This window comes from Strongylocentrotus purpuratus, unplaced genomic scaffold (genome assembly GCF_000002235.5).
Source record: "Strongylocentrotus purpuratus isolate Spur 01 unplaced genomic scaffold, Spur_5.0 spur5_scaffold_13, whole genome shotgun sequence".
Taxonomy (NCBI): Eukaryota; Metazoa; Echinodermata; class Echinoidea; order Camarodonta; family Strongylocentrotidae; genus Strongylocentrotus; species Strongylocentrotus purpuratus.
Window position 1 is genome coordinate 19,849,176 of NW_022145598.1, and position 72,089 is coordinate 19,921,264.

The window sequence follows — 72,089 nt, forward strand, 5'->3', positions numbered from 1 at the left end:
TGATGTTGATAACCGTTCGGAGTATGTTGATGCTCTGCATTTCTCTCTGCACATTAAAACTCACAGGTTCCTTCGTTAAGCTGAGTATTCACATTTCTCCTGAAAAAATATACTTTCCATGGTTCTAGTCGAATTTCACTACGAATGAAATCCAGTGTACAAGACAAGTAGATTCAAATAGAATAATCAAGAAACACTTAAGCTTTATCAATTATTGTCTTTGCTATGGATGTGAAGCACGTGGCTCAAAGTTTGACCACCAGGAGCGGCAATCGCTAGATAAATGACGTCGAACAGTCAGCTATGATAATGAGGAAGAAAGACGATGACGTTGACGACGATGATGATGGTGATGATGATGATCCATATTGTCTAATTCGTAAGGTTATCAAGAACAGAAGAGCCCACATCAGAAAGTATGATGTGCGTTGGCAATCAGCTCACTCAACCTTGATCTGAAAAATGATATTTTAAAAAAGGTTTATTAGGCTGATATGAAATTCATACTACCAGGCGAAGTTACTTCGTCTGTTCACTCGCTAAAGTGTCGTATTTAGGACTAGAGGTACTTACGCTAATACTGTTATTCATACTGGTGAAGGCAAAATGTATTGTTAGCATGCCTAGTGATACTAAAAGAAGCCACTGTAACTTGTTGATTTTTCAGGATGTCCATGAAAAAAGGGGAAGCCCAAGTTTGCTAGTAAAAGGTAACTTTTTCCTCTGGGGCCCTGTAATCATTATTATCTCAGGTAATAATAATTGCAGGTACCTTAATCGGAGAAGGACAAACACCTCATCAAAGGATAATATACAACACTGTAAAGCTCATTTTTGCTTTATCAGGTGACATCGCAATCACAAGTAATAGTCTTTACATTTCAATTTGCAGATAGTGAAAAGATAAAGTAGCTTAGTACGCCAAAGGCTGCTTTATACATTGAGGTCATAGCGGAATCTAACTTTTTCAAACAGAGTGAAAATGCTGGAGATCAAGCATTTAAATATTGAAGTCACAGCAGTGAGACGCCGTCTTGTTATTGTGTCACAATATGAGCCAAGTCGTTGGGGGTCGCATCTTTGGGGCATATGTTTGTGGGCCCATTCGCAAATCAACGCTTATGTCCGCATGTCGACATGATTGATAAATAAAGTGAATACAAAGTTGTGACTGTGTGATCATGAGAACATCTAAATTTCGGGGAAGGTACGCGAGAGGTCACATCATGTTCTTCCCTTGGAGTAGCTTACATCGAAAGGGTGTGGCGCGGTGTGGTGAGTTCAACGCACCCATTCGATAAAAGGCCCCCCACTTTTCTCGAAAGGGCGCGTTGAAAACAGAGGACCGTCTTAGCACACCCTTTCGAGAAAAGAGAGGTTCTTTTCTCGAAAGGGTGCGTTGACTAGTCTTTCACATCAGTCGTTTAAAATGTTTAAGGAATAGAAATGTCGTTTTATAAATTGAAATAATCAAAATTGAAACTATTTTTTGCGTAGTCTTGCAGATCAGGCGTTTATAAGAATTAAATCAGTAAATAAAAAGAAACAATGAAATAATTAACTTAGATATTTAAACAATGTCAAATACAGATGTTTAGCTAGTCTCTTATATCAGTCATTTATTTATTGAAACAAAAAAACAATATCAATTTCTTTTTTGCATGGAATTTAGTTTGTAAATGTTAACTAGTCTTGCATAACTGTCGTTAAATTACAAATACAAATTAATTGCCATTTTACTTAATCAGACACACGTTTATGTATTCGTTAAGTCTTGCTGAAAAAATGTAGGGGTGCACATGCTTTTTAATGTGTTTTTTAAAAACATTTTGCCAACACAAATTGAAATTATCTTTAATTGTCTATACCATATGAAAAATGTATTCACCGGCATATATGCCATTTATAATGGTTGTTATCACATCCACACAAATTTAAATTTAAAGGGGAAGTCCACCCTGAAATTAAGTGAGTTTTAATAGGAGTAGAAAAATGAGAGAAACAAGTCAGTGAAAGTTTGAGCAAATTCCGATTAAAAATAAGGAAGTTAGGATTTTGGAAGTTGTGATCAATCAAACACAAATTGGCAACCCTATGACGTATCATGCGAGCTCAACTTCCATTTGCTCAGTACTAAAAAAATCTAAAATTTTCATTTTCCCTCAAGAAAAATTTCAACCATACATCCAAGGGGGGAGGTCGAGCAGGCCTTGCCCCCCCCCCCCGCAAAAAGAGAGAGAGAGAAGGAAAAGAAGGAAAAGGGAAAAAAGAGGGAAAGGGAAAGAAAGAAGAAAAGAAAAGGGGGAAGAAGGAAAACAGGGGCGAAAGGGTCTTACGTCGCAGGCTATTGCCTCCCCGCCCCCACCCCTCCCCCATAAAAAAAAAATAAGAGAGAAGGAAGGAAAGGGAAAGAAAAAAGGAAAAGAGCAGATAAAGGGAAAGAAAATAGAGGAAGAAGAAAAGAAAAGAAGGGGGATATCAGTTGCAATTTCCCCGCCAACAAGTTGTGGGTTGGGGGAGAGAAGGCCCTTGCTTCCCCCCCCCCCCCCGCCCCCGCTAAAAAAAAATAGAGGAGGAAGGAAAAAGGAAAGAGGAGAGCGAAAAGGGAACAAAAATGATGAAGAAAAGAAAAGGGTGAAAAGAAGGGGAGATCAGTTAATCCCGCCAACAACGTATGGATCGGGGTGAGGGCCGAAAGGCCCTTGCCTCCCCCACCCCCAGCAAACCTAAAAGAGAGAGAGAAGGAAGGGAAGGGAAAGAGGAGACAAAGGGAAAGAAAAAAACAGAGAAAGAAGAAAGGTAAAGGTGCTCAGTTGCGATTTTTCCCGCAAACAAAGTGTAGATCGGGGGGGGGGGGGGAGTGGCACCGGCGTACTGATAGGGGAGGGGGGGGACTTGGTATAAATAACATTCAAACGTGGTTCTCTTTATTTCCATAACGGTGATTTACAAATAATGCTGAAATGACATTTCGGAGATTTTTCCTCGCTTTTTAGTAAATTATACCTTTTTATGCGTTTGTTGGAAAATTAGCAGTCACGCAAAAAATATGCTTTTTTGAGTTGCCTACATGTCAGGGCTCGCGAAATGGCTGACCTAAAAAAAAGTGTCCTCTTATCCCCCCCCCCCCCCCCCCTTTAGATTTTTTATTTTATTTTTTATTTTTTTATTATTTATTTTAAAAAAATAAAAAATTATGCCAATGGCTGACCTAAAAAAAGGTGACCTTACCCCCCCCCCCCCCGCTTATTCAGCGGCTGGCTGAGTCGTTGCGAAATTTTGGGACGATTTTAAACCCCCCTCCCCCCTTGAAAAATTCTGCGTACGCCACTGATTGTACCGTTCTCGACACCTAATCCTTGATTAAATTCATTTCTCTCCCCCACCCTCCCTCCTCCCGCGCAGAAGACAATTCGAGGTACCGTTCTAGACTCTTAATCCTTGTCTGCTTTTTTTTTCCCACGTCCTCTTCCTTTTTCTCCTCTCTTTTTTGTTTTTTGGCCGGCGTTCTGGGGGAACCGCCCCCACCGAGGGGGGTTTTAGGCATTTGATTATGGTCAGATGAACATACTTTTATACTTTACTTATTTTGTGACAATGGCAGGACAGTAGCTCAGGGGTTTTGGGCATTAAATAACCGTCAGATTAGCATCCAGGGGTCCGCCCTTAGGGCCCTAGGCGGGGTCCAGGGGGCAGAGCCCCGGAAGCTTAGGGGTTATAGGCATTTAATCACGGTCAGATGAGCATATTTTGATACCTCATTATTTTGTGACACTGGCAGTTAACTATTCTTTCTTTCTTGCTCTCTTTCTTCCTATTTCTCTTTAATATACTTTTTCAAAATAAATTGGGGGGGGGGGAGGCTCGAGGCTTCCGATCCCGCCGTTTTGCGGGCCCTGACATGTAGGCAACACAAAAAGGCATATTTCTTGCCTGACTGCAAATTTTCCAAAAAACGCATGAAAAAGTATAATTTGCTAAAAAGTCCCCCTGGACCCGCGTCTGAGAGACAGAGGGGGGGGGGGGGGGGAGCTTTTATAGGATCAGCACACCGAGTGTCATAGACCCATGCAAGGAACCATCTCTGTTGAATTCACCATAATACCTTAATTGTTACTATTATTGTTTGCTAGTGTAATGTTTATTGAAAAGTAATAAATATGTTGACTTTTATATCAAACTTTTTAAAATTATATTTTAACTTTTTAATTAGCATCAATAACGAAGTTTTAGAAAAGTTGAACCGGGTGAAAGTTGTGTGAGTAAATGTTGATTGAATATGTCTTGTTGCTGTCTTAATTGGATAATAACTGATTATGAAGGTGACACATTAATTTGAACTAAAGAAGGGCATATTATGTGAAAGAATGTGACTTTCCTTAAATCTAAATTTGTGTGGATGTGATAACAATCATTATAGATGGCATATATGCCGGTGAATACATTTGTATAGACAATAAAAGATAATTTCAATTTGTTTTGGCAAAATGTAAAAAAAAAAAAAAAAAACATGAAAAAGCATGTGCTCCCCTACATTTTTTCAGCAAGACTTAACGAATACATAAACGTGTGTCTGATTAGGTAAAATGGCAATTAATTTGTATTTGTAATTTAACGACAGTTATGCAAGACTAGTTAACATTTAAAAACTGAATTCCAAACAAAAAAAGGAATGGATATTATTTTTTATTTCAAAAAATAAACGACTGATATGTAAGACTAGCTAAACACTTATATTTGACATTTTTTAAATATCTAAGTTAATTATTTCATTTTTTTTTATTAACTGATTTAATTCTTATAAACGCCTGATCTGCAAGGCTACGCAAAAAATAGTTCCAATCATGATTATTTCCATTTATTTCCATAAAACGACGACTGATGTAAAAGACTAGTCGACGCACCCTCTTTTCTCGAAAGGGTGTGCTAAGACGGTACTCCGTTCTCAACGCACCCTTTCGAGAAAAGCGGGGGGGGGGGGCTTTTATCGAATGGTTGCGTTGAACTCACCACACCGCGCCGCACCGCACCGCACCCTTTCGATGTAAGCCCCTCGGAGTTATGAGAGCTCTCATTACTCCTTCAATAGGGACTATTACATGCACACGTTGCAGTCAAAGCTGTCGACGTGCAAATCTAAAAGTCCCTATTGTGAGGTGAGGACATGATGATTTCAATAACAAAAGCTAGCTCAAGCTAATGTGACTATAGAGTCAGTCGAGTATGCAGTGAGGGCAGGCAAGACGTAGTGTAGCGATTGCAACAAAATGAGTTCATGGGACTAAAGTCAGTTTGCTGGTTAGAATGGCCACACAACTATTATAAATTAACGGCAAGATTTGAGCAAAAAAAGTGAATACAGATTAAAAATTCTCACCATAAGAGTTTCCCCAGGCATCCATGGCTTTGGGCGGTAGAGTGCTTCTTTCCAAAATTCACTTGTATACAGACCAGAAACCCTTCTCATAACAACCAAAATTCTCGCTACCCTAAATAGGTACGAAAATCTCGAAATTCGCGAGACGAGGTAATTTTCATTCTCTCGGGTCGTCACTACAACTTCCGGTATAGAGTCCCATCCTGCTGGCGCTAGCGCCTGTGTTCGCTGTGCAGAGTTTTCACGCACGCTAAAATCGATGCCAATCAGTGTAATTTGTACAGATTATAATATATGCATTAAATTTAGTTTGTTTTTATTCAATTTGAATATACAATAAAAAGCAAAAAATAGTTTACAGGAAAGATTTAATTTTTATTCATGTTTTTTTTCTGTTAATCTAAAAGTAAAAAAAAAAAATTGTCTTAAAATTGTGCATGTAGCGACCAGCGTCACAATCACGAGCAGACGATACAGTAAACAGTGTAGAGACAACACTCAGTTCATGTATTTCTCGTCGACCACAAAATGGATAAAAAAACAGTTTCGGAACTTAAAAAAAATCTTAACGGACAGAGGAATACCATGCAATGGAAAGCTTCGGGCAGAATTAGTGACTTTAGCACAAAAGGCCGTTAAACTCTACCGTGAAAGAGAGGGTTGTGATCACGAACTGGGAAATTTCACCCAAGTCACGGCCTTCATCCACCCCCATTTTTCAGGGTTCTTACGCTTGGAATCATGAGCCCAGCACTGTGCAGCCTCACAAAAGAAAACCATCGTCACTGATGTCAAAAGACGCAAAAAAACAACGAATGAAATGTTCAAATAAACGTTGAAATATTTGCGAAAAAAAAAAAAGACCGAGCAGACGACATATTCGGTGCATACACGTTGTGTGGCGACGGCGTTTTACGTTTGCGCTATCGCGCCTAGTAATATAGCGCCTGCACAGGAAGCTGTAATGTCGAAAAGCTATCCCATAATGCAATGCGCGTTTTCAGGATTTTCCCCGGATCTCGGCAGAATCGCTATTTGGGGTAGCGAGAATTGTTGATAGGATGAATTATATTACCACTACAAAAAATACCTCCTTGCGTATAGTAGTACCTCTGATCAACCATAATTGTTCTTCCGGGATCCGCACCGAAATATATTTTGACGAAATTCCAAATTTCGGCTCATCGTTTAGTGTTTCAAAATGTATGCAACTACTGTCGGTCACATCCCGGCTGCAGATGTCACAATGACGTTTGTCACTTTTCTGTATCTCAAAACTTTTATAAGAAAATGTAACTCTGCAGTATGAAGTTGAACAGTCCTATTACTGCGTGCCACATGTAGTTTAGCTTCTACGAACCTTACAATTTAGTCGGCGAGCTTTAGTCCACTCCTATAGGCTTTCTCAAGCCGATTAATTATTCGAACAGTTTCTTGCTGTCTGCTGAGATCATTGGAGGCAGTGAATAGGTGACAATGAATAAGCAGAGTCCCTATTCACTGAAGGACTAATCTTTTCTTTGTATCCAGATTGATTCAGTCAGTCCGCAGCCGGTGCCAAACCATGAGTACGTATGCACGAACTTACGCGTCTTGCCTAAAAAATGAGCTGTGCAGACGGTCTTTCCGATCGGCAGTTTTTGCCCTTAAAATTGTTTATTTCTCATGAAATCGGTCTTATTTTACAAATAAGACGTTGCACTTTCTGTACATTTATATGTAAATCATGTAGTTATATTTTGGCAACAGATAGAAATCATTCTTGCGTCACGAAGATATTGTAATCAGCATAAAGAATAAACAATAATAATTTTGTTCCCTTTTAGCTGTCCTCTTTCCCTTTCTTGTTTTTTTTTTTTTGGCGGGGCGGGGGAGGCAAGGGCCTCTTGCCCCCCTCTCCCCGATCCACAACTTGTTTGCGGGAAAATTGCAACTGATATCCCCCTTCTTTTATTACTTCTTCCTCTTTTTTCCTTCCCTTTATCTCCTCTTTTCTATTTCTTTCCCTTTCCTTCCTTCTCTCATTTTCTTTGATGATAAATAGAAGTGGTCGTTGTGGTTATGTATACCTGACTTCTAAGAAAGCATAAGTCAGTAAGCAACCAGACGGCCGACGGCTTTAGGGCATCTCCGAGGGACCTTGAAATGAGTATTAATGCCTTACCATAGGACACTAGCGCATAGACTTGGTTTCGAACCCGGGTCACCGGATTACGAGACCACTGCTCTACCGACTGGCTATCGGGCCTCCCACTAACAAGGGGTGGGGTGGGGGAGGAGACAACAGCCTGGGAGGCAAGGTCCTTTCGGCCCCCAGATCTCCTTCTCCCAAATTTTCTTTCCTTCTTCCTCTTCTTTCTCTTCCTTTCTCTCTTCTTTCCCTTATTTTCCCCCTCTCTCTCTCTCTCTCTTTGCGGGAGGGGGGGGGGGTGGGGGCAAGGCCCGCTCGCCCCTTGATCCTAGCGTCTTGTCGATGGCCCTCCCCTGCTGGAAAGAACACACTCATTCACACTCATTCACAATGTGAATCACAGTGTGAAATCACAGTTCACGATGTGAACACAGCGTGAAACACAGTGTGATTCACACTGTGAATGAGTGTGAATGAGTGTGTTCTTTCCTTTTCCGGTTATCCACACTGTGAACCACAATGTGAAAACGCGCCCAATTTAATATTGTGGAGCACACTGTGAATGAGAGTGAACGAGTGTGTTCTTTCCAGCAGGGTCGGGTTGTTGGAGTCCGTAAATTCTGGCGAGCGAAGCGAGCCAGAGAAACCGAAGCGATACGGTTTCTCTGGCTCGCTTCGCTCGCCAAAATTTACGGATTCCAACAACGCGAGGGCTATCAACAAGAGGCTACCTTGATCCGCGCCTGCGGGTAGTAGGAGTGGCTCGACGTTTCGAACATTATGACTATCCGTCGGCAGGAATTGGGAATAGCTGGCGGGCGTGGGCTTAAAGGGCTAATTGTGTTCTGTTGCAGAGAGCGCTACACAAAATAATTTTGTTGTGAAATAATGAAAAGCCGAGTGTCAAATTTGAAAGAACATACCATTTTAATGACAAAATCATCTTTGTTTGATCAAAATCGGTTTAGAGACGGTAAATATAACCATTTCTAATATTTATGTACCACCACAAAAATCAGATAATTTGAACCAACCTTTGAAAAAAACGAAATAGTGCTTTAAACATTTTACTCCAGCCAATGCCGATGTTAGCTTTTTGTTGGCTTCTTAGTGTTGGTTATAATACGAAACAAGCCGGCCCATGTTTTGTTATTAACTAATTAATTAATTAATTAACGTTAGTCTTATTTTTATTGAAAAAGTGGAGCTGAATTGGTATGATCGTACTGGCTAAATTTCACATAATTTGGGGTCAAAAATCAACTTCAAAGCAATTTTAGGTTCTAAAAGGGCACTAGAAATGTCATGAATAATAATAAAAGCAATAACCATGCACTTTGAAGGCATTTGCTGTCTGGAACAAGAAGTCAACTATCCGGGTTGCGAATGTATGGGTGCTATACGTGTTCGTGTGGGTTTGAGTCACCGGGTTGCGGACGTGGGGTGCTATACGAGTCCGACTATACACACACACTCAAGAAAGAAAGATTACCGACAGTCCTTTTCAGGAATCTCCAATCCTCCCCTTCTCTCACATGGTGCAACTAGTCCAGTAGACGGTACCATATACTACGTACATGACCTGGAAAAGTTGATAAGTATAAGGTTTTTTTGTTGATTCGTGTACTAGATGGATTTGAAGGTAAATTCAGCTTGGTTGCCATCTTGGCAACCTTGGGCAATTTTCTCTGTGAGCCTAATTAGCATAATCATCGAATTAGCATATTTGCAATATGTGCAATATGTAATACGTTGCTAATCGTAATCCGGGAAGCCTAAAACATGGATATTACCACTTTTCAAGGGTTTTTTAGGACGAGGAATTCATTTATGACACCCGTTCTAATCTGTTAAGTAATGCATTATTGTCTTAAATAGCATACTTAGCATAATGAGCTAATTAGAATATGTACAATATATGGACTTCATTCTCATGAACGTGAAAAGGGGGGCAATGCAACATCGAAAGTCACTTTTTAAAGACAACACATTAATTCATGAGAAGATATTCGATGTAGATACAGTACAATTAGCCTAGTTAACATAATTAGTAAATTTGTATAATTTGCATTTATTGATATAGGCCTAGTTTTATCCAGAAAAAATTGGAATGACAATTTTAATGTCAATTTTGTTATGACAACCAATAATCATCTCAGAGGTTAATCACGTTGAACGAAAAATGATTAGCCTCAATAGCATAATTAACCTAATTAGCATATTAATCAGGCAATTGCTAATGGACTAGTGAGTTTGTGTCTGACAAGACAGAAAACATAGGTATTCATTTGTTATTTCCCACTGTAACAGTGATGAGAGCAGAAAAAACAGTCATGACAGAGGCCGTGAAATGTTAGTCTGCAAGCACAAACCCTGGTCAGTCGTAGAAGTGAGTCTGCACTATAAGACTACCATAGACCATGTACTGTAGCTGCTCCTGACACACAACCAGTAGGTAGCTGGGCTAGACTTCTCTCAAGGCACAATGATTTTTTTGATTAAGTGTGTCAAATTAGGGTCTGTGCCTGCAGACTAGAGAAATGTCGTGCCAGAGCCTGTTTGGAGCACTGGACGGCACTTGTATAGCGACACGATAACAAAAAAGACTATGACATTCTTCATGTCCATAGATGCCATCATTCTGACTGTCAATGATTGTTCGCTCTTCAATGACCGGGGAAAAAGTATATAATATTTGTAAAGCGCTTAGAGACATTTCTATTAAGACATTGCTATATAAAAATTAAAAATTATTATTATTATTATTATTATTATTATTATCATTCATAGTCAAATGTTGAGGGGAGGGCAGAAAGTTGCCTCTTATCGTTCATACTATTCATGATCGCTTCTCTCTTAACCCGTTGACTACTGAATTGTATATGTCACATAGGCTGAACACAGGGACCACCAGGTTCCCGTAAGAAAAGGGTTAAATCTGTCCCCAATACTTAAACTCAAAGAAGAAAAGAACAACATTCTAAATATATTTGCCACCATAACCATCTTTCAGTCGTACCAAACCTTTTCTCTCTATCTTTAATAACTGACTGGTCTCTGTCATGACTGTTAATTCTGCTCTTATCACCGTTACAGTGAGAAATTAAAAATGAATACCTAGTTTGGATATACCTACAGAAATCCACAAGTTCATCAGGCAATTGCCTGATTAATATGCCAATTAGGTTCATTATGCTAGTTAGGCTAATTATTTTTCGTTCAACGTGATTAACCTCTGAGATAAATATGGGTTGTCATTAAAAAAAATCACATTAAAATTGTCATTCCATTTTTTTCTGGATAAAACTAGACCTATATCAATAAATGCTAATATGCAAATTTACTAATTATGTTAACTAGGCTAATTTTTCTACATCTTCATGGAATATCTTCTCATGAATTAATGTGTTGTCTTCAAAAAGTGATTTACAATGTTGCATTGCACCATTTTCAGGCTATTTAGATCAAAAGAATGAAGTCCATATATTGTACATATTCTAATTACCTCATTATGCTAGTTATGCTATTTAAGACAATTGCATTACTTAAAAATTAGAACCGGTGTCATAAATGAATTCCTCGTCGTAAAAACACCCTTGAAAAGTGGTATTAGCCATATTTTAGGCTTTCCGGATTAACATTAGCATCATAATGACATATTGCACATATGCGAATTTGATGATTATGCTAATAGGGCTAATAAAGAAAATTGCCCAAGGTTGCCAAGATGGCAACCAGGCTGAATTTACCTCCAAATCGATCTAGAACACGAATCAACAAAAAAAAACTTGTACTTAACAACTTGTCCGGGTCTGAACATTTTCTACCGGACTAAACCGTAAGCCTACTGTACAGTGCGACAAAAGACTTAATTCCGTTTCGTTGACAATCAGCCATGCATGAAGTATTTCGTCTATGGCTGATCGTTGACGAAACGGAGTTAATTGTTGTCAATTTTGTTTGTTGCTACGGCAGACAGCAAGTGTAAAACGAATTTGTTTAATGGAATTATGGACATGCATGCAAGCATTACTTTAAACAAACGGAACTTTGTTATTTCTGGCTCATTTTTCCTGATTGAGGTGTCATATTAAGGAGAAGGAAATGAACTTTCTATTGTCCGCCAAATGACTTTTTGGTTTCCTTTCTTCAAATTGCTTTCAATCACTCATGCTTAAACTATGCATCGTATGAGTTGCAGTAAATGAAAGGGGAGGTTCTAAGCTTTACAAATAGGCTATGTGTCATTTATCAATTATAATTGTGATTAAGTTATAATAAAACATCGATAATTCTCTGTTCCGTTTTTTCTAGGATATACTCTATGTCTACATCACCATGCGAGCCGATAATTATAACCAGCATCTAGGACTAATTTTGTAAGGGATGTTCTTTGCATCTAATTATAATAACATCATCCAAATTGTTTCATTCAAACATCACATAGGCATCACTTTGGCGCAAGTCGGTTTTTGCACTCTCTTAGATAACGTATCCTGTTCATACAAGCGTGACAACAAACCACCTGAAAATGATATTAAATGATTTGGGATCAAACACTCTTTCATAAGATGTATAATAATTTACTATTCATAAAATGATTTCTAAAATGATTAGTATTTTTCTAGGTGTAAACTTTTTTTTTGACTCACACTGTATATGCAAATTATTTCAATGTATTTCTGTTGCACGCACAATGAATTTAGAGCCCCCTATAGTCCCCCCCCCCCCCCCCCCATAGTCAGAAGGAAGACTTACTGGTCAGAGTGATCTTGAATTTCAAGTTCAAGTTTCAAGTTTATTTGTTTCACATTTCACACCAAAAAAAAGAATTCACATAATTGACAAAATTAGAACATAATACGAAATATATTAAAAGTTTCACATCATATAATTAATTCTTTGAAAAGACTTCGAAATTAATTGTAATGAATAGAAGGTTATACAGAGTGAAATGTGAGGAACCTATTAAAAAGCTCAGCTTGTAGATTATAGGTTACTATAAATAAAACTAACATTTGGTTGAAGTGGTTGTAATGGTAGAGGACGTAACAGTGATAATAGGTGGGCAGGAAGGCCTTGACATAAGATGACATACAACGTGAAAACAAGCAAAAATAGCAAAAAAAGCAAAATAATATGTTACCAAACAAATTCATGAGACGATAGTCACTTTAAAATATTGAGGTCATTAAACGAGGTCATTGAACGAGGTCACCCGAGCGAGGCAGTAGACATGAACGATCATATTACAGTAATTGAATTGAATTGAATTGAATTTATTCACCACTGTCATAAAAACATATAAAGGCAAAGAATACAATAGTTTCTTGCAAACATAGATGAACCACTAAAATGGAAAATAGACTAAAGGAAATTACGAAGTGGTTGGATCATCAAAAAAGTTACAAAAACTTATAAGTAGATGATCCTAAAAATGTACACAAAAAAAGGGGGGGACAAAGAAAATACAATAATACAATGGTAATTACACACATAAAAATTGCGTTTGTCAAATTCAAATTTGCTGTATCAGGTGAAGTTTTAAATGATGCTTAAAACTATTTAAAGATGCACACTGTTTAAGTTTAGGGGGTAGTTTGTTCCAAATAGTGGGTCCTTGGCATGAAAAGATACTAATTGAAAATGAAAAATGACCATATATTACACGAGTGTCTGCTGAAGTTCTGGTATTATATCTATGAATATCGTTATTGCTCTGAAATATATTACAAACAATTTCTGGTAATAGGTTATGATAATATGAATACATAAAAACACAGAGTTGAAAATCATGTAATAATGATATTGGGAGAATATTCAGTTTCAAGAAAAGAGGTCTGCTTGGACTTAAAAATTGCTTGTGGCAAATTATACGAATGTAATGTATACAATAATGTAGGCCATAGCCCAGACACAATCCTGCTTCCAACATGCATTCAAACCCATGCACGTCTGCTCCCAGACAGCTAGGGGGAACACCCTTGCAAATGAATAAGTTTCGAATGAATATAAAGTAGAGGTGTTGTGGTCGAGAGGAAAAGGTCACAAGGTCCGCGGTTCGAGTCCCCGGGGGGGGGGGGGGGGGTAGTGAGCACATTTTTTTTTTTTTGATCCTCAAAAAAATTTCAAGTTGCACCCCCAAAAAAGGTATATAGATAGATGAATAGAGAGAGAGAGAGAGAGGAGAAAGAGAGAGAGGGGGAGAGAGAGAGAGAGAGAGAGAGAAGAAAGAGAGAGAGGGAGAGAGAGAGAGTGAGAGAGAGAGAGAGTGAGAGAGAGAGAGTGAGAGAGAGAAAGAGAGAGAGAGAGAGAGCATGAAAGATATTACAGCTGACCATTTAAGCTCAGTACGAGATTTGTACACCAGACCGCGGCCTGTACTTATAACGCATATTACAAAGGGCGCACGTACGTGTCAGCGTGCGGTCCGCGTCATAAGGAAGTTCAATGTTATTCGCTGTATGGAAATAATATTCGCCATTAGAATAGACGCCTTCAGTCTCTCTTCATCCCTCGTTCTCTGATCGTTCTTCATCATACTTGCAAGGCTGCACTGCTTCTCTCTAAGATGAACCGTCTTAGTATTTTCGGTATACATGTGGACTACGTTATGGTGCTCAGTTTTTTGTTTCCCGTGTCAAGAAAATGGCGGATTTCGAGTTGTGAGTGCTTGTGAATTCGTCTGAAGATTCTGATTCGACACTGCGAAGAACAGTATGTACACTGTAGTATGTCTTTCCGTAATGTTCATTTGTCTCAAATATCATTTTATGCAGAAGCTGTAATCACTGGCGTACGTACTGGTGGGGGGGGGGGCTTGGGGGCGCCATCCCCCCCCCCCAAATAAATTTGAACCATGACTTATTTTCACAAATTAATGTTTGTGATATCACATGATTTTCAACAAAATGCTAGTTTCTCCATTATTTCTTGCAGACTGACCCATTCCCAAATAGCCAGGGAGAGCATACATGTTTTTTATAGTCACTCAGGGCCTTTATGCCCACTAACAGTAACACTAGTCAAGAAATCCTTTCCAGAACTGAGCTACTGTTTAAAGCGCTGCCGGGAGATAACATGCTACCCACCACTCGGGCTGAGCATGCACAGGTTTGCGAACGAGCGTTCCATACTTACATATGTAACACTGCACATATCGTTAAGGGGCCCAGTGGGGGAATTGAATTCAGACAAGATTAAGAGTAGAGAACGGTACAACGAATCGTCTCCTTTCTCTAATAATTTAATGAAACGCGAAAATGATTTCAGACAAGGATTAAGAGTAATAATTAAATGAAACGACAAAGCTTCCGCGGGAGGGGGGGGGGGGGGGGACTGAATTCAAACAAAGACACCATAAAACAAATCGTCTTCTTTCTCTAATAATTTAATGAAACTTGTAAGCTTTCGCGTTTCGCGCGGGATGGGTGAAAATGAATTCAGACAAGGATTAATAGTAATAAATTATTGAAACGTCAAAGCTTCCGCATTTCGCACGGGAGGAGGAGGGGGACTAAATTCAGACAAGGGTTAAGAGTAATAATTTATTGAAACATCAAAGCTTCCGCATTTCGCACGGGAGGAGGAGGGGGACTGAATCCAGACAAGGATTAAAAGTCGAGAACGGTTCAGCGGTACAATGAATCGTCTTCTTTCTCTATAAATTTAATGAAACGTGAAAGCTTCCGCGCTTCGCGCAAGATGGGCGAAAATGAATTCAGACAGGATTTAAGAGTAATAATTTATTGAAACGTCAAAGCTTCCGCATTTCGCACGGGAGGAGGGGGGGGGGGGACTCAATTCAGACAAGGATTAAGAGTCGAGACCGGTACAATGAATTGTCTTCTTTCTCTAAAAATTAAATGAAACGTCATAGCGGGTGGGGAAAAAACTGAATTCAGACAAGAACACGATACAACGAATCCTCTTCTTTCTCTAATAATTTAATGAAACGTGAAAGCTTCAGCGCTTCGCGCGGTATGGGCGAAAATGAATTCAATCAAGGATTAAGAGCATTAACTTATTGAAACTTCAACGTCAAAGCGGGAGGGGGAACTGAATTCACATAAGGATTAGAGTGGGGACCGGTACAATGAATCGTCTTCTTTCTTCGCGCGGGAGGGGGAAAACTGAAAAATAACTTAGTTCCTGACCCCGGGTTATAGGGTTAAATTTGTCAACATTTGGACATTGGCATTTTTATATTTTGTCGGAAATTGGTGGCTCGTTTTGTCGGTGATCGTGGCCTCTACACCCTCCCCGCCTATTCCCCCACTGAAAAAGATCTAGCGATGCCCCTGATAACGACACGGTTTATTCACTCGAGGAAGTACTACTGGTGAAGTACCGTCTTTGTGCATTGCGTGGCATCAAAGCATAATTTATACAACGTCTCACGACGTCACATATCACTTTTCTCTAACTTCTAACCAATCAGAAGGCCTCTTTTTTCCAGGAAGTGCCGGTGGACATCAACGCGCCAAATGTGGTTCTCAAATTGCAAAAGCTTCTTACTGCGGGAGGGGGTTAGACCCACCCCCTGCTTGGTCGCTACGCTCCCTCGGTGTTAAAGCCTCGTTCTGTCGCTTCATCGTTTGACATATATTTCACCCCAGCCATTTTGTGCCCCCCCCCCCCCGGTAAGAAATCCCTGGATCCGCCACTGATGCTCATACCCCTTGAGCTTCGGGGGCTCCGCATCTAGACCCACTTTGAGAAACGTTCAGCGGGGCCTGCATGTTAGAGTGGGGTGATTCGGATTTTTTTTTGTCAGCCCCCCCCCCCACGTTTTTGCTCATTACGCCACTGGCTGTAATCTCTCTCTTCTCGATCCCCTCCCCTCAAATTTCTTTCCCCCCCCCCCCCCTCTCTCTCTCTCTCTCTTCCTATAAAGTATCGAAGCTGTGACATCAGACGAGATTATTGTTTGAATTTCTCAATTTGAACTTCATTTTCCGAAAGAGCATAGAAAATAATGTCCAAAATTGAAAAACAATTGAATATGTGACGTATTGGCCGAGATATATGACCATCCGAATAAAATCACTGTTATGTTGTTTTAGTTCGTAATGTTATGGACCAAAGAGAAATAACAGTGATTTCCTATCTGATTGAAATAAATCAATTTGGATGGTCATATCTCGGCCAATATTTAACATATTCAATTTTTTTTCTTCAAAATGTTGACATTATTTGTTATGCTCTTTCGGAAAATGAAGTTTAAATTTGGAAACTCTAAAATATTTTGCTGATGACGTCATATTTTACCACTCTAAACAGTGCGTATATTTATTTTTTAAAAAGGTAACACTCAGCGGTCGTAGGATTTCGGTAAACTGCCAATACCAATTGGATGGATTAAAATAAAAACATCCATGTTTTATCTAAGACGGTTCCCATAAAACACCAACAATTTTTCTGAGTATAAATTGTAGAACATGGGATGGCCACTGAAATTGTGCAGTTTCGTGGGGGGCCAATGCAACCACGTTACTTGGCATGAAACTATGTTTAAAAATATACAGAAGCGTATTTAAACATGTTGCCAACCTTCAAACTTGCTCCCGACCTTAAGATAAAATATTGTTATAATTTTGGGGAATTCTTTAATAAGAAAATGGGGGATTTTAAGACTCTAGGGTATAATCGGGAGCGCCAGGAGGGTCAAATCTGACTGACATGAGCGCTATACAAGAACCCACTATTATTATTATTATTATTATTATTATTATTATTATTATTATTATTATTATTATTATTATTATTATTATAGATTTAGGCTAGCCTAAATCAATGCTCACGCAAGGCACAAACACATACAATTACACTCTCTGCGAGAAAAGATTTATCGAACAATGATATTAAAGTAACTGATGTTTATTCAAAAGAAACATGAAGGTGGTATCCGATATATTAACTTGCCACAACCTAATTATATAGTTACATTTATTCATATTTATACTGGTTCTTGCCCTTTTTGGCTTTATAAACGCCCGAGCAACATCTTCCCAGCTCCTTCTAAGTACTTCAAAACTCAACTTTCAAAACTACCTCGGCCTCAGCTCCAAACTTTTAAACGCACCCAAAACCTTGCTCGCAATTAAAGCTAGTCTCCCAATTCAGACCTCCCTAGCAATCGGCCGAGCATCCAATTTCTGTAACACTGCTCCCTCCTTAACTTTGAACGCCTCGTTCAACACTAGGTACTTCAAAACAGGAACCTGTCAGTAAAACAATAAAGATAACAAGAAACGTAGAATCCTGAATCTAACAACATCATTACAAGTGTGAAACACAGAACAGGAAAACCTGAAAGAAATCACCATAATTTCTAAAGTAGCATGATAGCATGATACATTTATTTATAAACATACCTAAATTACCTTTGTTTCAGCCTCACAAACAATTCTTAGGTTGTGGCGAATGCAAAGATAAAAGTATTTACATAATAAGACAACTGCATGCGGCATATACGCCTGACATGATATCATTGATCGTATATTTACAATATCAATACAACAAACTGGACTTCAACTTTCAGTATACCAGAACAAAATACATCATACATGAAATATACATTTTTGCTCCATAACAGTCTGGTCAACATGTTAAGCCTGTTGCACACGTAAGTAATAATCACTATTTAAAAAATAAAAAAAAACACTTTTTTTCTTCTTTTAAAGGGATCGTTTAACAATGTTAAATCTGATATACACGGCCCTACGTGTTGTCAGTGTCTGTGATATGGTGTAATATTGAAGCCCTAAAAAAATTGCGCTTCAAAATGATCAAGAAGTGCCTGAAAAAAGTAAAAATCATTGAGTGACCGGTTTTACCATACTCGTTTTTCCCAATAGACTGTAGTGTTATGAAAACCGTCAGGCGAACGGTTTTCAAAATTTATAATTCCAATCATAAATATCTTGATAATCAGACAGGCGATCGGCTTGTAAAAGTCATGGGGTTCCTGACTGACCTAGAGGTTTATAATTATCATTGCATCATGAGCTAAATCCAGAATTTTGTTTCAGAATCTGAGACAAAGTTACCGGATCCCTTCAATATCGCCTTTAAATATGGCAAAAATGAAAGATTATTCTGGTATAACCATAATATTCTGGCATTTGTTCTCTTTTGAATTTCTCTTTGGTAACAATAAATGGCATATCCCGGTTTATTTTAAACTGGTTTGGTCGGAAAAATTAGAGTTGCCAACAACATATAACTACAATCCTGGAAAGACATTACAATAGTCTGAATTTGTATGCCGAAAGCCAAAAAAAAAACGCTGATTTCAACTGTCCAAGTTAGTAAATCGTTCTTCTGTGATTACACTTAACGTGAGGACGTCACTTCAGTTTTCTCAGTCTCTCTGCTCTCTTTGATAAATTGTATTAACGTGATTCATACAAGTCCTTCTTTATAAGAACAATTAACAATATTTGTGTTTCTTTTCACAAGTTCAATATCGAGGAATGCTAATAACACCAAAATGTTGGTCCCTCAGTTCTATGTTCGACTGGTCCATTCGTAAAGTTCAGCAGCACAATGGAATAAGTGTCTGACTCCTTAAGTTCATTTGCGTCTCCAAAGTTGCTTCAGCTAAATGACGTCCTGTCACCAATTATTTGTTCCTCTAATCAATGAAATAGATGAAATTCCACTTATAGTCCATGCAAGCGTTCACTATAAAAGCTTTCAAATTTTGATGGATTTCGTAAGGCTGCATAAAATTGCATGGCATTATCAAAATTGTTCACCGTTATAAACACGATCCGCGTTGCCATGGAGACCAGATTCGCTCATCCAATACGAGTGAAGATACTTTGGGACGGCGTCCCGGCGTCTTGCGGTACTGGCATCTCGCGTCCTGGCTTGAAGCTTCCTCGGTAAGGTACCTCACTATAAGCTCGTCAGGCCTCAGCTACGTGATGGAGAAAATCTGCCATCCAATTCTGGCTTCCGAGTAGATATTTCCTGCAACAAAATAACATCTTTTGCAGAAAAAGGTGTATCAGAGTGGTACAACCATATATGCGTATATAAGGTATACACATGCAGAAAATTTGCTTTCATGTAAATAGCCGTAATAAGAGAAAATGCAACTAACTAGGTTGTGGCAATGTTATTTTAAAAAACTTATTGTAATGTCAATATACAAAAAATACATTCTGCCATTTTTGTTTTATAAGCAGTTACACAGCAACTTCACTGAAAACTTCCCACACAGAACTGTGCTGTATCCCTGCTGGAAACAGGTACTGAATTTCAAGCACTCTAGCTCTGCTAATGTGAAAAGAGCCAGCTAGTCGTAAGCATAACCATTAAACCTAACAAACAAGGAATTTAATGAAAACCAAGTCCTTAACCATAGCAATATCCTCGATTAAAAATAATAATCCATAACTATGTGTAAATGTAATCCAGTACAATTATAGACAATGTGATAATCGTGATACACAGCTGTCAAAGTTACCAGCTAATCCCAACCATATCTATTGGGAGACTTCCCTTGACGATGCTGATGCTCGTGACTGTTTTCTCTCGATGGTTCTTCATCGTCAGGTTGACACACTTGATTTTTCTCGCTGAGTTTGGGATGCTCCTGAGTACTAGTTTGTGTTGCTACAGCGATGAAAGAGCAGTTATCATCCCTTACATGGAACCAGGGCTCCTTCTGTCCCTTGTACTTGCAAAGACGGTCTCAGTGAACCACTCTTGGTTGACTCCTTTTCGTCAACTGGATCCTGTAGACTACATCGTTTATCTTCTATAGAACAGAATACGGGCCTTCCCAGTCTGACGTCAATTTAGGTGACACACCTTTCTTCCTTCGAGGATTATGCAGCCAAACTTGGCCTCCCTCTTTGAAAGCATGAGTGTTTGCTCTGATGTCATACCTTGTTTTGAGGTTTTCACCTGAGATGGTAAGATGCTCTCTGGCATGCTCATGGATTGAGTGCAATTTCTCTTCCAGCTGTTCGGAATACTTAGTGTACTTCTACTCTTTTCCTCTTCATCACCTGGTGGGTGACCATGAATTAAGTCCAGTGGTACCTTTATCTCCCTACCAAATATCAATCTTGAGGGGCTATAACTAGTGGACTCATGGATTGCTGTCCTGTATGCCATGGATAGCAATGGCAAGTGGTCGTCCCAGTCTGTCTGGTGATCATTTACATAGAGGGTCAACTGGTTTTACAGCGTCCGGTTGTATCTTTCTACCATCCCATTTGAAGCTGGATGTAATGGCGTTGTTCTGGTCTTGTCCACCCCTAGGATGGTGCACATCTGTCGAAAAACTGCAGCTTTAAAGTTACGACCCTGGTCAGAATGCATTTGTAATGGCACTCCAAAACGCGCCACCACCTCCTTCACAAATACGTTTGCGACAGTCACTGCTTCTTGGTTAGGTATGGCGTGAACTTCTGGCCACTTCGTGAAGTAATCCATCATTACCAAGACGTACTTGTTCCCTGCATCAGTTTCAGGCAAGGGACCCATCACATATATGGCCCATCTCTCCATGGGGCGTCCCACTTGGTACTTCTGTAACTTAGAACGAGCCTTCTTCGCTGGTCCTTTCCTTGATGAACACTTATCACAACTCTGACAGTGCATTTTAACATCCTCTCGATAGTGTAACCAGTAGTAACGTTCTCGAACACGTTCCAGAGTCTTATTCACTCCTAGGTGGCCTGCAGTGACATTATCGTGTAACTCTCTCATCACTTCTGACCGTAATGATGCCGGAAGTACACGCTGTAGCTTAAAGCTATCTCCTCTGGGTGATTCCCATTTGCGACATAACACCCCTGATATCACCTGAAGGCTTTCCCATTGGGCCCAGTAGGCTTTTACTTGCAGTCCATGGTGAGATATATCAGCCCACTCTGGTTTATCTCCATAGCTCTCCTTCAGTTGGAGTACCTTTCCAATGATGTCATCCTTCAGCTGTTCATCACGGAATTTTTCATTACCTTTTTCAGCTGATGTCATCTTTGCTGCTCGACACTAGGTTGAATTCCCATCGGGGGACTTTGTTTCTGCTCTTGTACAGTAATGACAGTCGTCCTCTGAGCATGATCGTCGAGACATGGCGTCTGCATTGATATGCTGTCGACCAGCCCGGTGCTCTGTAACAAAGTCATATCCACCCAGTACTTGCATCCAACGGGCAAGCTGTCCCTCAGGCTGTCGAAAATTCATTAGCCATCTCAAAGATGCATGATCTGATCGAATGACAAAATGGCGACCATAAAGATAGTGATGAAAGTTTTTGACGGTTGCCACGACAGCAAGGAGCTCCTTCCTTGTAACACACTAGTTCCTCTCTGGACCTCTAAGAGTACGGCTGTAGTAGGCTATCACATGCTCCTTCCCATCCACCAATTGACTGAGCACACCCCCCGATTCCATCTTGGCTTGCATCGGTGTCAACAACAAATTGGTCATGGCAAGTAGGAAACTGAAGAATGGGAGCAGTCGTCAGCGCTTTCTTCAGCGTGAGAAAGGCTTCATCACAGCGTTCATCCCAACAAAATCGTCTGTTTTTCTGGGTCAATTCATGCAGTGGCTTGGCTACAGTAGCAAAGTCCTTAACAAAGCGCCTGTAATATATGCATAGCCCCAGAAAACTTCTGACCTCTTGCACATTCTGGGGGGTAGGCCAGTCTTGCACGGTCTGTGTCTTCACTGGGTCCGTCTTAACCCCTTCACCGCTGATGATGTGAACCAAATATGACACTTGATTCCAAAACAGCTCACATTTCTTTGGGTTCAACTTCAGTCCAGCAGCTTGTAACCGATCAAACACCAGATCCAGCCTCTCTAGTGTCGGCTTGAATGATGTGCCATGCACTACAATATCATCAAGATACACCATGCATGTACTCCATGGCAGTCCTGCTAGCACTAACTCCATGCGCCGCTCAAATGTTTGTGGTGCATTACACAATCCAAATGGCATGGTTTTGTACTGCCATAATCCAGTCCCTATGGAGAATGCAGTCTTCGGCCGGGCCTCTATATCCATGTCTACCTGCCAATATCCGGACTTCAAATCAAGGGTGCAGAACCACTGAGAGCCCGTCAGTGCATCTAAAATGTCGTTAATGCGAGAAAGGGGGTATGAATCTTTCTTTGTCACCTGATTCAAACGGCGATAATCCACGCAAAAAGCGTACTGCCATCTTTCTTCTTAACGAGTACAATAGGTGAACACCATTCTCCGGATGCTGGCTCAATCACTCATTGTGACTTCATCTCGTCAATAGCTCTGACAGCCTCCTCCCTCTTGGCTGGGGGTAATCGATACGGCCGCTGTCGACTAGGTTGAGCATCACCCGTCTCTATCTTGTGTGTAAGTATGTTTTTCCGTCCCAAATCCATTGACCCCTTGGAGAACAGGTCTTGTCGTCTCAGTAAAAACTCCCGCGTTCCTTCTTGTTGTCCCCCGGACAATCCTACGCTGCTCCTTTCAAACAGCGACTTCAAATCCGGAGCCAACTCTCTTTCGACATCTCCTGCCTCTCCAACATCCTTTTCCTCTTGAGGTGGAACATCAATGACAAAATCAACTCGATCACATTTACCAACACAGGTACCTTCTTGTAGGGTTTGTGTATGCCGATTCAAATTGGCTATTCGAACTGGTACACAAGGAGCCTCTAAATCTATAAGTGTCCTACCAACCATCACGCCTGTTGGGTTACTATGGTGACCCTCCACTGCACCCCATCTCAATCCTTTGTCAACACCAGACACTGTAGCTGAAATGACAACTTCACTGTTGGGAGGAATGGCCACAGTTTGGTAAACAATTACTCTATAGCTTCCGACATCAGCTTCAGTAGGACAGCTGTAGATGGGGACTTCTGTGTCTTCAATATATTTAGCTTCAAGTCGATGATGCATTGGTTTGCAGTCAGAAAATCCGCTCCAAGGATGCACTCGTCCAAGATGTCCGCAACGATGACATGATGACAGGCACTGCTATTCCCTATAAAAAATATGTAAGTCAGCAGCACCCCTCACCTTCGCTACTTCTCCTGTCACTGTCACTATCCTTCTCGGCTCTGGAACCAGTTGATGTTGTGGTGATTGATACTGGATCCCTTTCCATATGTATGTGCGTAATAGGGTCACCCCCGACCCAGTATCGATGAGTAGATTGCATTCATTTCCACCAACGTTCCCTCTGACAAAAAGTCCTCCTTGTTCTCCACCTAGGGATCTAATAATGACCCAAGGTCCTTCTGGTTCTCCACCTTGGGATCTAGTAATGACAGGAGCTTTGCCCTTTCTAGCCGTGTTCTGCTCCTCAAGCACGACTAGTTGGCGTTTCCCTCTTCCATCGTTGAGGCCTTTAGTTGATCCGAATTGTCTCTGCAGAATTTCTTCAGGTGACCTTGTCTCTTACAGAACCTGCAAGTAGCTTTTTCCTCTTTGCACTGGTGCGCAAAATGCCCCTTGCCCTCGCAATTAAAGCATGGTCCACGCACTCCCCTCGGCTGACCTCTCATGAAGTTGTCACCTCCTTTCCTATTTTCTAGGAGCTTTTCGAACGTCGACACTAATTTATCGAGTACACTACTGTCTACATCTGTCTTTACCTCTCTTACTCGAACCTCCTTGCTCCGTTGTCTGCTGGCCAAAACAAATGACTCTAACTCCAGAGCGAGCTTGTGGGCTTCCTGTTGTGTGTTGGCTTTGCTCTGTCTGAGACGGAGGCGCATATGTCATCCACCAAGGCATCTATGAATTGATCGATCGCCAGGGTTTCATGCATGACTGACGATGCCTCGGGGTAAGCCTGTCGCACCAGGCGCTCTATGTCACAGGCCACTTCCGGCAAGGCCTCATCTTTCGGCCTTTTCCTGTTTCTAAATTGTACCCTCGCTAGCTCTGTCTAGTGAGCCACACCAAACCTTGAGTTGAGTGCCATAACTAAGGCATCGTAGTCGGGACGCTTCTGGTGTGGAAGGCTTGCCAGTGTTGTAGCCGCCTGTCCGGAGAGGCTCGTTGCGAGATGTATTGCTCTCCTCTTCTTGTCCCAGCCATTTAACTCTGATACCATGGTAAACTGGGTAGAGTAGGCATCCCATGGTATCTTCCCATCATGTAATGGAAGATGGATTGATCTCTTCCTTCTGCATTGGATGATGGGGCGTGTGGCAGTAATTGGAGAAGGTTCCTGGGCCTGGGAGGCCACTTCAGAGGGCGACGAAGAAAGGAGCTCGGCTTGCTCAGACTGAACACTTGGTGATGGCATTGGGCTCTGGTCTCCAACTCTGGCTTCCAGCACCTGCAGACGGCTTTCAATACTCTACTGTGCTGTGGAAGATTGGTTGAGTCGCTCCAGAATTGCTGTCTGGTTACTGGCTGTACTTTCTGCATACTTCTCGAATGTTTGAAGGAGGGCGCCAACTCCTAGAGGACTCGACAGGTGTCCCCTCCCTCTTGTACGCGTACGTGACGAGATTGGTGAGCGATGCATGGTTGAGATTCGATAGCCACGACAACAACTGTGTATCACCCTCAAGCACTAATATTAATAACTTTAATGGGCTTATACTCTCTCTTTGTTTAAGAAAGTTATATCAAAGGGAACTATAAGGCTATATCCTAAATCACTACAAAATTTCACTTCAGGATCAGTATAGTTCAGACTTTTCCACAATAAAATGCAATGGAGAAGAAAATAATCTTACTTAAGTGACTTAAATGTGACTAAATTTACTCCCAAGTTATATTTTGACTACCCCTAACTAAAAGTAGCTAAACGGGTCTGCATTGCAAGACTAGCTGCATCTATCTACCAACTTTCCCTTTTTTTCAGATCAGTTGTACTACACACGCACAAAACGCGTGGCACACCGTATACACACAGAGCTACTAGTACTCCCGTTCACGTGCAGTTCTAACTTCTAGTTGTGTACAATGCCAATGCACGAACATTGACTTATCTTTACTGAGCATGGGGCTAGAAATCTATACAATCGAAATCAAATGTGACTTCCCTACATAACAATCCTTTAAAATTCCTCTTTTCAGATCCCACTTCTGACACCAGTGTTATAATTTTTGGGAATTCTTTAATAAGAAAATGGGGAATTTTAAGACTCTAGGGTATAGATTTAGGCTAGCCTAAATCAATGCTCACGCAAGGCTAGTCTGCAAGCACAAACCCTGGTCAGTCGTAAAAGTGAATCTGCACTATAAGACTACCATAGGCCATGTACTGTAGCTGCTCCGTCACAGGGTCTGTACAACAAGTGAGCCCTTAAAGGAAACCAAAACCCTCATACTAAGTTACTTATATTGTAAAGTTAAAGATATTTGAAAAATATCAGTGAAAATTTGAACAAAATCAGGCAAGGAATAAGGTAGTAAGAGCTTTTTTAAATTACTAGTCACTAGAGGGCGGTATTCAATTTGATGACATCATCTGTGAACAACTCTCCATGCCTTTTGTACATAAAATTTCACAATTTTTTTGTTTCCTTCGTATTTATTTGTGTTCTTGATCCGACTTCATAACATGTGAAGTAGAATATCATTTTGCATTTTATATCTTGCTTTCAGAGGAGTACATTATCTCAATCACAAGAAAGAAGGAAAAACATGAAATTTGATGTACAAAAGGCATGGAGAGTTGTTCACAGATGATGTCATCAAATTAAATACCGCCCTCTAGTGACTAGTAATTTAAAAAAGCTCTTAGGCCAAAAAACATAACACAGAATCAAGGCCAAATAACCCTCAGAGAGCCAATCCGAATCCTCAGAGAGCCAATCCGAACCCTCAGGCCCATACCCCACACACAGTACGAGAAAGAAAGGGACAGGAAGAAAGGGACAGGGCAATACCCAGATCTCATTCCCAGATCCCAATTCCAGTACGAAAAACAAAGAAGGAAACTGCAACCCAAACTCCAGTAAATATGACATCTATTGATTTGATTATGTTTATTCTGTTTGTGGTACGACAGTTGCCTCAGTCCAGTAATGATGATAAATTCTTGGAAGCGGTAGTTAGAGCAGGCAAAGAAATTTTGAAGGTAGACATTACCATGGAAATGGTAAAAAGTCGCCTCATATAACTAATAAGTCCATATCAGACCTATTGATTGTACAATGGAACGCACAAGGCTTGACGGCGCATGGCGCAAACTTTTTATCTTCCCTTATTGATAACAATTTGTTAGGTATTCACCCAGATATAATGTGCATCCAAGAAACTTGGTTTAACGATTTTAATGTTTTGTCTATACCCAATTACGTTTGTGTTTGTAAAAACAGGCCGGACGGCAGAAGAGGTGGTTTGGTGATGTATTTAAAAAACGACATCACTTTTCAGGCGATGGATACACCCAGGAACGCCGAATACCAAAAAGTTGATATTTTTTGTAAAAACGGAGTTATCTCAATCTTCAACTATTATAATCCGTGTAAAAAGATTGAACTGATAGATCTAAATAACATGATAAGAAATGTGCCGGGGAAGTATTTGATTCTAGGCGACTTTAATAGTCACAATCCTCTATGGGGGAGCAACAAATTAGACACAAACGGTAGAACTGTGGAGTCTTTTATAGAAAATAATGATTTGGTTTTATTAAATGATGGATCTCCTACAAGGTTAGACCCATATTATGGTACATACTCAAATCTGGATTTGTCCTTAGTATCGAAAGAATTAGCACGTAATACAGAGTGGAAAGTACTATCCAATAATTTTGGCAGTGATCATAATCTGGTTTGCTTAAATTTTAAACATGTGTACAATAGACCAGGGGGTGAGAATATGGGACAGAGATGGTCTTTTAGAAAGGTTAATTGGGAAGAGTATAGAGAAGAAATTGAAGAGGCATTGAGAAAAGAAGGATATGAAAATCTTGGTGCAGAACTAAACATTCAAGGCAGATACAATGTGATTGTTAAGGTGATCAAGGAAACGTCGAACAAGTGCATTCCGCGTGTGCAGATTGCCAAGAGAAGAAAAGTAAATCCCTGGTGGAACAATGCCTGCAAGAAGGCGGTGCAAGAGAGAAATCGTCTTAAAAACAGGTTAAGAAGGTATTATGATCTAAATGATGTTAAGAAATACTTAAAGAAGAAAGCTGTCGCTCAGAAGGTAATCAGGAGAGCTCAATATGATTATTGGTTAGAGTACTGCCGTAGAATGAATAGATTTACAGACATTGGGAAAGTCTGGGAACAGGTTAAAAGAATGCGGGACAGTACAATGAACAAGCACATCTTTCACAATCTATTTGTAGACGGAAATATCTTGAAAGAATCTGAGGAAAAAGCAAATGCAATGGCAACCTATTTTAAATCGGTTGATGAATCACTTTCCGTAACTAAAAATGAAAACGAAAATATCTTGTACAATAATTCTTCAACAAATGATGATGATTGTATCAATGATGACTTTAACATGAGTGAAATGGGGAATGTTTTAAAGGAGATGAAAAACTCCTCATCCGGTAAGGATGATATTTATTTAATTATGATTAAGAATTTGCCGAACAAGGCACTCGTGTATTTATTAAACTTGTATAATGACATTTGGAAAATCTCACTTTTTCCACATCAGTGGTATGAGGTTATTCAAATACCAATCTTGAAATCCGGAAAAGATCAGACTCAAGTGACCTCTTATAGGCCGATTTCGCTGATATCAACATTCTCTAAAATTATGGAAAAAATGATAAAAAATCGCCTGACGTGGTTTCTAGAAAAAAACAGACTATTAAATCCTATTCAATCTGGCTTCCGCAAATATAGGAATGTCAAAGATCACTTAGTGAGATTGGAGACGGACATACATATATCCTTGAAAAGTAAAAAATATACCGTAGCGGTCTTTCTTGATTTAGAAAAAGCATATGATTCGCTATGGAAAACAGGTCTACTAAGAAAATTATCTATCTTAGGCATTGGTGGAAAAATGTTACTTTTTATAAAAGCATTTCTATTGAGTAGGATTTCTAATGTGAGGATAAATAACTATATGTCTCGCCACTACACGTTAGAAAATGGAATCCCGCAAGGAAGTTCATTAAGTCCTTTATTATTTACTTTAATGTTAAATGATCTCAAGATAAATGTAAGTGATGTTAAATTATCTTGCTATGCTGATGACATTGCAATCTGGTGTTCAAATAAGGATTTAGAGCTGGCCCGCAGGAAATTACAAGAGGCCCTGCATGAGCTTGAGATATGGTGTTGGACGTGGAAGTTAAACGTTTCCCCTACCAAATCTGCAGTATTAGTCTTTACCAACAAACAAAAGAAAGATATTCTTCTACAAATAAAAGGACATAATCTGCCTATATGCGAGCAGTATAAGTTCCTTGGTGTGAGGTTTGACTCCAATTTAACTTGGTCTGTCCATATAGATTCTATCATTGATAAATGTAAGAAAAGAATAAACTTGCTACGTTGTGTCTCCGGCACCCCCTGGGGAAGTAAGTATGAGATTTTGATGATGATTTATAAAGGACTTATCCTATCCATTTTGGACTATGGGAGTGAAATGTATGATTCTGCGTGTATATCTTTAACAAAAAAACTTGACTCTATCCAATACAGAGCCTTAAAAATTATTACAGGCACAATACACAATGTGTCCTTGGAGGCTTTACAAGTTTTGACCGGGGAGCTGCCTCTGAGATATCGTAGAAGGTTGTTAAATGATAACTTTCGAGTTTATTTACTGTCTAGTACTTTAAACCACCCAACAAAAGAAGTATTGGGTGATGACTATGATTTAAATAACTTAGAATGGAAGATAGGAGAAGGACCTTTTAAACTGCGATCCTTTAGAGACGAAGTAGTGGTGGAAGGGCAAACCAACTTATTGCCGAAAATCCCAGAATGGCGGTTAGCACGACCACAAGTGTCTTTCGAACACCATGGCAAAGTGCAAAAAAAGGAAATGCCTCCATTTGAAATAAAATCGATTGTTCTAGATAGCATTGGAAATTCATGGAATGGGTTTTTACATATATATACAGATGGTTCTAAACTCGAGGATGGGAAGACAGGAGCCGCATTTTATGTGTCTCATTACAATGTGGTGAAATTTTTTAGATTATCCCATGTCTGTATTATGAGAGCAGAACTAGTGGCCATACTAATGGCACTAGAGTGGATTAATACATTTATTGAATCCTCTTCGGTGGTAATTTTTAGCGACGCTTTGTCAGCTTTACAAATGATCGATTCATACTTTATTAGATGTGCTATTGTAAATGAAATTTTATCCATAATTAATATTTTGCAGTTTAAGGATGTATGTGTTGCTTTTGAATGGATTCCGTCACATTGCGATATTAGGGGCAATGAGATCGTAGATCGGGCTGCCAAAAAAGGAGCCATGAAAAGGTGTATAGACATAGTTATACCAAATACAAGAAGTGAATTGGCAGCCTCTCGTTTGATCCATTATAACAAATTATGGCAAGCAGAATGGGACAATGCAGAACACGGTAGATTTTTATATGCTTTGCATAGCGACGTTTCAAAGCCCATACATAGACAAGGCCTATCTCGCAGAGAAGAATGCTTGATACAACAACTAAGAGTAGGTAACTGTAGTTTAAATTATTACCTTTTTCAAATTAACCAACACGATACTGGTCTTTGTGAAGTTTGTCAAGAAGATGAAACAATTAAACATTTTATTTTCTATTGTACAAAATACGACAAAGATAGACGTCTCTTAAAAGAAAGGATTAAATTGAACAACCCCAATCTGAAACAATTACTGATGTCTAACCCAATTTTTACTCGTGAATTATTGGGTTACATATACGATACTAATCGTTTTAGATAGCTTTTAAAGCTATCAGGGATCCCCTTAACTTATGTCGATCCTGTAATAATATATAAAATGAAGTATTTGCGGTTTTTCCATGAACAATTGCAACTAACTCCCATCTCGCCTTTTATGTGCATTTTATGCAATTTTAATATTGCAGCTTTTTTTTTTTTTTTTTTTTTTTTTTTTTTTTTTTTTTTTTTATTTTATAAAACCATATCACTATTAATTTCATTTCACCAAGGAAAGTCGCTCGTGGGCTTGATTTCCGAAGCCCACGCCAAAGCTATACACGAAATTGACTGGCGCAAATAATCTTTGAGATTGAAGAGCGCCATCTAAACGAAGAACCAACCAACCATCTTACTTCCTTATTCCTTGCCCGATTTTGTTCAAATTTTCACTGATATTTTTCAAATATCTTAAACTTTACAATAAAAGTAACTTAGTATGAAGGTTTTGGTTTCCTTTAAGCATTTATTGTGCTTATAGGAGGAGCTTAGCTCTGAGAGGGATTGTCATGGTAACAATGATTGACATTCACTATCAGAGCTGGCTTGCATGCCTCCCACTAGTCTGCAAGCACAAACCCTTGTCAGTCGTAAAAGTGAGTCTGCACTATAAGACTACCGCCAGTAGGTAACTTGGCTAGACTTCTCTCAAGGCACAACGATTTGTTGATAAAGTGTTAAATTAGGGTCTGTGCCTGCAGACTAACGCAAGGCCATGGCCAAGTCACAAACACATACAATTACACTCTTACAGTCTCTGCGAGAAAAGAGTTATCGAACAATGATTTTAAAGTAACTGATGTTTATTCAAAAGAAACATGAAGGTGGTATCCGATATATTAACTTGCCACAACCTAATTATACAGTTACATTTACTCACATGTATAGTGGTTCTTGCCCATTTTGGCATTAAAAACGCCCGAGCAACATCTTCCCAGCTCTTTCTAAGTACTTCAAAACTCAACTTTCAAAACTACCTCGGCCTCAGCTCCAAACTTTTACACACACCCAAAACCTTGCTCGCAATTAAAGCTAGTCTTCCAATTCAGACCTCCCTAGCAATCGGCCGAGCATCCAATTTCTGTAACAATATTTTGCGAAATTGTAGCTTCTCCGTATCTTCTATTTACCTGACAAGTCTGCCATTCACCGCGCGTGTTAAAATTTCACTACGCGCACAATAGTGTGCGACGATGTTTTTTTTCTTTTATGCTACATAGAATGCTCAATTTTTATATTATCTTTCACTCTAAATTTATTTCTCACGTTTTTGCTTTTTAATATTGGTATGAAACCTTCATGTTCTGCTGGTAAAGCTACGCCATTGCTGATTGATTATTGAACTGTAGTTGGATATGTATTTGAATATATACATTTTGAGAACAACATTATGGTTGTTGCTGTTATCTTTGAATAATGAGCTAATTTATACTCTGTATGTTGAAGGTGGATTTGGAAAATGACGTTTTTATCGTTGTAACCGCAGTGGCATCGATGCGGGGAATGGGCGATATTCCTCTTCCCTCTTGATAAGCAAAACAATTAAAAGATCAGAGGGACAAAAAGAAGATTTGAAGAAAAGGTTGAAATCTGGGAAAAGGTGAAAAATAATTTGTGAGTTATCATTGTTATGATGCAAGAAACCCAATCTTGATTCTGAATTACCAAGTAATTACCGTCCAGTTTCTAATCTCCCGTTTTTGTTTAAAATACTTGAAAGTGTGGTGGTCTCTAGATTAAATTATTACTGTCTCGATAATGACCTCCTTGACCCATTTCAATCTGCATACCGTCCCCACCACAGTGTAGAAACCCTCCTTGTTAATGTATCCAACTTTATACTCCAGGAGATGGATGGCGGAAAAGTAACTGCTATGATACTCTTTGATTTGTCTTCCGCCTTTGACACTGTTCTGGTGAATACCCTCATGTCACTCGGTGTTAAAGGCCCACTGCGCTACTTGTAGCTACTTGCGCCCTCTATGTAACAAACAATGCCTAATCGGTGACCATTGGTCCCCCATGATCCTCTTTTTCTTATGTTAACTGAGAGCTGAGTTGATGAGATAACCACCTGTCCAGTGACCTTGCAGGGCGCTCTAATCCCTCCTGTAAATTACAGCAGATAAGCTTTAAAGGTCAAGCCCTGGAATGGTTTAAATCATACCTGTCATGTCATTCTCGAGCTGTCTTGATAAAGGGCTACCATTCAGATTTTGTACCATGCACTTACATGCGGAGTTCCGCAAGGCTCTGTGGGCGGGCCCACGCTGGTTTCGTTATATTTAACCGGTTTGAAGAATATTTTTCATCACCATTCTCTCTCTTATCATGTTTATGCTGATGATATTCAAATATATACTTCTTTCAAACCCAATCAGAGCAATGCAGCCAGCGCTATCCATAACAATGAGACTTGTGTACAATATGTTCATAATTGGTTAAACTCACATTCACTTAAATTAAATCTTGCCAAATGCGAATTTATAATGTATGGTTCTAGACTCAGTTAGAAAACAAGAAACTACCCTATCTAATGTATGTCGCAACCTTGGTGTGTTTCTCGACTCAAACATGACAATGTCTACACAAATTCAATATGTCTCAAAATCAGTACGTTATCAGTTACGCAATTTGGGTTTAATTCGTAAATATCTTAACCGTAGTGCCACTGAGAAAATTACTCAACCTTTTCTGATCGATTCTACACCGTTTCTTTCACTATGCAATTGCATGACCACAACTCAACTTTATCTTTAAATTAAAAAAAAAAGAAGATAACCCAGAAGATATGCCTTGAGCCATAATGCATGGCCATCCAGAGGATTCGTTTATGTTGGGGACCGGGATAAAAATGCAATAAATTATTGAAAATTTATTGTATTTTCTGTGTTTGTTATACTTATGGAAACTGCCCCCTACCCTAGCGGCCCCCGCTGCGTACAGTCATGGTTCAGTGACAAAGCAATGGCCTCGTAACTGTGAGGCCCCCGGATCAAAACCGTGTCGATGTGCTATATTAGTGCCCTTTTGTGGGGCATTAATCCTCATTACTGTCATTTATGTCTTAAGGGCGTAGGTCCCCTATTTGATAAGCATAGTAGCGTACACATGCTTTAGCAGTCACGCAAAACACACGTTGTCAAATTATTATTCAATAAAATCTGAGAATGTGTACTATTATCTAGATCCATTATTTTTAAATTATTCTTAAAATAATTCCATAAATTGGGGTCAAACAAAAATATTCCAACTATATGAGCGGCAGTGTATATTGCCGATGATATTGATTATTCTACATTTTCATTCTTCTGTTTTATGAATGTTTATTTGGTTTGATTTTATATTTCATGAAAATTAAATAAATAAACGATTTATTATTTCAAGTTTTTAATCTACAAACACATGCAAGCATTCTCAAATGATTTAATTGATTACTTCCTTGTTATCTCATTGTATAGTGTATACACATTGATGACTCTCTGATGGAAGTGGAGCTTTGATCAAACTATATGGAAAATATCCTGTCAGCATACACCTGTCAAGATCAAGCTGTGGTGCAATATGTCCGTAAGTCGATTCCGCAAATATGTTTCTATACAACCCCTGTTGAAAACTAGTCTATTTCATCATTCATAACTAAGACAATGACATTTTATGACATTTCTGTACAGAGCAAATTGGAGAGGACCTCGCAAGATATTTCATAGTGTTGTTGCAAATTTGTGTTTCACTGATGACAAATTTACAAATTCATAAATTTCTTATTTTTGGACGTATTTTGCTCAAACTCTCATTGGCCTGTTCCTCTCTCCTTTTTCTGTTTCTAATAAAACCCAACTATATATCAGAGTTGACTTCCCCTTTAAACCTGATCTAAGTCTTCGTGAATCACCCCCCCCCCCCGACCTTATACTTTCACTGGTTATTCTGGTCACTTTTCCACCTACAGTCCAAGGGGACCTTTCTGATACTCCTTGTTGTGACGATCATCCTTACGACGTACACTGTCTTTCGAAACAACCAAGACCTACCCAGCTCAATTGTCACTTTATCATCTGTTTTACGGTAAGCAAGATATTTTTTCTTTTATAATCGAGTCATTCAGGCCAGGAATCATTTTGGGATCACAGCCTCCACTTTAAATTGGCAACACTGTTTTTTTTTCCTTCCTCATGTCCATTACTACATTGTTCTTATAGAAAGTCGTGTATCTGGAAAAAAAGGTCGAAAGGTTAGAAAATGTCAGTTGTGTGAAAACCCAATAATTGTGATTATCACGACAAATTCTATTATAGCTATATCTACTTTTCTCGGGTACCTAATGCCCATTGTAATGTGGGAACCGTTAATCGCATGACTATTTTTTTTGTATTAAAAAAAAAATAATTGAAATACACATGGGAATTTAGTACAATGCAATAATTATCGCTTTTCGACGTGATTTATACACACAATAAACCAATTTAAAGCAAGGTGTCTTTGTGAATTGCCTCGTTACAAATTATTTTATTCACCTCTTACGAATAATTGTATCTCAGTAATTAGAATTTGAATTGCATGCATTATAACATTTTTGTTGCTAGGTAGGACAAACATCTTGGCTAGCCCTAATAATATCAGGTTTAGGGAAGAAATCGTCACTAGGTCCTCTGGAAAGAAAATAAATAAATTTGAATATGTTATTATACCGGTCAAATGAATCTTATATTCCCGAAGCCCCTTACCCCGTTTCCGTGGTTGAGTGGTTAAGGCATTGGCGTTCTGAACCAGTGGCAGAGGTTCAACCTTTCAAAAAGTTTCCAAAAAGGGAGGACTACAATTGGGGACTTTGATTTAAGACACGCATCCATTATTCTCTCAATTCCAATGGGGTATTACAACTATCCTTGATCTGGGCCCCGTCTTACAAAGAGTTGATATCAATCGTAACTTATTTGCGATTGATATCAATCGTAACTATGTACATAAGAGATAGGAGACTGCAAACTTGCGATTGATTGGAGGACTTACGATTGATTTGGATCGATCGTAACTCTTTGTAAGACGGGGCCCAGGTTTTTCAAAAGTGTTTGCTATCGCGTTTTCTGACGTTTCTTAAAGTTGTGTCCTGCATAATGAATACTATCGCCCTTTATTATCGCAGGCTTAATCGGGTAAGTCTCTATCTACAAAACCGGCATCTTACTACACCCGTGCCAACAGCTAGCTGGAATGTGACGTCAGTGCCTTCCTACAACGGGAGCATCGTAGCAAACAATGTTTCCATGCCAACAAGAAGTCATCCAGGGAACTGGTCCTCAAAGATTTCAGCTTCATCTCGCCCCCCATCATGTTCGCCCGTTCAAAACATCGCATACATAAAGACATTAAAGACAGGTTCGACGACCTTACAGACAATCATTAACAGATACGGGTTCTTTCATAATTTGTCATTCATTCTTAATCGCGAGTCGTCAAAGAATGGCCATTTCTACCATCTTCCGTTCACGGAGGAAGTGGCAGAGACCCATTTCTTACCTCCCATTCACGTCGCAGCTGATGACTTTCCTAATTATAGAAACTATAACATGATGGCGGTCCATGTGCGCTACCAGCGGGATGTGATGGAGAAATACTTCGCACCAGATACACAATATATGACAATCGTCCGTGATCCGGGAATGCAGTGGGAAAGTGCCTTTAACCATTTTCAATTCCACGATGCTATTCTTCTTAATTTAATCACTAATTCGAAGTCAAGCGCACTTGAAAATGACACGATTAATGCCTTGGGTAATTCCAGCCTTGTAAACGGGAGTCTTGCTTTCAGAGGATGCAGAAAAAAGCTTTTGCATACACCGGTGAAAAGTGGCAAGGGCAAGGGCAAGGGCAAGACCATAAAACAAAAGAATTGTTCAATACCAAAACTTATTGAAGAGTTTATGGCAAATCCCAATTTTTACCAGGAGCGTTTACGTTTTATGACATGGGAGGGGGAGATGGGTAAGAGATGGGCGTACGCACGAAACAACCAGATTTACGATTTGGGAATGGAACGAGAACGCCATGATAATATGACCGCTGTCAAAGAATGGATATTTAAACTTCAAGACGAGTTAACGCTTGTCCTTATCAACGAGTACTTCGATGAATCACTATTGATCATGCGAAAACTCTTCTGTTGGAGCTTTCAGGACATCGCGTACATTGCGAAGAATGTTCGAATCAATGTTGGGAATGTCAGCATCACGGGTGCCCTGAGGGACAAAATACGCGAGTGGAATGCCGCGGATACGCTCTTGTACTCGCATTTTAATCGCACGCTCTGGCGCCGTATTGCCGACTACGGGCCGGGCTTTGAATCCGATTTGAACTACTTCAGAAATCTGTTGGGAACAGTATTACGTAACTGCACGCAGGAGGCAGTAAAGACCCTTTGGAATGGGGAGCATCTTTACGGCCATCAGGAGCGCGTACCGCGTGACGATGCTACCTTGTTCTGCCGGACTCTAGCTGAATCCAAAACGGAATTACATTACAGAATTTATTGTAGGCAGGACATCAATCGTACTGCGGAAGCTTGTCAGAAAAAGGTTTGATTCAGTATTGAATTGATTGATTTGATTTTTATATCTGCATCTTACAACATAATGCAAAGCAATATACAGTGCGACCTAGAAAAAACGAAACCGCGAATTATCGATGTTTTATCATAACTTAATCACAGTAATAAATAATAAATAAGACATATTTGTAAAGCTTAGATCCTCCTCTTTAATTTGATGCAACTCATATGATGCATATTTCACGCATGAATGATTCAAAGCAATTTGAAGGAAGGAAACCAGAAAGTCATTGCGGCTGGTATCTGAATTTCGACGAACAATTCACATTTCTAGAAAGTTCAGTTTCTGCCCTTTCATATGACACCTCAATCAGGAAAAATGAGCAAGGAATAACAAAGTTCTGTTTGTTTAAAGTGATGCTTGCATTTCCATAACGAGCTCGTTTTTACTGGCTACCTGCCGTAGCAACAAACATAGTTGACAAAGGACTTAACTCCGTTTAGTTAAAGATCAGCCATGCATCAGATCTTTCGTCTTCTGTGTGCATGGCTGATCGTCAACGAAACAGAGTTAAGTCTTTTGTCAACTCCGTTTGTTGCTATGGCAGGTAGCCAGTGAAAACGAACTCGTTTGATCAAATTATGGAAATGCAAGCCTTAATTTAAACAAACAGAGATGACACCTCAATCAGGAAAAATGAGCAGGGAATAACAAAGTTCTGTAATACACAAACATGAGGATTTAGTTGAATCAAGATGATTGGGTGACAGCCAAATAAACTTCCCTTTATATTCTTTAAAAGCTTACGTGATTGTGTCACTGAATGGAAAGTCATGCAATATGCCCTATGAAACCTGAACTTGAAGAGTGCCACTAAGTTTATTGATTATCGACTTTAAATCGACAAAGAATCCACTTATCACAGAGCATAGCGCTTTTATGACTTGAAGATTTTCAGTATGTTTCGCGATAACTTTGCACGTATACATTGGTTAACCAAAGCATGACGTTCAGATTCCTATACAAAAAATTGATATAATTCATTTGCCTTTTGCTAATATAAAACGACAATGGAAAGCACATTTCTATTTTTTTTCTTTTGCGGGCATATTACTTTTAGGCCAATTAGTAAACAATACAAAATATGTACCAGTGCAATATTTGATTAGTTATGAAGAGTTTGACCATGTCTATCTTGATATTTAATCTGTTTAATCAGGTTTAGAACACCTTTTTAATTTGACTTTTGTTAAAACACGCGCTGTATTATAATCTAATCGATAATCCCATGTACAACCTGCGAAAAAATGTGTAACATTTGATATCTTCAAATCCGTGAAAAAGAGTTGACGATGTGCCTAAATTGAATGTTCTCGACGACCGGTTATCAGGCCTAATTTATTTTTTGCATGTGCAATAGAATGTATCTAAACATTATTTTGCGACTGTTCTCAGACGTCGGGGTGGACGGGTAAAATAATGTCCATAAGACCCTTGTCTCGCAAATACCCACAACAAGTATTGGGGTTACTGATTATGAACGGTATTTAAAAAAATAATACCTACACTCAGAAACATCTGAACATATTAATTTCCATTTTTACTACAAAGATCTATCTTTCAAATCATATTATACGTACGATAGTTTTAGCACTGCTTGATAAGTGGAAGATGTGCCTAAACGTGAGTGTTCTTGCCGAAGAATTCTTCAATATCATTTGAACTAGGTTTATTCCATGTAACTATGGGCATTATCGATATGTTTCTTCCTGAGATAAAATAAGCTTAATTTAGTGGTTGTCTGATCCTGTTCTCCCCGATTAATAAGCTGAACGTTTGAAAATAAAATAAGAAATAAATAAAGTTTCAAATGTAATTGGTTGCTTTTTTTAGATATATCCAAGACCATATTTGTAAGGCCTTGTAGTATTATCTACTGGTACGCTTTAATTAATATATAGAGATAATTATAAGCAAAGTGTAGGTCACTTTTCTGTTCTAAACATATTCCAATGCATTATTATCCTTCTTGTAAATTATGGTTGTACCACGTACTGACTAGAGCTCTTTAGTTGTAACGGCTCAAAATTTCTTATACCACCGATATCTCTTCTTTTTTTTAAATACATGTAATTCTTATAATTAAAAAAAAAATCTTCTATAATTCATTTTTATTTTGTAATCGTTAATATATTTGGGTTTTTGGGGTTTTTTTCATAACTTTTTTTGTCTTTCTTTTCTATAATTTTTTTTTAGAGTATATAGTTTAATGTGAAGGTAAGTTACATAATTATGTTTTCATCCATTCCACTAACATTCCACTAACAATTTTTTTTTATTTATTATTATTATGTCATGATAAGATTCATGAAATCATTCTTTCTGGTAATTACCAGATGCATGATTTTGCCATACACCTGGTAAATTTGTAAAATGACAGATTTTTGTAATTTTGACGATTTGGGGCCCCCATTTGATAAAACAGATAATGCACAGTTTTAATTCGTGGGTCGGTGGAATGGTGTGCACGCGGTACCTCTAAATTTGGTCTAAACCCATAGAGTTACTAAAGCTTTATTAACTCCATTGTTCAAACCATTCAAAGGTACCTTGTGTCTAGTAAATCCAAGCTTGTGCACACAATTCCTACCGACGCACTCAAACCTGTGCATCATTTGTATACTGTTTTATGGTGAAAAGACCAATTCAAAATGTATCTGTTTTATCAATATCTCCACAGGAAGTGAACATGAAGAAACATAGAAATGTTTATGTTTACGAACTTCGTACTTCAAAGAAATATGATTCACACATGTTATGATTAAAAGCTATGGCAAACTTGTCATTTAGTCAAAACATGACGTTTCAAAGCTATGAGAAAGTTTATGACGTACATAACCATGTAACGGTCACTTCGTCAAGGGTCAGCATCTCGCAATAGACAGCGTAAACGTTATACAAGGGGCAGAGGTATTAACCAATTCACTCCTGTACTGCACCCCCATCCATGGGGTAGGCAGAGAGGTCGTCTTGGCAGGCTTTTGGCAGGCTTAATTTTGAGTTATTATTGAGATAATAAGTACTTTTGTAGATGTATTATGAGGTTAGTTTATAACTTTCGTGTTGTTCTGAATTAAAGCTATGTTGAATTAACATGCATTCTGTAATACATGGCACATTATATGTTTGATCATAAGTAGGTTGATTTTTAGCGAGTAAGATAAACCATTCATTCTGATTTGGTAATAATAATTTAAGTTGTTTTGGAGGTTATTAGGTTATTAGTTATATTACTTGTAATCTTTAGCACTTATAGTTGTATAATGTGTTGATGTTAACTCTGAATAATCATATTTTTCGAAACAGCTGTCAAGTAACTTTTTGATAATAAATAGTTTGCGGTTATTTAGTTATTGAAATGTCTTCAGTCTTGTGTTTTAGAGTATATTCACAATGATTTGTAATACTTATTATTCCTTTAGTTGTTGACAAACAACATGTAAGAAGGAGGGTACCATCAGAGGAAACGGTCATCTAGGCTAGATTACCAGGGTGACCGGTTATCGTATAACTAATTCAATGTAATTTTGATGGGGAATAATGTTTGATTGTTTGATAAAGTTCACTTGATGGTTGTATTAATTTGTCGGGAGAGTTATCTATAACGATAGAAGATCTTAATTTGTGATTAGATACTGGTTATTTTCATGCAATATTGATGATTTTTGAATGAATGGAATAAAAACAACCTGTTTATCACAAATTACCATGAGTCTGCTTGACGTAATGGATAGTATTTCAAACATGTCCTCATTTCTATTAAATTGTTTTAACTTTGTTTATTCATTCAGATTTTTGCTTATCGTAACTTGCATATGAAATAAAACATTGAACCATAACACAAGGAATATGTGGCGTGTCATTAATTTGTTCATCAGTTTCTTCGTGTTACATAGTATGCAAATAATGAAGGTCTGTATCGTTACTGTGTTTAAAAAAAACACAGTAAATTTCAATAAATTTCAATATTTTAATCCTTTATTTTCAATAAAGAATATCTTAATCTTTTTATGTCAATAAAAAATATTTGTATTCTTTATTTCAAGTAAATAATTCTTAGATTTAAACAATTCAATAACGTCGAAGTCAAGCATAATTACATGTTTTGCACTCTATGTCTCTATTCACCTTGTTATTCCTGAGCACCCCATCTTACGCCACCCTTTTTTCATCCTAAAGAGGACATGATAGCTCAAAATAGCAAATGAAAATAAAAGATAATTATAAGGAATATACAAATCATTTTTAAACTCTCCCTCTTTCTTAATTTAGGTCTAAAGTCAGTTTCCGGTTAAATTGCTGATCAGCAGCTTAGAACCGTAGAGCATACACTCCAAATTTGACAACGGTTAAACCATTTGTATGTGCTTTTTTAAACGGTTGAATAGTGCTTTTGAACTGTTGAGTTGTTGTTGTTGAGTTGAATTTATTGGTTTCACATTTCACATTAATTTCACAAATATAATACAGATAACAAAATATACATAAAATACATATTGTTTCAAAATTCCAACAAAATGATTATATTAATTAACAAAGTTACATGTTATCACAACTGTTTGCAGCAGCGTGTCTACAAACGCTTACTTATCTACACAACATTGTGCTTACAAGCGTTTGAATACTAACACCTAACACATATATGTCTGTCGATTTGAGGGACAAAAACATGTATATTTTTAATTATAGGACTTACGTGTACTTAAAAGCATAATTTTAGTATTTTTTTACATTAACTTTTAATTTATTCTGAGTATACCATCTATGCATCAATGAACATCATTTTGTAACAATATGGTTTATGCATCAATATTCTTATGAGAAAATTATATAACGACATCATTAGCAAACACATAACAAGAACATATTTGCAAAGACTGAGCTATATTATTAATAAAAAGTAGAAATAAAATAGGTCCGAGGGCACTCTCTTGAGGTATTCCATTTGAAAATGTTTTTGAGTTTGAAAGTATACCATGACAGAGAACTATTTATCTCCTTTAAAACAAATAACTAGTGAACCATTTCAACTGCTCATCCTTTGTACCATAAAATCAAAACATCTGGAAATATCTATAAAAAAAAAGCACGCAGCTACTAGTTTCTTTCATTAAAAGATTACATCCAATCATCTATAGTTCTATGAATATCAGATTTCCTCTTTAGAAAATCTCTTTTATAAGTCAGTTGGACTAATTCTTTTGAAATCCAGGGACAATATCTTTGTTTGATACGAATAGTTTTAAGAGGTGTTTGTCTATCAAATACCTCTGTAAAAGTTGATTTCCCTTTAAACCATTTTCATCAATATTATACAAATTTTCTTCAAAAATTAAGTTTACCGGTATCAAAATTTCTATCTAAGTCCTGTATAAAATCATCTCTATCAAATCGTTGATAATCATTACATTTAACCTTTTTGTGCTTGTTATGATTAGTTATTGAACAATTAATGAATGTATAGATGAGATAATGGTCTCTTAAAGAAATCTTTGCAACATTTGTGATAGTATATCTTTCAGGTATCGTAGTTAAAATATGATCTAAACATTTTGAAGAATTGCTTGTAGGCTTCAACACTAACTGTGTCATGAGAAATACATTTTCAATCAAATTTCTAGGATTATTACATAAATTATGATCTAAGATGTAATCATAAATAAGATCACTTTCTATTATGAGCTGCTTATTTTCTTGTGATACCTTTTCCAATTCATTCAAGAGATTATTCAACAATCTTACGATAAGGGATATAATAATGAATATTCCAAATACAACTTTAAATTATCTAAACATTAGTGCCTTAAAGTTGGGCATTTATATATATTAGGAGTCTATAAGATAAAGTAGAGGAGATTCAAGTTCTACTTATGAATTTTTGTTTTGATGTTCTATGTATTTCAGAAACATGGTGTAATAAATGATAATGACATCTATATAGACAACTTTGTAATAATTCGCAAGGATAGACCAAAGACTATGAGGAATAAAAGAGGTAGTGGTGTTTGTGTTTATATCTTAAAATCTATTCCATACACATTGCGACATAACTTAATAAGTAATTCATTGGAAGGTATTTGGTTTGAAATGTCCTTTTATCATGAACAGGTATTAATGTCTTGTATGTATAGACCACCAAATGCTGATGCATTAGAAGTATACACAACAAGAAAAAGAATAGTTTTACTATAAAAGACGTTTCCTGCCGACTACATCGAAACAGTTCATTTTTTATTGCTGACGTTACGCATAGTCCCTTTTTTGCGTATATAGGGCAAAAGTGAACTACGCGTTTTTTATTGCTGACGTCACGCATAGTCCCCTTTTCCCTAAAGAAAAAGTGAACTATGCGTTTTCCCAACGAGCTTACATGATTTCAAATGCCTCCGCACGGCCAAGCGGTGTCACGGTGCTCGAACCATGCAATTTACGCCGTGCGATAACTGCACTACACTAATGAAATAGCGCCAGCTAAACATATTTACATCCTTTACAGTCATTTGAGCCGTGCAATTTTCTTTTATTTCTTTTCGATCTGAATGTAATTTCGATCTAAATGGGAGTCTAAATTTCGTGTTATTACAGAAGTGTACAAGGAACAATACAGATGGAGGGGATATAAAACAAATATACAAATGACTTATTCTCGGAACAAGCTGAAACTATTCGCACTCAGGAACATCATTAGTACTTTACTCCCTCGGGCCGATGGCCCTCGGGAGAATAGTACTAGTTTTAGCTAGATCCTCGAGCGTCATTGTATATTTGTATACAGGCGCGGATGCACGGGGGGGGGGGGCGACGGCCCTACCCCCCCCCCCTCCCCCCTGGAAAAAAATTCATGAATAAGGCACACACAAACAAAAAAATTAGTGTTCTTACCCACCCCCCCCCCCCCCCTGCATATTCAACGGCTGGATAAGTCGCCGCTAAATATTTCCTTTACAAATTGAAGAAGGAAAAAAAAGCGCCTTTCACCCCCACCCCCCGCCGGCTGGCTTAGTCGCAACTGAATATTTTCTCACGGATTGCCCCCCCCCCCCTCTTGCCGCCGGCTGGATCCGCCACTGTTTGTATACTATATTTATGATTGGTAGTGACAGGCGCGTACGCAGGCTTTTTCGAGGGGGGGGGGTTAAAATTTGAAACTCACGCCGAAAATTTCTCATCGACTCAGCCGGCCGCTGAATAAGCGTGGGGGGGGGGGGGATAAGAGGGAAAAATTGGTCTCAAAATTAGAACATTTGGCCGATCGATATTTCATTTCGTTTTGGGGAGGAGGGGGGGGGGGGGGGGTAAGGTCAGCTTTTTGGGTCACTCATTACCGCAAATTTTTTTTTTTTTTTCAAATTAAAACAAAAAACAAAGGGGGGATTTCCTCCAAAACATACTCATTACAAAAAGTTAAAGGGGGGCGGTTCAACCCCCAACTCCCCACCATACACGGACCTGCTTACCACACTGGAACCACCTACGTCAGTGGATCCATCTATCCCTTACAAAATCAATTCACGGGACCGCCATATGTGGATCCGCTCATCCCGCCAAGTCATCGACGTCAAGCACCTAATTGGCACAGATCGATAGACTTGGGTCGTGGCAGTGAGCTCCACCCCCGCCCTACCTATGCTTCAGTACTTAAAGGACGAGGATGCGAGTACTGTGGAGAACCAAATCACATTGCAATCTAGGCGTTGTGGGGTGCATCTACACTTAATGCACAGAGGTTCTCCAGGTGGTGATTGCAGGCCACATAATTGATATACCAATGGGCATGATGGTGGGATTGGGCTTACAGGTAATACTGGAATCTATCAGTCTATCACTAAGTTGACACTATCGGTCAACAATGACGACTCTTTATATATCCTGTGTTCGAAGGCCAACATGTTGTTATATGAAATGGCGTCCAATTTCGATTTTCAAATTCGGGTATATTATGCTTAGTTCACCAGATTACAAGTCATTCACGTCTATTTCATCTGGAACGGTTAATCCCCGATGAAGTAGATTAATATGACAGCCAGTCAGAGTCCAACATCCCAAAGATCATACCAGCCAAAGTATCCAAAGTCTGCGACGAACCTAGGTCGTGTGAAGTATCGACACCGGCCAACGGAGGAATCATGAGACGAGAACCTATTTCACCTGAAGGAGATTCCGTCAACAAACCCGACTTCGACAAAGACTACACTTCATCTACTCAGCCAGACACACCACAACATAATGGCAACGACCATCGAGCAACTTCCACACCAGACACTCAGAACATTTAATCTAAAGAACCAACAACAAACTCGCAAACCACAACAAGATATGGACGCAACATCCGTACGCCAGCGAGATACATGTTTGAAGATTGAACATTAACTTTTAAATACCTTGAAAGAGAAGAGGAGATAAAGAAGAACACAGAAGACTCGTAGTTTAATGTAGTCTTAAGAATTTTATTGTTCATATGCATGTATCATCATTGTACAGTATTTTCTGGTATGACAAGTATTATGTTTACATGTCAAGAAACAGACGCTAGCCCAAACATGTTTTGTTTGAAAAATGATTTTGATAAAGGAATCAAGTTATATCAAAACTATGTTCAATTTCGCAGAAGAACTGTGGAGTTGCAAGTGGAACACTGTTATAGTAGGTATACAGTAAAATACGTATTTCTTAAAACAATACAAAGGAAACTAATTGAAAACAAAACAAGATTTTATGGTATATAACCTGATTGGAAAATTTTTATTACAAAGCAAATACCCCAAACTTGCATACTACCAAAAGTATTGTTTTCAAAGCAATTTGTTATTACTCGTCAATCATTGATGTCCACTAAATCCCTATCTTTCCAGAGGAAGGGGGATGTTACGATATGCGATATCCGAATATCCGGTATCCGTCGTAGTTGAATAAATAACATGTCTATCATAACAAACCAGTCTGCGGACTCTCTATTATCATGAGTTATCTACCATTACTAAGACCCTGAAGCTAAATTAGGGGCACCTGTCAGATTTTGATAGTGGACATTATTTGGGTCGAAAAGGGGGCATTTATTCGGAAAACGGGGCACTTATCAGAAAGGAAAAGGGGCACGTGTCAAATTAAAAGGGGCACTTATTAGAAGTGAACAGGGATACTCATCAAAGAAGAAAAGGAGCACTTATCAGAAGGGGTGGGGGGCAGATTGTGCGTCAATTAATCCGATGACCGGGATAATAAAATCTGTTAAGCGCTTAGAGACGGTATTCGTATTCACCGCCTTATCAATCCGCATTATTATTATCATTATAGTTAGTATTAAAAAAGAAAAGGGACCCTTGTCAAAATAAAATGTGAACCTCTCAGATTTGAATAGGGGCAATTATCAGAGGTGAAAATTATGGAAATTTATGAGGATGTGAAGGGAATGCTTTGACGAATTGAGGAGTGTACTCATCGCCAGGTAAAGGGGCACTTATAAGAAGGGACAGGAGCATTTTACAAAAGAAAGGGGAAGTTTTCCTTTGTAAAAAGGGGCACTTTGGGGTTACCTGAAAAAATGGGGCACGCCCCGGGAGCGCCGCCTCTGATTACAACCATCAAGTGAACTTTATCAAACAATCAAACATACGTTCACATAGTTTCCTCTAATGGTACGTACCCCCTTCTTGCATGTGTTTTCCAACACCTAAAGGAATAATAATTATTACAAATCATTGTGAATTTACTCTGAAACACAAAACTAAAGACAGTTCAATGACCATAACCGCAAACTATATCTCTAAAAATATTACTTTATAACAGTTTCGCTAAATGCGATTATCAAAAGTTAAACACAACGCATTACAAAATTATAACTTCTAAAGATTACAAGTCATATAACCGATAAAATAATAACATCCAAATCTTCTCAAATTACTATTACCAAATCAGAATCAAGTGTTTATCTAACAGGAGCATTTTACAAAAGAAAGGGGAAGTTTTCCTTTGTAAAAAGGGGCACTTTGGGGTTACCTGAAAAAATGGGGCACGCCCCGGGAGCGCCGCCTCTGATTACAACCATCAAGTGAACTTTATCAAACAATCAAACATACGTTCACATAGTTTCCTCTAATGGTACGTACCCCCTTCTTGCATGTGTTTCCCAACACCTAAAGGAATAATAATTATTACAAATCATTGTGAATTTACTCTGAAACACAAAACTAAAGACAGTTCAATGACCATAACCGCAAACTATATCTCTAAAAATATTACTTTATAGCAGTTTCGCCAAATGCGATTATCAAAAGTTAAACACAACGCATTATAAAATTATAACTTCTAAAGATTACAAGTCATATAACCGATAAAATAATAACATCCAAATCTTCTCAAATTACTATTACCAAATCAGAATCAAGTGTTTATCTAACTCACTAAAAATCAACCTACTGATCATTAAGCAGATAATTGCGATGCCTTACAGAATGCATTTTAATTCATCAGACAACGCATCATTTAGAACACTACCGAATTATAAACTAACATCAGAAAACATTTACGAAAATACTAGTTGTATCATTTATTATCCAACTTGACAAAAGGATAATCTGCTAACATAATTTAACTCCAAAGCCTGCCAAGACGACCTCTCTGCCTGCCCCATGGATGGGTGCAGTGCAGGAGTTAATCTGGCTAATACCTCTGTCCTATTGTATAACGGTTAAGGGACATGCTATCCAGTAATGTGTTATGCGCTAAAAAGAACTGATTATTATTATTATCATTATTAAGCTCTCTATTAAAGAGACGTAACCCTTGACCAAGTGACCAGTATTTACGTCATTAACTTTCTAATAGTTGTTGAATTTCATGTTTTGACTAAATGACAAGTGTGTCGTAGCTTTCATTCAGCATATATGAATGATACTTGTTTTTTGTTTAGGTGTTTTGTTTTAGGTGTGTTTTTGCTATTGTAATAATTCAGTATCTTTTTTTTTTAATAATTGATAAAAAAATATAGTATGATTCAATAGCCTAGTCTTATTATTAAAAGATATATGTTTAATTTAATATTTCACATGTATGTACAATTTGTAATTATTGTAACATTATACTTATGTTTTTATACCGTCATTAAATTATGCAGGGCTTTCTTGAAAAGCAGATCCATCCAGTGGAACTCAATGAAACTACCCTGTTGAAATAAATAAATAAATACTTCTTTGAAGTACGAAGTTCGTAAACATATACACTTCTTTGCTTCTTCCTATTCACATATACTGTATAGAGATATTGATTGCTTTTTGATCAAAATAGATATATATTGAATTGGTCTTTTCACCATAAAACAATACAATTTCGACCTGTTCAACCATATACCTCTAGTCAGTGGCACAACCATAATTAACAAGAAGGGTGAAATGCTACTATCTAACTCTTGGTGGATAATGATGCACTGGAATATGTTTAGAGCAGAGAAGTGACCGTAACTTTGAATATAATTATCCCTGTATTAACTAAAGCTTACCATTAGATATTATGTGAAGGCGTTACAAATATGGTCTTGGTTAAGTATCTCTAAAAGAAACAAATTGCATTCTGCTCATTTACCGGGGAGAACAGGACCAGGCAACCATGCCTATAATTATAACAGGCAGAAAAATATAAATGCACATAGATACATTGAATAAGCCCAGTGGAAATGATATTACAGAATTTTTGGGCAATAACACTTGTTTTAGGCACATCATTAAATCTTACACTTTTAATTTGGCCAGCGAAATTTCAGGAATTTCATGATATCACATGTTAAAAATGTTATTATAAATGAGATAGCAATATATGAAAATATGAAATGTGCGTAGACTTGTAGGCCTATAGGTTTACTTTGTTAATAATACGTTGATTCAAATGATAGTTTATTGATCCCCTCATAACGTAACAAATATGCTAATACTTTGTATTTGTTTCCTATAATCAAGCAATGCTAAAAGTATCATATGTATAATATGATTTGAAAGACAGGTCTTTGTAATGAAAATGGAAATTAATATGTTCAGATGTTTTTGAGTTTAAGTATAGATTTTTCTAAATGCAGAGAACAGTTCGCCAAATAATGATTACATCTATTGCAGATGCAAAAAAGAATAAGACCTGATAACCGGTCGGCAAGAACAATATTTTTGGGCACATCGACAACTCTTAGACCCACCCTTAGTTAGGCCAGCACCATTTCAAGGATTTGAAGATATTAAACGTTACACATTTTTTTCTCACGTTGTACATGGGGTATGGGAAAATAAAGTGCGTGTTTGAAGAAACAAAATTAATTTTAAAAGATGTTCTATACCAGAGTTTACAGATTACAGAATCCAGATAAACATGGTCAAACTCTTCATAACTATAAATCAAATATTACACTGGTACAGATTTTTTTTTTTTTATAATTAAAGGGCCTAAAATTAATACCCTTCCCCCCCCCCCCCCCAAAAAAAGGGAATAGAAATGTGCTTTCCGTTGTCGTCAAGTATGTACATTTTATGTAAAGGAATTTGAACGTCATGATTTGGTTATCCAATTTACGCGCAAAATTCTCGCACGTGAACATGCTGAAGATCTTCATTTCACAAAAACGAAATGCTCTGTGAGAAGTGGTCTGTTTGCCGATTTAAAATCGATAATCAATAAACTTAGTGGCACTCTTCAAGTTAAGTTTTGATAGGGCATATTGCATGACTTTCCATTCAGTGACAAAATCAAGGAAGCCTTTAAAGAATATAATGACGAACTTTGGTTTTTACATTTAAAAAAAGGGTTTGTTCGGCTGTCACCCAATCGTCTTGATGCAACTAAATCTTCATGGCTTGTTTGGATTGTACAGAGAAACACAACACCCCCTATCGTCAGAGTCCAGCAGCCTATAAACATGTTAGCCTAAGAACTTTTACACACACAAAATCGTTAAAAATTCATTTTTTGTTTAAACGGAAAGCACATCCAACCCGACGTACGTTATCACTAGCTCTTTCATTGGAACCCTCATGACTTTTGAAAGTTTAACCACCGTAATTTGGTCAAAATAGGTCGCCAGCTCACCATTGCTTATACAACACATGTGCAACAAGTCGAACTTTGGACGCAATTTACCACTCGGTTGTAAGGTTATAAGTCAAGCACACGAAGGATAAGAAGCATGAATTATCATAGATCAGTTCTGATTATTATGTCCATTTCAGCCACCCCCACCGTAATTTTTCCATTTAGTATAGACAAGCATTGTGCCGAGGTAAGCAAAAACATGAATATTCATGAACACCATGAACTATTCGATTATTAACAGAGGGGTGCAATTGTGCACCACATCAAATTCCCCTACTTTTCAGTCAAGTATTTCATTGTATTATGTTGTTTTGTATGTTTATTTTACTAACTGTTTAATTTTTAGATATCAATGATAGTTTAAAGATATGGAAAAGGTTCTTGTATTTTATATTTAGCAAAGCAATCTCACATACAAAATCACTATCAAGTGGCGTCTGATCCGCCGATTGCCGTCTGCTATATACGCGAACTAGCTATGTTTATGCTGGCGAAAATGAGACAACCGGAGCATTATGTTTTATACACTTCAAACACCTCAAAGCACACCGAGGTAAAGATATGACAATTAATATTGATCGATTACTTACACATTTGATATGCATGACACTGCGTGTTATCAGTGTCTGTGATATGGTGTAATATTGAAGTCCTAAAAAATGATCATGAAGTACCTGAAAAAGTCAAAATCTTTGAGTGACCGGTTTTACCATACTCTTTTCCTACAATACAATGTAGTGTTAAAAACAAAAAGTATGGTAAAACGGTTTTTGAAATTTCGTATACCAATCAATATCTTGATAATCAGAAAGACGCTCGGCTTTAAAAGTCATGGGATTCCTGACTGACATAAGTGTTAATAATTATGATAGCAGCATTAGCTTAATACAGGATTTTTTTCAAAGTCTGAGGCAAATATACCCAATCCCTTGAAAACAAAAGCTTAACTTACGATTTTTCGAAGTGATAATTGATGAATATCTTACATGGAATGACTATTTACATTGTTTTAAATCATCCATATAAGAGTGATGGAGACCGTTATCTAAAGCTAGAGCTTGAACGTGATGGCGGCCTTAGGAAAGAAACCTACATGTATATGGGGGACCAAACTTATGATATATATATAATTGGTAATTGCACATGAATCTGTCCGACGTCATGGCCTTGACCTATGGAAAAATCTCCCGAACTACTGTAAAATCATGTCCTACGATGAATTCTTCCAAGGATGCCGTGAAGCGTATATTGTTATCAGCATACAAATTATAATTAAAAAGATTTCAAGACGCAAGCACTCGCGCACACACTTGCACATGCACGTACATATAAAAAAGATAAACAACGCGTTTCACAAAATACATACACGTATATACATTATTTGCATATTTAAACTTAACGCATTTCGTTTAGATCTTTAGAAAAAAACGATTTCTTCCATTATATGGCTGTTATATTTAATTTCTTTCCGATTACATATATATCATAGTTTGGTCGCCCATTTTGGTTCCCTTCCTGAGGCCACTCTCTTGTTCAAGCCAAGGCTTAAGTGGTGGTCTCCTTTTTTTAAAAAATTTTGTTAATGATTTGTCAAATATGCATGTTTTTTAAAGGTATCATAAGTATTTAATAGATTTATATCATAATACGACTATGAACGTATTTTGACTTTTACTAATAACATACAATGTATATGTACTTAGTTTGTATATTATTTTGTATTATTTTGTAAAATGCAGGTATAAAATCAAATAAACCAATTCAATAATCAATCAATTTTTTTAATAATTTTTTTTAATTTTTGTAATTGTTTTAATTTTGTTTTTTGGGGGGATGGGGGGTTTCTGACAAGCTTTCGAGTCACGTTTGATATCCTGCCTACAATAAATTCTGTAGTGTAATTTCGTTTTGGATTCAGCTAATGTCCGGCAGAACAAGCTAGCATTGCCACGCGGTACGCGCTCCCGATGGCCGAAAAGATGCAGCCCATTCCAAATGGTCTTTTCAGCCTCCTGCGTGCATTTACTTAATACCTTTCCCAACAAAATTCTGAAGTAGTTTAAATCGGATTCAAAGCCCGGACCGTAGTCGGCAATACGGCGCCAGAGCGTGCGATTAAAATGCGCGTACAAGAGCGTATCCGCGGAATTCCACTCGCGTATTTTGTCCCTCAGGGCATCCGTAATGCCGATACCCCCAGCATTGACTCGAACATTCTTCGCAATGTACACGATGTCTTCAAAGGTCCAACAGAAGAGTTTTCGCATGATCAAGAGTGATTCATCGAAGTACTCGTTGATAAGGACAAGCGTTAACTCGTCTTGAAGTTTAAATATCCATTCTTTGACAGCGGTCATATTATCATGGCGCTCTGGTTCCATACCCAACTCGTAAATCTGGTTGTTTCGTGCGTACGCCCATCTTTTACCCATCACCCCCTCCCAGGTCATGAAACGTAAACGCTCCCGGTAATGTTTGGGATTTGCCATAAACTCCTCAATTAGCTCTGGTATTGAACAATTCCTTTGTTTTATGGTATTTCCCTTGACCTTGCCCTTGACCTTGCCCTTGACCTTGCCCTTGCCAGTTCCCCTTTTCACTAATTTATGCAATAGCTCTTCTCTGCATCCTCGGAAAGCAAGATTCCCATGTACAAGGCTGGAATTACCCAAGGCATTTGACTTCAAGTTGACGGTTACATCACGAAGGATAGCATCGTGGAATTGGAAATGATTAAAGGCACTTTCCCACTGCACTCCCGGATCTCGGATGATTGTCATGTATTGTGTGTCTGGTGCGAAGTATTTCTCCATCACATCCCGCTGGTAGCGAACGTGGACCGCCATCATGTTATAGTTTCTATAATTAGGATAGTCATCAGCTGCGACGGGAATGGGAGGTAAGAAATGGGTCTCTGCCATTTTCTCTGTGAACGGGAGATGGTAGAAATGGCCATTCGATGACGACCGGCGGTTAAGAATGAATGACAAATTATGAAAGAACCCGTATCTGTTAATGATTGTCTGTACGCTCGTCGAACCTGTCTTTAACGTCTTTATGTACGCGATGTTTTGAACGAGATAACATGATGGGGGGCGAGATGAAGCTGAAATCTTTGAGGACCAGTTTCCTGGATGACTTCTTGTTGGCATGGAAACATTGTTCGCTACGATGCTCCCGTTGTAGGAAGGCACTGACGTCACATTCCAGCTAGATGGTGGCATGGGGTCAGGAAGATGCCGGTTTCGTAGATAGACACCTACCCGATGACGCCTGCAATAATAAAGGGCGATAGTATTCATTATGCAGAAAACAACTCTCACAGGATCCTAAAAAGCGATCACAAAAATTTTCGAGAGACCAACTCAAGGACAACTGTAATACCCTATTGGAATTGATAGAATAATGAAATAAAATCATATCTAGCACGGGGGGGGGGGAGGGGGTTAGAAGCCCCCCCCCCTACATTTTTCGCGATAATTTGTTCAACGACAAAGAATCTTGCAATGAAATGTTATGATTTTTTTTTCGAGTCTTGCGCATCGTTTAAATTAAATGTTTAGAAAGTTGGAAATACTGTTAAAAAGCCACGTGACCTTTTGTCTTTGCATGTCAGCCCGAAAATTGCTTTTTTTTTTCGCGATTAGTGTACAAAACATAATTATAGAAATCTCATTTTTCGAAAAAAAAAGAGATAAAACTTTGGTTATTTGGTCTTGCTTATAGTTAGGTGTTTATTACATCACATATTGCTCCGATTGTCTCATTTTCGCTCGCGTGAACATTGCCAGCACAAACCACTGACCTCTACCTCCTGAACGGATCATCGCCCATTCCCATTCACTATACGTTACGTACTAAAAGGCTGTATTGTCTGACCGTTCATGAATATTCATGTTTTTGCTAAACTCGGCAAAATGTTTGCTTTTACTAAATGGAAAAATTACGGTGGGGGGTTGGATGAAATGGACATAATGAAATAGGCAGAAGTGATCTATGATAATTCATGCTTTTTATGTTCCGTGTGCTCGACCTATAATCTTCAAATCGCTTGGTAAACTGAATCCAAAGTTAGACTTGTTTTACATGTGTATTATAGGCAATGACGAACTTGCAACCTATTTTGAAAAATTACGGTGGGTGAACTTTCAAAAGTCAATGAGACATGAGGGCTCCAATGAAAGAGCTAGTGATAACGTACGTCGGGGTGGATGTGCTTTTCGTTTAAACAAAAAATAAATTTTTAACGATTTTTTTAAAAAACGTCTATAGGCTAACATGTTAGGCTGCTGGCTCTGATCATGCTCTGACGATAGGGGGCGTTGTGAAATGAGACTAAACGGAGCCATATGATTAAAACATTAAAAAAATTCATAAGAGTAAAATTATTGTAGTAAAAACTAATGTTTGAATATGAAGAATATATGATTTATGGGTACAAATGTGAATTTTATTACCTTATTTGCATAAATATGCAAATGAGTGATATTTTTAAAATAACCTATACACTTGACATGCATGCAAATTTTCGCGGCGATCGGCCGTTGAAAAAGGGGGCTTAGAAGCCCTCCCCCCCCCCCCCCCCTAGCCCTGGCTAGCTAGGGTTAAAGATAAAGATGTCCCTTTTGCAGCCCTTTTCCTAGTATTCAAACTATGCAAGGAAACCCGTTTACCTTCTAGATTTCACTGTCAGACACTATTGAGTGACTGACTGACACCTTTTTTCTTTGGTAATAACATACATAAAATGTCAACTACCCCCTAGTACAACTTCCCCCAGACAACTACCCTCAAACAACCACCCTCTAGGACAACTATCCTAGGGGGTAGTTGTCATAGGGGTTAGGGTGGTTATCCTATGGTTAATTATCTGGAGACGATGTCCAGGGGGATAGGTGTCCGGATACGCCTCAACTGGTTCCAAGCGAATGCTTTGAGATATACATATATAATTTAGTCGGAACAATTGTAAACAAAATGATAAGATTCAAGCGACTCAAGACGCTAGTGTTTTGTTATCGAATGCTAGCTAGCAAAAGTTTCAAGACCAGGACAGTGACTGATCAGAAGAGGAAAGCCAGAACAATCAGAGCTTGTCATTCTCCAGAACTCAAAAGAACATGCCTCTTCAAAGAAGTGACATTTTAGTCCTGCATTGAAAGACTTCAGTGTAGGACTGAAATTATAAATATAAATAATAAATTATTTTATATTCAATGAATCTGGAAATGGACATTCCATTATATGATAGAAACAAACAGTTATTCCAATATAAAATGTAATTGAACTGGTTTTCACAAAGATTTGCATGTCATACAATATTGATTGTTTTATCAAAGCAAATTTAGTGTAGTTATGTATTCTTTCATGTTTAACCGAAAATTGTACACACACTGTGATTTGTAGCTGTGGTGTGTGGATTAGTTCCGTTTCCATGACAACCCAAAGTAACACATGATAATGCGGGATAATATGGGTAACATTATCAGGTGGGCTGTATATCGTACAGACCACCTTATAATTTCGTTAGAATTGCCTTCAATTTATCAGGTGGGCTGTATATAATACAGATCACCTCATGTTTTCGTTAGAGCTTTTTTTGTGAGCACGATAACTTGAAAATGGCTCAATCAAATGCCTTGAAACATAAAAAAAATCCTCTGGACGGCTATGCATTATGGCTCAAGGCATGGGCACACAGATTTTTTTTTTATGTTAGGCACCGGGGTTAAATACAATAAATTATTGAAAATTTATTGCATTTTCTGTGTTTTTTTTTAAATTTATGGAAACTGCCCCCTACCCTAGCCCCCGCTGCGTACAGTCATGGTTCAGTGACAAAGCAATGGCCTCGTAACTGTGAGGCCCCAGGATCAAAACCGTATCGATGTGGCATAATAGTGCCCTTTTGTGGGGCGTTAATCCTCATTACTGTCATTTATGACTTAAGTGCATAGGTCCCCTAGTTGATAAGCATAGTAGCATACACATGCTTTAGCAGTCACGCAAAACACACATTGGCAAATTATTATTCAATAAAATCTGAGAATGTATACTATTATCTAGATCTATCATTTTTAAATTATTTTTAAAATAATTCCATGAATTGCAATAAAAAAAAAATATTCCACCTTTTTGAGCGACAGTGTACATTCCAGTCTAGACTTGTTCATTATGTTGTGTATGTAGTGCGTCGAAATATCAGTTCAATGATTGGTAGGCTCTGCAATCAGGCGAAAATTTGAGCTTGTTTAGTAAATTAATAGTTTAATCATATAACAATTGTCTATCGAATACCTGAAGGGGGCGCTATACCACTTTTAATCATTGTCATTTAAAACAAATAAATCATCATCATCAATATCGTCATTATCGTATTTATGAATATTATCATTAGATCATCATCGGCACACTTTCATGATACAAAAATAGCATACGATTCACCTAATTCGTCGAAGTGACGAATTAAAGTCTAGTTATAATTGTTATCATATCATTATTATCATCTGTATTATCAGCATAATCTACAATGGCAGTAGTATAGTATAGTCACGTAGAAGTAGGCTTAGTAGTAGAGGTATCATTCTGATCCTTATTATCCTGATTATCTTTTGCAATACGTCTATATAGACGATAAACTCACGACAATTGACAATTGTCATGAATCATTGTCTTTATGCTTACCATTAAATGCATGATCTGGTTCGAATTTTGCTTAGGTATTTGGTAAGTGATGATTTAAATGGTAGAAATGAACTTGTGTTCTATTCATTCTAGTCTTATTTATTTGCATTATGTTTTATTTATTCAAGTTCTAATGTTTCTTACTGTTTTCAAGACAATGTCTTTTTTTGTCGATCATAGTTCTATGTAGCTTGATATCTCACGGTAATTTTGAGAGAAAAGCAATGCAAGCAATGATTTCTGAATTGTAGCGACAATTATCACGTTTGCCTTTGCTGTTCTTCAATAATATTTGACAAGCAGTATTAATTAATTTTTCAAGGACTTACGATAGATTCGTTTAACAGTTGATTACCCCCGATTGGATCTTTTGTTCGGATTATTTGGCGGGGAAAATAGAAGTGAATGTATTAATATTCTTATTTGTTCATCGTCTCTATGATGCTCTCTGAATCAAAAACAGCTTTAGTGTTAGGCTTCCTGAAAGAAATTTCAATTGTTGTTAAGAAATTTTTGGTTGCACTCTGTAGATTATGATGATGTGTTTGATCTTTTTTCAATACAAGATCAAACACATGATGAAAATCTACTGGCTGCATGCCAATAAGTTCTTGACAACATTATAAATGTGAGCTAGTGCTATTCGATGTGGCGTACACATGGCAATCACATGGTAGATAAAATTATGATCATCATGCAGTACTGGGTCAAATAAATTAAAGAGAACTGAATTTGAACCCGAGCCATAGGCTACCCCCTCTCGTTCTCTCTCCCTCTCTCTCCCACTTCGTCGCCTTACTTTTCCCTCTCTTACCTCCCTGTGCATTTGTATGCCTCGATAATACAGAAAATAAACAATAAGATTCTTCCTCTTCCCCTCCTTCTTCCTAGTACATGTAGAAGGAGTAGTACTAGAAGCAGTATCACAATAATAATGACAACAATTATTATTATGGTTGGTGGTGTTACTATTGTTATTTTTGTAATTATTATGTTTGTTATCATGATTATTATCCTTATCATGATTATTATCGTTAATATAAATTATTATTGTAATTATTATAAAATATAGTATTAATGACTGCTTTGAGAGAAATAGTTGTTTTTATACGCTCAAGGGAAGGTTAGAATTGTGCTATTACCCGAGGCGTGCCGAGGGGAATAGCCCAATTGTAACCTTCCCGAGAGCGTATAAAAACAACTATTTCTCGAATATTAAAGCAGTCATTAATACTTTTATATGCCGAAAAAAAATAGCCTAAAAAATAAAAAATAAAAATTACTTTTTTTTTTGGTCGAAGATGAGATTCGAACTCTTGCGTACAAAAGGTGATGTATCTTAAGTCAGCGCCTCAGACCTCTCGGCCATCGCGCGTTATTAACATACATGGCAGTTTTGTACAATATATACATTAAAATGGATTGAAACCGGCTTCGCGTGTGATGAATGCTTCGCAAAAGCTCCATATACGGACTCTTCTTTTACTTTTGCAATGCATATTGGCACGAACTTAGATCAAGATCTATCGGCAGATGTTGTTTTTTTGTTTTTGGAAGTTCATTTTCGTCTTCATGTCAACAATGCAAGATAAACTTGTCGGTAAGATCGATCGAGATTCAATTGTATTGAAATTACCGACCAATTATTCGCACACATACGGTATCCTCCATCGCTCAAACCATTTTTTAACACGTAAACCTATGGGGTAACCATGGAGACTGACCTATTTTTTTAATAACCATGGTTATTAAAAATATTTAATGTTTTAAGCATGGTTACCGGGAATTTTACAGGAACAGTTGAAGTTTATGAATGCAATTTCGACCAATCAGATGGCTGGATTACTTAAGTGAGGTATATAATCATTATTATTGTTATCATTATGATGAATATGAACATGATGATTTTGATGACGATTTGTATAATTAGTATATAGTATTATTATAATTGTAATCATATCATTATTATCATCTGTATTATCAGCATAATCTACAATGGCAGTACTGTAGTGCATGTAGTATAGTACATGTAGAAGTAGGCCTAATAGTAGAGGTATCATTCTGATCATTATTATTCTGATTATCTTTTGCAATACGTCTAGACGATAAACTCATGACAATTGACAATTGTCGTGAATCATTGTCTTTAAGCTTACCATTAAATGCATCTGGTTCGAATTTTGCTTAGGTATTTGGTACTGGATGATTTAAATGGTAAAAATGAACTTGTGTCCTATTCATTCTAGTCTTATCCATTTGCATTATGTTTTATTCATTCAAGTTCTAATGTTCCTGACTGTTTTCAAGACAATATCTTTTTTGTCGATCATAGTTCTATGTAGCTTGATATCTCACGGTAATTTTGAGAGAAAAGCAATGCAAGCAATGATTTCTGAAGTGTAGCGGCAATCGCGTTCCCTTGGCTGTTCTTCAATAATATTTGACAAGCAGTATTAATTAATTTTTCAAGAACTCATGATAAATTCGTTCTAAAGTTGATTACCCTCGGTTGGATCTTTTGTTCGGATTATTTGGCGGGGAAAATAGAAGTGAATGTATTATTATTCTTATTTGTTCATCGTCTCTATGATGCTCTCTGAATCAAAAACAGCTTTTAGTGTTAGGCTTCCTGAAAGAAATTTCAATTGTTGTTAAGAAATTTTTGGTTGCACTCTGTAGATTATGATGATGTGTTTGATCTTTTTTCAATTCAAGATCAAACACATGATGAAAATCTACTGGCTGCATGCCTATAAGTTCTTGACAACAATATAAATGTGAGCTAGTGCTATTCGATGTGGCGTACACATGGCAATCACATGGTAGATAAAATTATGATCATCATGCAGTACTGGGTCAAATAAATTAAAGAAAACTGAATTTGAACCCGAGCCATAGGCTACCCCCTCTCGTTCTCTCTCCTTCTCTCTCCCACTTCGTCGCCTTACTTTTCCCTCTCTTACCTTCCTGTGCATTTGTATGCCTCGATAATACAGAAAATAAACAATAAGATTCTTCCTCTTCCCCTCCTTCTTCCTAGTACATGTAGAAGGAGTAGTACTAGAAGCAGTATCACAATAATAATGACAACAATTATTAGTATGGTTGGTGGTGTTACTATTGTTATTTTTGTAAATATTATGTTTGTTATTGTGATTATTATCCTTATCATGATTATTATCGTTAATATAAATTATTATTGTAATTATTATAATCATTATTATTGTTATCATTATGATGAATATGAACATGATGATTTTGATGACGATTTGTATAATTAGTATATAGTATTATTATAATTGTAATTATAATTTCTCATGATGATCCTTTCCTGTACATTTTTCATATCTTCTACATTTTGTACTTTACATGAGGCAGTGATTTTCATGAACATTTTGAATATTCATGAGACAAAATTTTTCATGTAATTTTCATGTACAACTGATGAACTCCATTTAATGAGACAATTTGCTACATTTTGTACTTTCTAGGAGACAGTGATCTCATGAATATTTTGTATATTCATGAGACAGAAGTCCTTATGATGAACCTTCCTGTACATTTTTCATATCTTCTACATTTTGTACTTTCTAGAAGACATTGATCTCTGGAACATTTTGTATATTCATGAGACAGAATTTCTCATGTGATGATCTTTCTTGTACATTTTTCATATCTTCTACATTTTGTACTTTCTAGAAGACAGTGATCTCTGGAACATTTTGTATATTCATGAGACAGAATTTCTCATGATGATCCTTTCCTGTACATTTTTCATATCTTCTACATTTTGTACTTTACATGAGGCAGTGATTTTCATGAACATTTTGAATATTCATGAGACAAAATCTTTCATGTAATTTTCATGTACAACTGATGAACTCCATTTAATGAGACAATTTGCTACATTTTGTACTTTCTAGGAGACAGTGATCTCATGAACATGTTGTATACTCATGGGATAGAAGTTCTCATGATGAACCTTCCTGTACATTTTTCATATCTTTTACATTCTGTACTTCATTACAGTTCATGAGACTGTGATTTGTAGATATCATTGCATATTTTTCATGTCTCTGTGTACCAAATAGTACATCTCACATTATTTTCTACTTCAGCAATGACTTCATACTATATATGTACATTGTAATGATAATGAACGTCTAATAATGGATTCTTTCATTACAGATGATGAGACTGTGATTTGTAGATATCATTGCATATTGCATATTCTTCATTTATCCTTTCATTACAGTTCATGAGACTGTAATTTGTAGATATCATTGCATATTTTTCATGTCTCTGTGTACCACATTGCACATCTCACATTATTTTCTACTCCAGCAATGACTACATACTATATCTGTACATTAACTAGTCTTGAGAAGTATTGCAGTTCCTTCTTTATCTTGTTTCATTTAATGTACGCGTATACGGCGAGGATACTGTTGCTATTAATGTTTTATTGTACGGAGAGGTACCTACACCTACTCTAGCACTGTTGTGTGTTTTTCCCCTCCCTCTCTCACCTGTGTGCACACAGTACAGTCTGTGTCCACACCTGTTTATGTTTTATTTCATTTTAGTTTTCCCCCCTTTTTCCTTCTTTGGCATGACTTTATTTCTTGAAAATTCCATCACAAACTCTTTAGCTGTCTTTCCTCAGAGTGCTTGGAGTGTTTCAATATTTTGTGTCTATAATTGCCATAATTGTCATCCAACATTCTACATGTACTATAACGTATCTTTAGACAGCATGCATATCATTCAAGTAAAATCATGTACACGATATTTGTTGTCAATCCTGAATTTACATGGCGAGTAATTCAATGCCTAGCGACAACACTGTCCTATTACGTAATCAAACCTTTTATTGTCAATCATGCCACTGTAATGTTGTACATAACTCATGGAATGAGAACTTGCTCATGTGTGTAAAATGCTATTCTCACCTGTTCCCTTTTCATCACATAGACGATCTGGAATCAATTATATCAGATCGGCACGAAGATACCAATTTAAATCTCAGATTTAATCCAATTGTACTTGAAAGTGAGAGGCACAATAACAATGCAGATATCGACCCTGACAACAATTATTTTGCAAACTACGTTACGTCCACTTCTAATTACTATGAGGTGATAGATTTCGTGAACAAATTTGCGATAACAAAAAAATAATGCAACCTTTTCGAATATACATTTCAACGTTAGGAGTATCCTATAAAAAATTGATTCCTTAAAAAATTTCTTGAGTATTTTAAATTTCCAGTTTGATGTAATTGGCATCTCGGAGACCTGGTTAAGAGACGATAGTCTCTCAATAAATATCGATGAACATACTTATATATGTAAGAACAGAAACCATGGTCGTGGTGGGGGTGTTGGAATGTATATAGCGGACTCGCATAATTATTTCCTAAGAGATGACCTGACGCTTGATTCAGAAATATGTGACTCCATTTTTATAGAAATAGTTCAAGAAAAGAGAAAGAATATTATAGTTGGTGTGGTATACAAACCCCCAAATATTCAGACCGATATTTTTTCTGAAGCACTGGACATTGTGTTCAACAAAATAACTAGCGACAAGAAAATGTGTTATGTAATGGGTGATTTTAATATCGATTTATTACAACATGATAAAAACAACTCAGTAAAAAAACTTTATCGATATAGTATTCAGTAACTCATGCTACCCCTTAATCGACAAACCTACACGAATTACGAAGTCATCTGCCACTTTAATAGATAATATACTTACAAATAACTTATTTTCATTTCATGATACTGGTCTATTGTATTGTGATGTATCCGATCACTTGCCTGTTTTTACCATTTCAAAGTTAAATGTTGCTAATGTCAAATCATCTAAAGTAAACATAGGTCACAGAATTATAAATCAGAAAAATATTAAGGCCTTAATTAGGAATTTGCACGAAGTCAACTGGAGGGATGTATATGCTGCGGAAGATCCAAACGATAGTTATAATATTTTTTAAAATAAATTTCGTGCATTGTATGATAAGCATTTTCCAATTGTATTAGAAAAAAAAAAAACAAGAAATTAAAATGTTGGATGACGAATGGACTGTTACAATCGATCCGACATAAGAATAAATTATACAAAATGTATTTACGTAACCCATCAGACCAAAATGCTTATGTGTATAAAAACTATCGTAACCTACTCACAGGATTAATTCGTAAAGCAAAATCTCAGTATTTCCATGACAAATATGTACTTAATAAATCTAATGTAAATCGTACGTGGCACACGATCAATTCACTACTTAACAAAAGTAAGCCAGCTGAGAATTCTGTATTTAATTACAACGGGGACATCGCTACAGAACCGGACATTATTTCGAACTCCTTTAATGACTTCTTTACAAGCATTGGTCCATCTTTAGCAAATAAAATCCCAGGTACCCAAACGAATTATTTACAGTATATGAATGATCCACCTGTTGACTCTTTGTATTTATATCCTACTAGGGAAAACGAAATTTGTAACATTGTTAGTACTTTTGGAAACAATAAAGCTGCAGGTTTGGACGAATACAGTCCAAGAGTCATTAAACAGGTCATTATGTACATATGTAGACCACTATGCCATGTATTCAACCTTTCATTATTAAACGGAGTTTTTCCAGATGAGCTAAAGAAAGCTAAAGTAACACCAGTGTTTAAATCTGGTGACAAGCGTGAATTTACAAACTATAGGCCCATTTCTGTACTGTCAGTCTTCTCTAAATTATTCGAGCGCATTGTTTATAAAAGAACTATTGAATTCCTTGACAAACATTCTATTCTCAATAAACATCAATATGGTTTCCGTAGGGATTATTCAACATGTATGGCTCTTACCAATCTTTCTAGTAAAGTCATAGACGCCTTTGAGGCGAACGAATTTGCAATTGGAGTTTTTATAGATCTGTCTAAGGCATTTGACACAATTAATCACAATATTTTACTATCTAAACTATATCGTTATGGAATACGTGGTGTAGCTCTTAAATTTTTCACCAGTTATCTTAACAATCGATTACAATGTACCAAATATCAATCTTCTATTTCGGAGTTTAGGACAATAACATGCGGAATTCCACAGGGTAGCCTGCTTGGGCCATTGTTATTTATATTATATGTGAATGATATTTATAAATCTGCTGATGAATTGTCTTTTATACTGTATGCAGACGACACAAACATATTTCACAGAGATTCAAACTTGAAGTCTCTTATGGATGCAGTAAATGCAGGTCTTACATATATATGTGAATGGTTCAAATCTAATAAATTATCTATAAATGTAAAGAAATGTAATTATATGATTTTTCACAATGGAAAGAATGTAGATTTAAATGATTTCAATATTGTTCTTGATAATGTCATATTGCCAAGGGTAGATAAAGTCAAATTTCTTGGCGTTTATTTAGATAGTTCCTTGTCTTGGAAATACCATATTCACGAAGTTGAAAGTAAGGTGTCCAAAAACATTGGCATTATATCCAGACTCAAACATCTCTTGCCTAATCACATTCTACGTATGTTATATTGTGCTCTTATACTTCCATATTTTTCTTACTGTAATCTTGTTTGGGCGAATTCCTGCAAGTACAAAATACAAAAGCTTATACTATTGCAGAAGAAGATTATTCGTATAATATCCGGAATGCACTATCGTTCCCATACTGGTCCCATCTTTAAACAAATTATTTTCTTGAGATTCAGTGATATTAACTTGCACCAACAGGGTATTTTCATGTATAAAAGCATGAATAACATCTTCCCATCACAATTTAGTGATTTTATCAATTTTAAATGCAACTCGGAAACCCATACGTATAATACGAGAAGCGCTGCCAACATTCGTCTCCCTAAACATAGAACCTGAAGATTTCAATTTGACATTCGATACTCTGGACCAAAATTTTGGAACACCTTACCATCTATTCTACACAAATCGCTCTCCTTGCAGACTTTTTCCCGTAAGGCAAAAATGTATTTAATTGCTCGATATTGATACCCTCTCTTGTATTTATGTGTGAAATGATCTTTTGTGGAATTTAATGACATCTTTGTATGACCGATTATTTATTTACTTTGATAACTTGTTGCTAGTACCATCTGTATATTCCCAGGACAATGCTGTCGGATAAAGCTGTTGTCTGTTTGATGATTTTGCTTGTTTGTAATGATATGTACCCGCTGTCACTGGCGTACCTATGGGGGGGGCAGGGGGCAGAGTGCCCCCCCCCCCCCCCTGACGGGCTCCAGGGGAAAAAAAGAAAAAGGGGAAAGAAAAGAAAAGAAAGGAAAAGGAAAGAAAAAGAAAAAAGGAAAAGGGAAGAAAAAAGGAAAGAAAGAGAAAAAAGGAAAAAAAAAAGGAAAGAAAAAAGGAAAAAAAAAGGAAAGAAAAAAGGAAGAAGAAGAGAAAAGGAAGAAAAAGGGAAAAGGAAAGGAATAAAAATTGGGATTTTTTTTTAAAAAAAGACCATGGCCGTACGCACCAGGGGGGGGGGGGCAGTTGACCCCAGATATTTTGAAAACGTACATTTTTTTTTCCTGAAAATGTAGTGTAGGCCTATACCAAATCCTTCAATTCTACTTTTGAAAATGCAAAAGTACCCTCATGACCAGTTCGGTCGCTCGAACTCCCTTCACTCCTTTCGCTTTTGAGATTCTTCGAAAACTTTTAACGCATCTTTCCCCCTCCCCCACCAGAAAAATATTCCGCATACGGCCCTGAAAAATTAAAACAAATGAAAATAGGAAAATATAAGTGATATAACAAATTTGAAACTCTTCGCTGGCGCGAACTGCTTGCTAGCCTTTTTTGTATTAAATGTTTTCACTTGCTCGTCCCCCTGAAAAAAAAAAAGGATTAGTATTGCCTAGAATACAATTGTGCCTGCCTCGACGGTCCCCGACCTGCAACCATGGCAACAATAACACACAATATATGTACCAAATGTTACTAAAAGAGACTAATTCATTTTTCTCGCTAGCTACACTCGCTCGCGAATAAAATGAATAGACATTGATTTGGAAACAATTGTGCCCACCCTTGACCTGCAACAATATCATTAAAAATGGAAGATTTTTTTCGCCCTCCCGCCAAAAAGGAATTGAATCGCGTTAAACGCGTCCATCGTGACCTGCACCAATAAAAAACGAGTTTATTTATTAATTTCTATTAAAAGATAATTTTTTTTTTTTGCTTGCTCGCTATGCTCGCTCGCCAAAATGGAATTGACACCGCTAACGTGCCCGCCCCAACCTGCAACAACCAGTTAATAATTATGTACCAAACGTTATTCAAAGAAGTTTTGGTGTGCTCGTGCTCGCCAAAACGGAATTAACATCACCTTAGACATGATTGTGTCAGCCCTGCCCTGCAACAAAAAAATCTGAAATTTATGAACCAATTATCATTACAAAATTTTTGCTCGCTCGCTACGCTCGCTCGCCAAAATAGAAATAACACCGCTTTTAATAATCACGTCCCTGACATGGAACAATGAACCAAAGTTTATATACCATATTTTCCCTATAAAAGAGAAGTGATTTTTTTTTGCTCGCTCGCCAAAATCGTCACTAACAGGTGAATGTTCCCACCCCCAACTTGCAACAATACCAGTTTATATACCAAACGTTACTTAAAGATTTTTGTTTTTGCTCGCTCGCTCGCCAGAAGTGAAAATTAGCATCGCCTTTTTTGTTTGTTTCGGTCGCTTGCCCCCCCCCCCCTGACGGAGTACCCCAGGTACGCCACTGCCCGCTGTCTATTTTACAATTGTACTTCGTTATCTTTATGATGTAATCGCAGACACATGTACAGCCCAATTGATGTAACTTTCTCTTTATAAGTGAACATGCCTTCCTATACTTAATTCTCTCCTCTCTTCCTTTCACTATTTTTTCTTTCCTATCAACGTTCTGTTATATACAATGTAATTTTCATAATAATGTCTATAATGTTCTTTCGGTAACTGTGTTAATTTATTATGGGCGTTCCCAACTCAAGCTACGCTTTCCGGGTTTTCGCCTCCTTCCGTATCTGAATTAATTACTGTATACTCTATGTTGAAATAATTGTTTCATATATCATGTATATATATACATTGTGTTTTATATTGTGCTGTTGAGAAGGAAATAAATGTTAATAAATACAAAAATACAAAATCATATCATTATTATCATCTGTATTATCAGCATAATCTACAATGGCAGTAGTGCATGTAGTATAGTACATGTAGAAGTAGGCCTAATAGTAGAGGTATCATTCTGATCATTATTATTCTGATTATCTTTTGCAATACGTCTAGACGATAAACTCATGACAATTGACAATTGTCGTGAATCATTGTCTTTAAGCTTACCATTAAATGCATCTGGTTCGAATTTTGCTTAGGTATTTGGTACTGGATGATTTAAATGGTAAAAATGAACTTGTGTCCTATTCATTCTAGTCTTATCCATTTGCATTATGTTTTATTCATTCAAGTTCTAATGTTCCTGACTGTTTTCAAAACAATATCTTTTTTGTCGATCATAGTTCTATGTAGCTTGATATCTCACGGTAATTTTGAGAGAAAAGCAATGCAAGCAATGATTTCTGAAGTGTAGCGGCAATCGCGTTCCCCTTGGCTGTTCTTCAATAATATTTGACAAGCAGTATTAATTAATTTTTCAAGAACTCATGATAAATTCGTTTTAAAGTTGATTACCCTCGGTTGGATCTTTTGTTCGGATTATTTGGCGGGGAAAATAGAAGTGAATGTATTATTATTATTATTTGTTCATCGTCTCTATGATGCTCTCTGAATCAAAAACAGCTTTTAGTGTTAGGCTTCCTGAAAGAAATTTCAATTGTTGTTAAGAAATTATTGGTTGCACTCTGTAGATTATGATGATGTGTTTGATCTTTTTTCAATTCAAGATCAAACACATGATGAAAATCTACTGGCTGCATGCCAATAAGTTCTTGACAACAATATAAATGTGAGCTAGTGCTATTCGATGTGGCGTACACATGGCAATCACATGGTAGATAATATTATGATCATCATGCAGTACTGGGTCAAATAAATTAAAGAAAACTGAATTTGAACCCGAGCAATAGGCTACCCCCTCTCGTTCTCTCTCCCTCTCTCTCCCACTTCGTCGCCTTACTTTTCCCTCTCTTTCCTCCCTGTGCATTTGTATGCCTCGATAATACAGAAAATAAACAATAAGATTCTTCCTCTTCCCCTCCTTCTTCCTAGTACATGTAGAAGGAGTAGTACTAGAAGCAGTATCACAATAATAATGACAACAATTATTATTATGGTTGGTGGTGTTACCATTGTTATTTTCGTAATTATTAGGTTTGTTATTGTGATTATTATCCTTATCATGATTATTATCGTTAATATAAATTATTATTGTAATTATTATAATCATTATTATTGTTATCATTATGATGAATATGAACATGATGATTTTGATGACGATTTGTATAATTAGTATATAGTATTATTATAATTGTTATCATATCATTATTATCATCTGTTTTATCAGCATAATCTACAATGGCAGTAGTGCATGTAGTATAGTACATGTAGAAGTAGGCCTAATAGTAGAGGTATCATTCTGATCATTATTATTCTGATTATCTTTTGCAATACGTCTAGACGATAAACTCATGACAATTGACAATTGTCGTGAATCATTGTCTTTAAGCTTACCATTAAATGCATCTGGTTCGAATTTTGCTTAGGTATTTGGTACTGGATGATTTAAATGGTAAAAATGAACTTGTGTCCTATTCATTCTAGTCTTATTCATTTGCATTATGTTTTATTCATTCAAGTTCTAATGTTCCTGACTGTTTTCAAGACAATATCTTTTTTGTCGATCATAGTTCTATGTAGCTTGATATCTCACGGTAATTTTGAGAGAAAAGCAATGCAAGCAATGATTTCTGAAGTGTAGCGGCAATCGCGTTCCCCTTGGCTGTTCTTCAATAATATTTGACAAGCAGTATTAATTAATTTTCCAAGAACTCATGATAAATTCGTTTTAAAGTTGATTACCCTCGGTTGGATCTTTTGTTCGGATTATTTGGCGGGGAAAATAGAAGTGAATGTATTATTATTCTTATTTGTTCATCGTCTCTATGATGCTCTCTGAATCAACAACAGCTTTTAGTGTTAGGCTTCCTGAAAGAAATTTCAATTGTTGTTAAGAAATTTTTGGTTGCACTCTGTAGATTATGATGATGTGTTTGATCTTTTTTCAATTCAAGATCAAACACATGATGAAAATCTACTGGCTGCATGCCAATAAGTTCTTGACAACAATATAAAAAATGTGAGCTAGTGCTATTCGATGTGGCGTACACATGGCAATCACATGGTAGATAAAATTATGATCATCAGTACTGGGCAAAAACATGCCTATACAAAAATTATTGTAGCTCTTTAGGATGCAAGGTGACCCCATTTTCTTGTTCATATTTTAATAGAGTATGATTTGGCGATATTTTTTCATGTCTCATTTGACCCTCAATTAACTCATGAAAATTGATTGTATCTCTGTAAATATTGATGGATTGTTTTCCAAATTTTGATATGTTCTAGCTGAGACAATTTTCTACAAATACAGAGGTCACGATTTTTCATTTTGACAAAAGCATCATGGCGTATTTTAGCGATTAAAGGAGGCATGTCAATTTTTCACATTTTGCGTGTATTCTCTATAGGACATGATTTTTTCTCAAAACTGGATTCTACATTCCCGTCTTTCGCGAGCAATATCTCCGTCGTTTTAGTTTCGTTTACGCTGAACTTCGAGTATGTTGTAGCTGAGACAATAAGCTATCTCAATTGTCCCCTTTATTTTGTCTCAAATTTTAGTTAGACCAGCCCACCTATACTTGTTCCAAACAAGTATTACAAATCTAGTTATTTATGTCCTTGTCAAATACGCTGTATGATATAGGTGTATGGTAGAGTCAGGAAGCTGTAATGAATGGAGATACCGTCTTGAAAAAAAATCCCGAGGGAAAGACATTCAAGATTAACTTGGCTTAACAAAAAGAAATGTAATCAATGCACATATCCCCTCTGGCATTCCAAATATTACGAAATGATTCACAATGCCGTCTACTTCTCTAAGTTCTCTATTCACTCGGCCGTAAAAATATGCAGGCATCGAGTTTAGAAGTCATGTGTGGCACCGCAAAAATTTGGTCATGTAAATTGAAGATACATGTAGCTTATTTAGCTACAACATTTAGAATACAGCATTCACAACATGAGACCGGTGCAGCTTTCTTTTGGTTATCAAGTGCTTCTTTCGAGCTTGGATTGGTTTACTGAAGACATAGACATTTCAACCAGCGAAATCGACCACGAAAATCGTGAGATAGAGCGAATGTAAGGTTTTAATCATAATGATTTTGAGATGAAATATCAGGAAGCTGTAATGTATGGAGATCCCGTCCAAGAGGCCCCTTAGAAGTCATCCGTGGCACCGCGCATCCTTTGTTTTCCCTACCGTAACCCCATCCGAGACCGTACAGCTCCCTAGTAGCACTTAATAGTCCTAGCTATGTTCAAATTTCGGAAATTTTCGGAAAATGTCAATAATTTCCGAAATTTGTACACAGCTAAGAAGGTATTTAAAAGGTTTATCTCCTAAAAGAACTAAATGAAATTGTATTTTATGTTTGCGTATTTGTTGGATGAGGGTTAGAAGTTGGCAAGTCATCACCACTTTTCACCCCAAGTAGGCCTACAGGCCGACAACGCATAAGCCTCCGTGCTCCCTGGACTGTGGGTGGACAGGGTGGATTATTAAGTGCTACTAGGGAGCTATACGGTTTCGGATGGGGGTTACGGTAGGGGAAACAAAAGACGCGCGGTGCCACGGATGACTTCTAAGGGGCCTCTCGGACGGGATCTCCATTCATTACAGCTTCCTGATATTTCCTCTCAAGATTCGTATTCAAATGATAGAAACTTGAATTGATTGCTGTATAGGGTTGCTCTCAAAAAATTGGAATGGCTCTCCAAACTTAAAGGGATCGTTTAACAATATTAAATCTGAGATACATGGCCCTACATGTTATCAGTGTCTGTGATATGGTGTAATATTGACGCCCTAAAAAAATTGCGCTTCAAAATGATCAAGAAGTGCGTCCAAAAATTAAAAATCTCTGAGTGACCGGTTTTACCATACAGGTTTTCCCCAATAGACTGTAGTGTTATGAAAACCGCTTAGAAAACGGTTTTCAATCATAAATATCTTGATAATCAGACAGGCGATCGGCTTGTAAAAGTCATGGGGTACCTGACTGACCTATATAAAGGTTCATCATTATCATTGTAGCATGAGCTAAATCCAGAATTTTGTTTTAGAATCTGAGACAAAGTATAACCAGATCCCTTTAAATTCAGATTTTGTTTGGTTTTGTTATTAAAATGAGGTGTATGCTTATACTGTCGCCTAAACCTGACGTCAACCAGACACCCGTGTGTAACAACGGAAACGCCCAGTTATATGTAAACGTGTTATAACTGTCAATTTTCATTGCCTTCAATATGCCAGTTTCGTTATGTAAACATATTTAGTGCCTGCGTCTTCATTTAGTTCGTCGACATGAATGATTCCATGCAACTTTTACGAATAGCTGTATTTAAATAGTGATAATGCAAACTTGCAAAGTGCACATATTATGGGTTGTTACTGGTAGGGCTAGCCAAAATGGATGTTCTATAGTATACCTAAGAACTTTAATAATGTATGCAATTCACATTTTAACTATTGAGACACAATTGTTCGTATTTGAAGTGAATGAAATAATTCGTATCGAGGCACTTCAAAAAGACGTGTGCATTAAATTTGTTTACATTTCGACATTGGCTTATTGTGTGTATAAATCACGTCGAAGTCCGATAATCATAACATTTCACTCAATTCCTAAAGTTAATCAATATTTTTTTTTCAAAACGTCAATTGTTTTTTTGAAAGAAAACGAAATTCATGCGATTTTAATGGTTCCCACATATACAATGGACATTGGGCACCCTAAAAAAGTAAATATACTTATAATTTTATTTGTCGTGATAATCAAAATTAATGGGTTTTCACACAACTGACAATTTCTTACCTTCCGAAATAATTCTTGTTTCTGTATATCGTTTTTAGATATGTGGCTTTGTTTGAGAACAATGTAGCAATAAACATGATGACAGAAAAACAACAACAGTATTGCCTATTTACAGAGGAAGCTGTGATTACTTTTTAGTCCTAACATAATTCCTGGCATGAATGACTCCATTACAGAAAAGATTTCTTGCTTACCGTGAATAAGATGAAAAAGGGGCA

The 72,089-nt window shown here is 37.3% G+C and overlaps 3 protein-coding genes across 3 annotated transcripts in view; 1 reads left to right on the plus strand and 2 right to left on the minus strand.

Annotated features, from left to right (window-relative positions):
- Positions 1 to 13,955: 13,955 nt before the first annotated feature.
- LOC105440110 (galactosylceramide sulfotransferase) lies at positions 13,956 to 37,083 on the plus strand. Its single transcript, XM_011669888.2, has 4 exons — positions 13,956 to 14,225; positions 33,814 to 33,922; positions 34,305 to 34,420; positions 35,499 to 37,083. The coding sequence occupies exons 2-4, from the start codon at positions 33,917 to 33,919 to the stop codon at positions 36,931 to 36,933; spliced, it is 1,557 nt and encodes a 518-aa protein (XP_011668190.2). The 5' UTR covers positions 13,956 to 14,225; positions 33,814 to 33,916; the 3' UTR covers positions 36,934 to 37,083.
- LOC115923222 lies at positions 22,761 to 23,426 on the minus strand. Its single transcript, XM_030983602.1, has one exon. It carries the CDS (start codon positions 23,424 to 23,426, stop codon positions 22,761 to 22,763), a length of 666 nt encoding a protein of 221 aa, XP_030839462.1.
- Positions 37,084 to 51,076: 13,993 nt separating the features above from the next.
- Positions 51,077 to 72,089, minus strand: part of LOC115923223 (galactose-3-O-sulfotransferase 4-like) — a 22,475-nt gene continuing 1,462 nt past the window's right edge. Inside the window, exons 2-4 of the mRNA XM_030983603.1 lie at positions 72,066 to 72,089; positions 51,824 to 53,298; positions 51,077 to 51,114 (exon numbers count right to left, since the gene is read on the minus strand). The exon at positions 72,066 to 72,089 is cut by the window's right edge and continues 92 nt beyond it. Coding sequence (XP_030839463.1) covers positions 51,077 to 51,114; positions 51,824 to 53,298; positions 72,066 to 72,089 — 1,537 coding nt within the window. The remainder of the gene's footprint in view (positions 51,115 to 51,823; positions 53,299 to 72,065) is intronic.

Bases quoted from the DNA above. Each gene is read 5' to 3' on its own strand.
- LOC105440110 (XM_011669888.2), top strand. The intron at 34,421-35,498 runs GTAAGCAAGATA...TTATTATCGCAG, and splicing joins ACTTTATCATCTGTTTTACG to GCTTAATCGGGTAAGTCTCT.
- LOC115923222 (XM_030983602.1), bottom strand. From the start codon at position 23,426: ATGCATCATCGACTTGAAGCTAAATATATTGAAGACACAGAAGTCCCC.